This window comes from Malaclemys terrapin, chromosome 22 (assembly GCF_027887155.1).
Source record: "Malaclemys terrapin pileata isolate rMalTer1 chromosome 22, rMalTer1.hap1, whole genome shotgun sequence".
In the NCBI taxonomy this organism is placed as follows: domain Eukaryota; kingdom Metazoa; phylum Chordata; order Testudines; family Emydidae; genus Malaclemys; species Malaclemys terrapin.
This window is the reverse complement of record NC_071526.1, coordinates 13,798,626-13,870,714: the sequence shown is the minus strand read 5'-3', so window position 1 is coordinate 13,870,714 and position 72,089 is coordinate 13,798,626. Positions and strand designations below refer to the sequence as shown.

The following is a 72,089-nucleotide window of genomic DNA, read 5'->3' as shown; positions in this document are numbered from 1 at the left end:
CTGTACGCCATGTCGTCACTCGGCCCCCCTCCCTCCTTCCCCTAGGCCGTCAGATACTACGTTTGCGCCACAGCTCGAGCCGCGAAGCGGTTCACGCCTTTTCTTTGAATTCTGGGTTGAGATCCCAATGCCCGGATGATGCAAAACAGTGTCGCGGGCGGTTCTGGGTACATGTCGTCAGGCCCCTCCCTCCCCCGTCACAGCAACGGCAGACAATAGATTCGCGCCTTTTTACCTGGGTTACCTGGGTTACCTGTGCAGACAACATGGAGCCCGCTCAGCACAGCTGAGCTCACCGTCACCATATGTCCTCTGGGTGCCGGCAGACGTGGGACTGCATTGCTACACAGCAGCAGCTGCTAACTGCCTTTTGGCAGTAGACGGTGTAGCATGAGTGATAGCCGTGGGGCTGGCAGCCGTAGGGCTGCATTGCACCAGCCCCTTCCAGGCGATGGTATATTATGACTGGTACCCGTCGTCGTCGTACTGGAGTGGCTGTCAATCATGGCCACCTGGGCAGACATGCTACTGTCTCGATGATGACGGTTACCAGTCATAATGTACTATTTTCTGCCAATTGCCCAATATTGTCTGCTAAGCACCCAGAAGAGGCCGAGGGCGATGCTGGGTGCTGGCGGACGTGGGGCTGGCAGACATGGGGCTGCATTGCTACACAGCAGCAGCCCCTTGCCTTTTGGCAGATGATGGTATATTATGATTGGTACCCATCATCATCATACTGGTATGGCTGTCACTCATGCTGCAGCGTCGGCTGCCACCTTAAGATGTAAAAAATAGATTTATTCTGTGTTCATTTGCTTCCCCTTCCTCCGTGAAATCAACGGCCTGCTAAGCCCAGGGTTTCCAGTTTAATCTTTGGGGGGACCATTCTGTGTGACAGTTGTTTGTGTTTCTCCCTGTTCCTGTACCTGTACGCCATGTCGTCACTTGGCCCTCCCTCCCTCCCTCCCTCCCTCCCGCCCTCCTTCTCCTGGTCCATCAGATACTACTTTCGCGCCTTTTTTCTGACCAGGCGCCATAGCTAGCACTGGGATCATGGAGCCCGCTCAGATCACCGCGGCAATTATGAGCACTATGAACACCACGCGCATTGTCCTGGAGTATATGCAGAGCCAGAACATGCCAAGGCGAAACCCGGACCAGGCGAGGAGGCGATTGCAGCACGGCGACGAGAGTGATGAGGAAATTGACATGGCCATAGACCTCTCACAAGGCACAGGCCCCAGCAATGTGGAAATCATGGTGTCACTGGGGCAGGTTGATACCGTGGAACGCCGATTCTGGGCCCGGGAAACAAGCACAGACTGGTGGGATCGCATCGTGCTGCAGGTATGGGACGATTCCCAGTGGCTGCGAAACTTTCGCATGCGTAAGGCCACTTTCATGGAACTTTGTGACTTGCTTTCCCCTGCCCTGAAGCGCCAGAATACCAAGATGAGAGCAGCCCTCACAGTTGAGAAGCGAGTGGCGATAGCCCTGTGGAAGCTTGCAACGCCAGACAGCTACCGGTCAGTCGGGAATCAATTTGGAGTGGGCAAATCTACGGTGGGGGCTGCTGTGATCCAATTTGCCAGGGCAATGAAAGACCTGGTGATAGCAAGGGTAGTGACTCTGGGCAACGTGCAGTCAATAGTGGATGGTTTTGCTGAAATGGGATTCCCAAACTGTGGCGGGGCCATAGACGGAACCCATATCCCTATCTTGTCACCGGAGCACCAAGCCACCGACTACGTAAACCGCAAGGGGTACTTTTCAATGCTGCTGCAAGCCCTGGTGGATCACAAGGGACGTTTCACCAACATCAACGTGGGATGGCCGGGAAAGGTACATGATGCTCGCGTCTTCAGGAACTCTGCTCTGTTTCGAAAGCTGGAGGAAGGGACTTTCTTCCCGGACCAGAAAGTGACCATTGGGGATGTTGAAATGCCTATCGTGATCCTTGGGGACCCAGCCTACCCCTTAATGCCATGGCTCATGAAGCCGTACACAGGCAGCCTGGACAGGAGTCAGGACCTGTTCAACTACAGGCTGAGCAAGTGCCGAATGGTGGTGGAATGTGCATTTGGACGTTTAAAAGCGCGCTGGCGCAGCTTACTGACTCGCTCAGACCTCAGCGAAAAGAATATCCCTATTGTTATTGCTGCTTGCTGTGCGCTCCACAATATCTGTGAGAGTAAGGGGGAGACCTTTATGGCGGGGTGGGAGGTTGAGGCAACTCGCCTGGCCGCTGATTACGCGCAGCCAGACACCAGGGCGGTTAGAGGAGCACAGCAGGGCGCGGTGCGCATCAGAGAAGCTTTGAAAACGAGTTTTGTGACTGGCCAGGCTACTGTGTGAAACTTCTGTTTGTTTCTCCTTGATGAACCCTCCAACCCCCCCCCCCCGACCCGGTTCACTCTACTTCCCTGTAAACCAACCACCCCACCCCACCCTCCCCTCCCCCTTGCAGAGGCAATAAAGTCATTGTTTTTTCACATTCATGCATTCTTTATTAGTTCCTTACAGAGGTAGGGGGATAATTGCCAAGGTAGCCTGGGATGGGTGGGGGAGGAGGGATGGAAAAGGACACACTGCATTTTAAAACTTTAACTCTTATTGAAGGCCAGCCTTCTGATGCTTTGGCGATCATCTGGGGTGGAGTGACTGGGTGGACGGAGGCCCCCCCACCGTGTTCTTGGGCGTCTGGGTGAGGAGGCTATGGAACTTGGGGAGGAGGGCTGTTGGTTACACAGGGGCTGTAGCGGCGGTCTCTGCTCCTGCTGCCTTTCCTGCAACTCAACCATACGCTCGAGCATATCACTTTGATGCTCCAGCAGACGGAGCATTGCCTCTTGCCGTCTGTCTGCAAGCTGACGCCACCTATCGTCTTCAGCCCGCCACTTGCTCTGTTCTTCCCGCGATTCAGCCCGCCACCTCTCCTCTCGTTCATATTGGGCTTTTCTCATCTCCGTCATTGACTGCCTCCACGCATTCTGCTGTGCTCTATCAGCCTGGGCGGACATCTGCAGCTCCGTGAACATCTCGTCCCTCGTCTTACGTTTTCTCTTTCTAATGTTCACGAGCCTCTGCGAAGGAGAAACATTTGCAGCTGGTGGAGGAGAAGGGAGAGGTGGTTAAAAAGGACACATTTTAGGGAACAATGGGTACACTCTTTCATTACAAGGTCGCATATTTCGACTTGCAGGCAGCCATCGTAGGCCACAGTGTTTTGGCTTTTTTAACCTTCTTAACATGCGGGAAAGGTTGCAAACAGCAGCGCATTTCCCATATCAAGGATGAATTGGGTTGTCCATTTAAAATGGGGTTTCAATGTAAAAGGAGGGGGCTGCGGTTTCCCGGTTAACATGCGGCACAAACACAAGTAAACCACCCCCACACACACACACACACACGATTCTCTGGGATGATCACTTCACCCCTCCCCCCCACCGCGTGGTTAACAGCGGGGAACATTTCTGGTCAGAAGAGCAGGAACGGGCGCCTCTGAATGTCCCCCTTAATAAAATCACCCCATTTCAACCAGGAGAGCTTTCTGGAGATGTCCCTGGAGGATTTCCGCCCCATCCCCATACACGTTAACAGACTTGCTTGCTTTTTTTTTGTAATGTTTACAAATATTTACAAAGTTACACTCACCAGAGGTCTCCTGTGTGCCCTGAGGGTCTTGGGTGAGTTCGGGGGTTACTGGTTCCAGGTCCAGGGTCACAAACATATCCTGGCTGTTGGGGAAACCGGTTTCTCCGCTTCCTTGCTGCTGTGAGCTACCTACAGTACCTCCATCGTCATCTTCCTCGTTCCCCGAACCGTCTTCCCTGTGTGTTTCTCCAGTGAGAGAGTCATAGCACACGGTTGGGGTAGTGGTGGCTGCACCCCCTAGGATCGCATGCAGCTCCGCGTAGTAGCGGCAAGTTTGCGGCTCTGCCCCGGACCTTCCGTTTGCTTCTCTGGCTTTGTGGTAGGCTTGCCTTAGCTCCTTAATTTTCACGCGGCACTGCTGTGTGTCCCTGTTATGGCCTCGGTCCTTCATGGCCTTGGAGATCTTTTCTAATACTTTTCCATTTCTTTTACTGCTACGGAGTTCAGCTATCACTGCTTCATCTCCCCATATGGCGAGCAGATCTCGTACCTCCCGTTCGGTCCATGCTGGAGCTCTTTTGCGATCCTGGGAGGACTCCATGACGGTTACCTGTGCTGATGAGCTCTGCGTGGTCACCTGTGCTCTCCACGCTGGGCAAACAGGAAATGAAATTCAAACCTTCGCGGGTCTTTTCCTGTCTACCTGGTCAGTGCATCTGAGTTGAGAGCGCTGTCCAGAGCGGTCACAATGAAGCACTGTGGGATAGCTCCCGGAGGCCAATAACATCGAATTCCGTCCACACTACCCCAATTCCGACCCGCAAAGGCCGGTTTTATCGCTAATCCCCTCGTCGGAGGTGGTGTAAAGAAACCGGTTTAAAGGGCCCTTTAATTCGAAAGAAAGGGCCTCGTTGTGTGGACGTGTCCAGGCTTAATTCGGTTTAACGCTGCTAAAGTCGACCTAAACCCGTAGTGTAGACCAGGCCTTGTAAAAAAGAGCCTCTGATCTAATATGGCTCACAGATCTATTGAAGCCCTCTATTCATCCCAAAGCCAAATTTTGGGATGAATACTTACCCTTATACTTAATTCTTATACTAATGAAGGACTCGTATCAGGGACCCTTCTTTTTGTTCTATGTTTGTACAGCGCCTAGCACAATGGGGGCCTGGTTCATGACTAGGGCTCCTAGGTACTACAATAATACAAATAATAATAATAATACTAGACCAGAACCCATCATAGTGCAGAAAAGCAGGATTCAAATTTCCTTATCTCAGCAATGACCTGAAGGCCCCCTGTATTCTACTCCAGAGCTTCTCTTGACCCCTCCCCAGAGAGTGCAGTACATTTTCAGCAGGCAAATGTCCACTATGGCCTAGAACAAAATCATCAAACTTGTTTTCATTGTGACTTTATCAAGATTTGAACTGAACACTGCAGAGATGGAAGCCTTTGCATTAATCCACTACACCAGCTGGCCCACCACTCCCATCAACCCACTGTTCAGAAACGCAGCTCCCCTAAGATTCAGACACCAGCTGGTTTTAAGCACCTACATATTTCCCTTGAATCTTTCCTCATTCCTTCACATAAAAGACCCTTGTTGAGTCTGCTTGGTCAAACATGGACACCTACTCACATATAGGTCTTCCAAAGTAAAGTCCTCATCCACCTCCCTGTGTATCTCTATTTCTCCTTTGTGGGTCAGTTTTGTGGGACAAGACCTTGGTGGTTCTCGCTGCTGTTTCTCTATCACCTCCAGCACCTGGAAGAATCACACTGTAGTACACAGAGACCCAAGCAGACATCTCTTGGACAAGGACTCACTCAAGAAAACAAACGTCGTAAGGAATCAACATAGGCAAAAGCCAAATGGGGGAGGGATAGCTCAGTGGTTTGAGCATTGGCCTGCTAAACCCAGGGTTGTGAGTTCAATCTTGAGGGAGGTCACTTAGGGATCTGGGGCAAAATCAGTACTTGGTCCTGCTAGTGAAGGCAGGGGGCTGGACTTGATGACCTTTCAGGGTCCCTTCCAGCTCTATGAGATAGGTATATCTCCATGTATATATATATGAATGCAAACTGTGGATTTAAAGAGAAGGGGTTTTAAAGGTAAAGAAAGTCCTTCTCTTAGTGAAACAACAGCAAGGAATTCTAGCTATCCACAAGATAAATACAGCAGCATGCCTCCCCCAATAACGTGCATCAAACCTGACTTGGAGACCATCCCAAGGCTGAGCAGGAAATTCAACATCCATGGACAGTTCAGTTCTTGGCTTCCATGCAGAGACTGGTCAACAAGGCTGCTATTTAGTATCAGTAATGATGCTAGCTAGTTTTTGTGATGTGGTCCCCTACCCATTAGGAACAGGACAGAGACCATCAGATTCATCTCCTGCAGGCCACCAAGCAGCTGTCTGATTTAACAACTTTCAGTCAATACCAGCCTGAGCTGCATTTGAATAGTGACATAGAGGCAAAAAGCTCTGGTTCCCATTGCCTATCCCCTGGGCCACCCCATTCTCAATACATTCATCCATCTAATCTGCATCAGGAAATGCAAAAATGTGACACTGTTACGTATGCCTCCTCTATTAAGAGGGGGGAATCATTGCTTTGTAAACATAAGCCCCACAGTCTCATAGAAAGAGGGAGGCAAGGAAGCCAGTTACCTCTCTTTCCTGTTGTATTGGTAAGGAAAGAGTGTTGCACCCTTTTCAAAGTTTTGTTTTATAAAAGTTTTGGAAGACTCCAAAATATAAACCAATCAGGAAGAGGAAAAGCAAAGGTGCAATTAAAGCACCAAGCTTGTTAGCCAATCCTTCCCCCTATTTTTTAAAAATCTAAATCATATTCAGACCCCTTAAACAATAAAGGGGGCCATTTTCATACTGTAATTACTTCGGTTTAGATCACCTCTGTATCTTCAACACAGGAACAACGTCCAGCAAAAGCATCCAAAAGAGGCATTTGGGAAAGGGGGATGACACTGTATTTATCCCTCTCTGAGCTGCACTGGGATGACTTACATGTTTGCTCTCCTTAGCTCTCCACTCTGCCAACTCCTTTGGTGCCAGCTCCAGTGAATTCATTTGAACAAGACACTGGGGGGAAACCTCTCCAAGAACCACCTGGTGGAAGAGGAGCTGAAAGAACAAAAGAAGGATAAGCAGCCCTTGGTAGAACGATGACAAGGGACATGCACAGCCAGTCTGCTTCCAAAGATCTCTCTCTTTCCTTCTCCCACTAAATGTATATTTCAAAGACTTTATCACAGTACTCAGGCAATTAATGTTAACTCTCAGCAAGTCTGGACTGGATTGCTTGGGCCATGTCTGGAGAGCCTAGGTTTTGCAACAACATTTATATAGGAATTTGGACTTCTCCATCCATCCATCAGGTTCACAGGCCAGATATGTGTACCAATGCAGGCCTGATGTTATGTGCTACAAAGAAGATAAAGATACTCAGGTGTTTGGCGCTGACCAAACATCTCTACACTCTTACAAAGGATGACAGCTGATGGATGGTAGGCATGGCAAGTGCCACCAGGAATGAAAGATTAAGTAATGTCTTAGAACCCTGGATAAGACCCCAAATGATCACGTCTGGCCAAAGAAGGGGATGCCTGGATGTGCAATTGCATAGTCTTCCTCCATCAGTGAACAGAATGAGACTGTAATGTTGGACAGTCTCTTTCTAGGCTGGTGCTCTATATAGCGACAAGTTTAAAGACATGCCCTCTTACCAAGGAAATGGAGAAAGTTAGGTAAATTTTTTGTCTCTTACCTTATTTTTTGGAGCTTTCAGATTAAAGAGGAGACTGCGGTACTTGTTTTTGTATCGTTGGTCAACACAAAGAAAGAGGTTGAATATTTCCTTTTCCACATTGTTTGCTAATCTCAATATCGTATCTTCATGGACATCCAGATCAGGAGACTCCTCCAACCTGGAACATAGCAAGCAAGAACCACAGATGGATGTGTCAGAGCTGCCTGCTACACGGGAGCCAATTTATAAATGTACAAGCTCTTTTCAATTAAAATCCCAAATAATGAGCCTGAGAATCCTCCACCAAACAGGAAGCAGTCAGAAACCAGGGTCTTTTAGAAACTTAACCTTCCCAGGATCTCAAAGCGAAACCCTTGTATTGTGAAATAGCTTGTTCCAACTGTGCTGCTATGTCAGAAAGCCTGCAGCATGTCTTGTTTATGCTCACGTCACCTTCAGAAGGTTTGCCAGAAGGGTGGGGGGCCCCGGGGCACAGAGATGTGCTCCAGCCCACACCCTAAGGGAATGCTTCCCTGTCCCCATACAGTAAATTGCATTTAAACTTGGGGCCCCTCCTAACTTCTGTACACTTATCTGAGCTTCTCACTTCTTCAAATACATTGTTATAACTTGAATTCCAGCATGACGGCATTTAACCAATTCTAACCAAAGAACAGGCCGGTAAAAAGTCAAGCTTCCCCTACACAGCTACGCAACTCTCCCGTGCAGCATCCCTGCTATTCTCCTCTGGCTGGCATATACCTGTCAAAACAACGAGGAGTCCTTGGGGCACCTTAGAGAGTAACAAATGTATTTGGGCACAAGCTTTCGTGGGCTAGATGTTAATCCCCTTAATTTAACATCTATCTTGTTAGACTGACCTCACACTTGATAAAGCAACCCCCATCCTTTCATGTATTTATACCTGCTCCTGTATTTTTCACTTCATGCATCTAATGAAGTGAGTTCTAGCCCATGAAAGCTTATGCCCAAATACATTTGTTAGTCTCTAAGGTGCCACAAGGACTCCTCGTTGTTTTTCCTGATACAGACTAACACGGTTACCCCTCTGAAACCTGTCACCATATACCTGTCACTCTGCCAGTGTGCCCCTGCCTTAATACCAGCAGTACTGCCTGCTATTCCAGACCTAGAATTCTTGGGCCTCAGACAAAGCCTGCTAAACTCAATGGGAGACTTTCCATTGACTTCAATGAGCTTTGGACCAGACCGCTTAACAAAGGCTGAGAATCATGTGATAGTTTTGTAAAGTGGAGAAACAAGGCCTGAGTCTCCACTGCCTTCACCTTATATAGGTCTTTACATCTAGGCAAAGTGAGTGCAAGTGACTATGCAAGACAGAGGAGAATCAGGCCCTAGGATGAAACCCACCAATTTCATTTCCACTTCTGACCTAATAAGGATTTGAAGCTGGCTCTCCAGTTGTTGAAATGTACTGAATTAACCTCACCACCCTGATCCAATTTTCTGTGTACTAGCAAAACTGTCTTACATGATTACCTGATAAAAGGGCTAAGCCTGCCAAATGAATTAAACATGAACAGTAGCAAAGAGTGAGATAACAAATGGAGCAATCTATTGCAATAAAATAATTCTGGTATGCAAATGACTGTCAATATCATACATGACATGGAATGTTCTAGGTAAACAATAAAAGTTGAAACCTCTTAAAGGGCCACATTTTTAAAAAGCAGCTCCCTTGCTCCTAAAATCAGCAAGGGCTGATTGTGCTATAGAAGTAACACATTCACCATAGGTGACAGGAGGATTTTCACATCACTCAACAGCCGCCCTTCTGATTGATTAAGGAATTGCAAAGATGGACTCTGAAGGGCGTTCCACACAATCTTCCACAGAGAAGAATGGTGTCTGTGATGCAGGGCTCCATAGGAGTTTAAGTTGAGAAAACTGCGGCCCTCCTCTTAAAATGGATCCATTCCCTACGGGAAACAAGACTATTACATCTCAGAGCTGCATGTTTTAAGAGATGTTCTGCTACTGCATAACAATAATCAAATCTACAAGGAAGTTTCCATTGCCCTGGCATTTATGAGAAACAGCATCAAACACAAGACTTTACTCAATAATTCCATGTGACTTTCATATAAGATGTCCCCAGCCTTTTCCCTGCCACCTATCATGTATAAGCCACTTTACCGTTTCTGTAGCATCCCACGCAATGAGTCAATGACCTTAATTCGACTTTGTTCTTCAGACAGCTGCAAACCATGAACAGAAGCTGAAGCTTCTTTAGAGGTTGGTCTCCTACCCCTCCTCTTCTTTTCATGACTGTAATCTTAAAACAAAAGAGAAGCCCTAAAATCTCAGACACTCTCCCTGCAGTACTAGCAGGGGGAATCCATCAAGATCAATGCTGAACCCCCTTTGGGTGGGGAGCAGGAGGTAACGCTTTTGTTTTGACAGATTTGTGAAGCAATTTTTTGAATTTCAGCAGCCAATAAAAAGTTAAATTCTTTTTTTTTTAATTGTATCAATTGAACACAATGGGAGAATTCCAAGTTTTTGTCTGAAACCACTTCCATGAATGCAGTGGCTCTGAATTTCAAATAGTTAAATAATGCCAATGCAAACAATACTGCCTTCTAGCTAGCTGCACATAATCTAATGAAGGAAGATATTTTGGCATTGAGTATGAAGGCTATTTAGTATACGCATCTGCCATAAACATAAAAAGATTTAGCATCATCACTTGTATAACTAAACCATATTACTTATTTATTATTTATTATTATTCTAATTGCTATTTATACTAGGTTATTGTTTTAACTGCTTCATTTCATGGCTTCCATAGCCCAAATCCGCTCCTGCATCTTGGCTTCCAAAGCCTATTGATGAGATATTAAAATAAAAACAGAATGGGGTTACCCTGGAGCAATGGTTCTCAACCTGCAGCCCATTGGCCACTTGCAGCCCAATCAGCACACAGCTACGGCCCATGTGACATCCACAGGGCCATACAGGTATTATTGGATGTGGCCAACAATGATAAATAGGTTGAAAACCACTGCCCTGAAGGTATTTTTCTCTGGGCATATCTGGCAAGTAAAGGCTCAGGTACCAGAGGTGAAGTGATTAATTTGGTTTACTGTTTAAACTAAGACTTTCACTCAAAGGAGACAAGGGCTTGGCGAGAGGCAGAAAATATTTATATTCCTAAATTATAATGATGCTAAACTAAAATTCCACACAAAAAGAAATTCCCACACTACATCCATTTAGTTCAAAGAGGGTTGTGCCAAAACACAGAATGGATTTACAGCTGAATACAGACCCTTTTATATTCCTCCAGCCCTTTAAGAAAAGCGCATCCACCTATCATACAAATCACTACAACCAGGAGCAGATTCTTGTAACTTATTAACCCGAGCATCAAATATATCTTGTAATAAGGTATATACTGCACTGTTAGAAATATTCTGCACCGCCACAATACTTTGTGTGACATAATTACACTAACAAATCAAAATGCAAGGGGTGAAGGCCATGTGTCTAGAGTGAAGACTTTACCCTATTTGCGTGACAACTGAATTGACAGATTACTGCAAAGCTTTGGCCACTGGAATTAAGTTACGGCTTCCCAGCTTCATTCCGTCCTTTGTATACACTGGAAATTCTCCACAACATTATTTAATCTGTCCAAGTAGCAGCACTGCTTTATCTTTTTAGGATTAAGGTCTAATCTATTTATAGCGAGCCAAGGCTGTGTGTGCTAGGACAACGCTGCTGCTCATCTGCTACCTGGGCCATAGTTATAAATAAAACCAAGTTCCCCTACACATCAGTCAGTGTAAAAGTAAGGTCTTTCCTGCTAATGGCAGAAATGCTACCAACAAAGGTGGGACATTACAGGGACACCACATTGCCCTGTGTAACTGCTTTCCTACGGAAGATCCAATAAAGGAAACAACTTCGTTTTTGTACTGCATGCTGATAAGACAGCCAGTGTCTGCCTTTATTCACAAAGTGCCTGGTTCTGCAAATCCCACTCACTTTGCATAGTCCTTATAAACCAGTAGTCACACCGAGCTCAGTGGGACTCCTGGCCTGAGTACTACTCTTTGGGCTGCACAACTGGACCCCAAACCCAGTTTTATTCACATTTCCTCTGAACAGCCCGTACAGCCAGAGAGCAAGCTGGGTTCTCGGCCACCTCGTGTATCATCAACAGGATCAATTTTGATTGCAGAATCTTCAATATTGGAGAGAAACTGAGAGGCAGAAGGAACCCAGCTTGATTTTCAGAATCTAAGCTGAGATTCCATCCATTAGAAAAATCACCTCTTAACTTGTAAACTGAGCAAATTTGCTTTGGAACTGTGAGACTGAGAAGAAAAGCCCTCAGTGACCTGACAGTCACTTTTCGTGCATAATGCCACTTGAACAGTTTCATAACATTTGATGACCTTCCTCAGCATTAGCATACTGCTGGAAGTAGAGTGATCAGTTCACACTATAAAGGTCCTGCCCTTCAGGAGGGGGATGTTAATTCCTCTTGAAGTTCCTTCCCCAGGAACACTGCTAGCAGATTCCCCTTAATTTAAAGGGGTAGCAGGACTGAAGGGGCAGAAGGCTGCTTGAACAACACACCAGTGTGTTAGCTGCAGGAGTTACATAACAGCTCTAGACACAAGTCTCAGTCTGGTAGTCACTGTACCAGCAAAGCCAGTCACTGGGTGCGCGTGGGCTATGCAAGTTTCTCTATGTAACTTTGGTTAATGCACCTCAGCCGTGACCTGTAATAAGATCTGCTGTTCGAGTACTAGGCATCTTTTTAGCATAGACTGTATCATGCCGAACTGTTTAGAAGCTAAGGGCTGTGGACAAATGCCCACCAAATTCATTTTCACTTGGCCTGCACCAGGATTTAAATCCCCAGGAGGGAAAAGACAAGGGCTGAACTGGAACCAAATAAAGTGTGGCACTCTTCCAAACTCCATCCATAACCTGAGTTCTGTCCCAGTCTAATGTCCATATGTAGATTGCGCAGATCTTAATAATTTGATCCGCTCTCTTATTTCTTGGATATGCTGATCAATGTGAACTAGTTAAGAATCTTGACATTTAGAATATCATTATTATGCTTCAGGTTCAATACCTCCTTGAGAAGACATGGGGCAGTTCTCATCTCTCACACCTATTGTTTCATGATGTCTGCACACTCAGAACAATACCACTGAATTGATTGACATTCAGTTCACATTCTAAAGGTTCATTTTTCAACCATAAGGGCTAGAGACTTAATTACTTTCTTAATTACTTGAATTTTGTGAAGGTCAGCTTCCAAGAAAAAGTAATGGCTAGTCAAGCTGCCATAAACTGGCCCAATTCAACCCCTGGGAAAAGCTAATGCTTCACCATCTGTATTATCTTGTCTCCATAAGAGAGGCAAGACCCACAGCTAGACCCTTTCTGTATCAGCTGTCCTTGTGAAGAGGGAACTGTCATATGAAAGAAACTCCTCTAGGCACATTTCCACTTCAGAAAGCTTAGGGTGATCCGGCACCGCACACAATACAAAGAGGAACATGAACATACACAGCTAACAATAGTGAGAATAATAGGACTCAGTTTCTAGGCCACCTGTCCTTGGTTTCAGTGTTTAACAACTTACGTGAGTTCAAAGGCTTTTGCCAAAGCACATGTGCTGCATATGGTTTCAGGAGCTGCTTCATTTCTTTTTTATATAGTGTTGGGTGGTAATCGCTGTCTTCAATTTCCTGGTGTTGCATCAATCATAATAAAGATTAAAGGAAGAGAGAGGAAAAATGGGATGAAAAGAGAATGGAATATGGAAGAACTCATGCAGACAACCAACCTTGCTAGCACAAAATTTAATGACACCATATACCAAATACCCAGCTGCAGATAGCTTTGGGAATGGAATTAGTCACTGCTTTCAAGTCTTACACTGCTCAGACATTTACTTACAATATCTTGAGAGTTTGTGTTTAGATTCAGGCTATTACTGCTTGTTTTACTGCTTCTCTGCTACTGAAAATAATTTCTACTTCCCATTAATACCTCTCAAATATCTGAACAGTGGAATAATATCCTCATTTTATAGACACCTGTCCACTATCAAGACCAGTTCAAGCAGACCTGCGATTGCATGTGTAGCAATTCAATTGGGTTCCCTGGCAGCAAGACCCAAGATTCAATGTAAAATCATCTCCTCTCTCCTCCACCTGCTCCTGAGGCTGCAATTAGGGGAAATTCCACAGTCCACCAGAAACTGGACAAAAATCACCACCTCATTTCACACAGGCCACTGAACATCCAAGAGATGGTATCAGTTTTGGTTTACTAGGGACCTTGGGCAGATTCAGGCTGGGTCTACACTACCCGCCTGAATCGGCGGGTAGAAATCGACCTCTCGGGGATCGATTTATCACGTCCCGTCGGGACGCGACAATCGATCCCCGAATCGACGCTCTTACTCCACCAGCGGAGGTGGGAGTAAGCGCCGTCGACGGGAAGCCGCAGAGGTCGATTTTGCCGCCGTCCCTACAGCGGGGTAAGTCGGCTGCGATACGTCGAATTCAGCTACGCTATTCACGTAGCTGAATTTGCATATCTTAAATCGACACCCCCCTGTAGTGTAGATGTAGCCTCAGACTAATGATCTTGCGATAAAAGGCCTATAGCCCATAACCAGTCCTCTATCCCTTTAAATTTCCCTCTTGAAAATCACAGTAATCCCACCCTTCTTGCCGCTCCGCATTTTCTTTTCCACTGGGTTATGTCAGGATGGCACATGGAGAGATGAAATACCTGAGTAACCTGAAAATCATCATATACGTCTTCTGATAAATCTTCCAATTCCTCCACTCTCCGCATCTTACATGGCTTACAAGCCTTGCTGCTGGAGACTCCCAGGACCGGCCTAGACATTTTCTGAACGAGGAAAACATTGCCAGTGACAAAGACATTTCCAAAACAGAGTGTGAGCTTTAAATTGAAGTAACAGAAACATTCTCCATCTCCTAGTCCTCCATGCCCCTGTTGCAACCACAAGGATCTATCCAATTTTCCTACTCCATCATTACTTCACTGAATTGTGATCACTATTCTTTAGGTTAGAGGAGCAACTGCTAAACAATACAAGGCTTCTCTCCCTTCAGAACCTAGGCACATTGCTGTCACAGCACTGAGCGCAGCAGGGGCTGGGAACTGCCCAGGTGTCCCACATAATAACTCAGGGCACAAATTGCCACAGGTTAATTTTGAGATCAAGAATTTAGTAAGAAATTAGTAAGATTGAAGAGGAGACTAGATGTTTATATGGATAATAAAAATATCCAGGGTTATAACAGTTAATGCAACAAAAGAATTTGGCTAGGGGAATAAACCTCATGTGTCATAGTTTAAATTAGGGCTGTCAATTAATGCAGTTAACTCACAGGATTAACCCAAAAAAATTAATCACGATTAAATAAATATATTGCAATAAACCACAGTTTTAATCGCACTGTTAAACAACAGAATACCAATTAAAATTTATTAAATATTTTGGATGTTTTTCTACATTTTCATATATATAGTATTCTGTGTTGTAATTGAAATCAAAGTGCATATTATTTTGTATTACAAGTATTTGCACTGTAAAAATTATGAACAAAAGAAATAGTATTTTTCAATTCACCTCATACAAGTACTACAAGTCCACTCAGTCCTGCTTCTTGTTCAGCCAATCTTAACTGATAATCAGTCTCTTTCCTTCATCCTCACTTCAACAATGGCTTCCCAACATCAGTCTCTCACTTGGGGGTGGGGGGGGGGGTAGTGACCATCTCCTCTCCCTAGTGATCCTTGGCTAACTGGCAAGAGGCTGCTTATGCAAGAGAAAATTAACTACTACTATTCCTCTCTGGAAAGGCTTTTCCCTAGCACATACTGGAGATTACAAATTGACTCCCAACTCTTTCTCTCCTGAGATTATCTGCAGGGGTACCAATGTGGTGTCAATTTTTGTCATGTGGACTTCTGTCTGCTAGGAAATGGAGAATTACCATCAACTTTTGCCACACAAGTCAATAACAACACTCAGGAAATTAATGACTTCTGGTCACTAACAACCTGGTCTGAATTCAAGCCATTGCTAGAGGCGAAATATCTCATTACTGATCCCTGCTTGGTCCTGCTTTGAGCAGGGGGTTGGACTAGATGACCTCCTGAGGTCTCTTCCAACCCTAATCTTCTATGATTCTAGGATTCCTTTGGCTATCTATACTTCACTTTCAAGTTTCCTTCTAAAAAAAATCACAATCTTGCCTAATTGCTGCTCTCCATTTCATTGGGCTACTTTATCATGATGTGGGGTGAGGTAAAATACCTTAGGGGTCCGGCAACAAACACACGTCTCATCATCTGAAGAATCCTCCAATTCTACCAGTCTCTGCAGCCTCCTTGGCTTACAGGCCTTGCTGGGGACTCCAAGGAGTCCGACTACTGGCCCAGACATTTTCTGGAGGAGAAAGCAAAACATTTTAAAACAGAAAAAATAGCTGTAAAATAAGTCCTTGAGAGAACCTTCCTTCTGCCCCCAATAGGACCTCTACATTCCTTCTGGAACCTCAGGGCATCCATCCAGTTTTCCAACTTTGACATACTCCTGGATTGTCACTACCCTTTTAGCCAACAAGTGCGGGACAGGATTCCCTGACAAAGCAGCTCTTGAACTGGCCAGAGTGGTGGTTGTTGAACTGCAAGAATATCTTGATCTCTTCAGGACCTGAGTATGATGCATCCACAACACTCCCAGCTCCTGACAGTGCAAAGGTGTAAGCAACAAGTCTCCCAAACATCAGTATAGTTCACAGACAACTAGATACTAAGCCAGTTGCAGGGCACCTTTTTAACCCAACTGGACAAAGGAAATGATCAGTGATAACTAGTCTACATGGTCTTCCCTTCCCCACAGTCATATCCTCTCCTGATGCTTTCTACACAATTAGATCACTGGATAGAGAATTCCAATGCAGGAAAGAAAACTGCCCTATCCTTTGCCCAAATGAAGTTGTATTGTTCTATTTCCCCAAAGATAGGTCAGGTCTTCCTTAATCCTGCCAGAAATGACCATTGACAAACCTAGTAGCAGCATAAACAAGAGAAGTGGGCACAACGGGTTAGTTGCTGCTGTATCTATTTATTCCTTGACTGATTAGCAAAGGTTTCTGCAGACTGAGAAGAACTATTCCCCTCATTCCACTCTTCCCCTCATCTTCAAAAGGGAAAGGTAGAAGGATTCACCTCCCACAGATTGCCTGCTGGTGATTTCAATTCAATTCCCGTCTGCATCTACCAAGCTAATGTGATGGCTATGGAACTGCAACCTGAGGACAATGGGGGACAAAGAAGAATTTGGGAGGTCCAAATTCCCATTTGAAATTAGGCCTAAAGACTCACTCTTCACCATCGTCTTCTATGCCTAACTGAGGAACATAACACAAAGGAGAAAAAAAAAACAGAAGAAAGGAAAGCATAAAACATACGTAATACACAATTTGTACACCATGTGACTGATGAACCAAAGGGCCCTCTTCCTCCTTGGACAGAAAAAGAACAGAGATTATAATCCAGTATTTTAATCTACTCTAATGTGTTGTTAGTTGTCTCATCCTATAAACCAATCTCTTGCTGAATACTTAAATAATATTTCAGCCATAAAACTTTAGACACAAAATCACACAGCCCAGCTCAGATGAGAGGTGCTTTGGGTAATAAAGGATATTCTAGATCATAGCAAAAGCAATCGAGAAAGAGGTTCACTAAGATGTATCTTTCAGCAAAGAGATTGAGGGGGTTGTTTTCTATATGTGCCGTTACAGTATAAAACGTTTCATCAAAGCTGTGTGCAGTTTTTTGACAATATGGAACCCACTGTATTTCAAGCGCATTGACACCTATTGGGGTAGGAAGAACCAATCTATTGTAGAGTCTTCTGCTACATTGTTGGCCCAATCACCTTTGTCTTGCTCCAGGAGAGCATTTCTGCCTTTAATCTAAATTGGTATTCCCTGGACCTCTTTTCTCTGCTAACCCCCGAACAAGTCCCAGCATGACAGAGCCACGAATATGTCCCTTGCTTATAACTTCTTAACCTTGCCAGACCTCTTTTTAATCCTACCACGCATACTGAAATAGTCCCTTTCATGTTGGTGTTTGCACACTTATCCCTGTACACTGTCATGTCACACTGGCTGCTATAGGAATGGGTTGTTTTGGGGAGGCAAGAGTTATCAGATTTCTTATTAATCCAAAGCCTGAATGAAGTTCATTTCCCCCCAAACTGATGCAAAGTGCCATGAAGCTGTCTCTGATCCTGCTGAAGCTAACATAACATTTGCAGACTGGCCACGCAAGCGGTCTCAAAGCAGCATTTCTGCTTGTCCTGCACTAAGGCCACGTCTACACTACGGGAGCTACAACAGGTTTAATTCTAGGATTCCTTTTGCCATCTATGCTAGGGGGGTTACAGCAGCATAGACACAGACTACAGCGACAGAAGGGATTTTTCCATTGCTGTAGAAACTCCACCGCCCCAGGCATCAGTCAACCCAGCTGCATCGACATTGAGTAGGTTGGCATAGCTACAGATTTTTCACACCCCTGAGCAGCGTAGCTATGTTGACTTAAGTTTTAAGTATAGACCCGGCCTAAGTTAGGGATGTGTTTGAATTTCTATTAATTACCTACACTCTAGGGAAGTGTTTCTCAACCTATTTCATACCAGGGACTGGCTTGCTGCCTTCCTAAACTGTGTCTAGGAGATCGCAGGGATCAGCAGTTGAGAAACACTGCCCTAGGGCACAGCCTAGGGCAGTGGTTCTCAAAGCCGATCCGCCGCTTGTTCGGGGAAAGCCCCTGGTGGGCCAGGCCAGTTTGTTTACCTGCCGCGTCTGCAGGTTCGGCTGATCGCGGCTCCCACTGGCCACAGTTTGCCGCTTCAGTCCAATGGGGGCTGCGGGAAGCAGCGTGGGCCAAGGGATGTGCTGGCTGCCGCTTCCCACTGCCCCCATTGGCCTGCAATTCCTTAAAGATCCTCAGTCTGCAAAGTGTTCCCAGATGCCCGAATAATCCTGCTGGACTGACTAATATTACTGGTAAAAAGTCTTCCTGAAAGTCTAGAATTAAATCCTTTTCTATTTGGATTCATCACTAAATAGCTATAAGATATTTCTTCCCTTCCTAATTGCTTAACTGGATTGTTCCAGTTTCCTAAACTTTGCAACAGGTGTTATTACCTCTCTACTTTTTTCCTTCTGTACCTTGGGAGCCATGTTGGATAGAGGGCAAGAACCTGACTGTAACCTCTTTGCCCTTGAGCCTTCCTCTTCCACATTAGAGAGATTTATGGTAGAACTCTTATACTCTTTTTCCACAAGAGACAGCCTAGAGAAAATGCCCTCCTCAATCATATCTGAAAGATCTGGAGTGTCCATTTGAGTAAATGACCCTTCTCCTTGAGTTTCTTCAGAGTTATGGTGAATCTTTGTATCCATACTATTTGATCCTCTTGAAGTGACTGCTTCTTCAGGACTTTTGATCTCTTTCTTTTCTGTGTTGTTCAATTTCTCATTTTCCAACAGTGCCTTACTGTTTTGGATTTTTATGATTCTATTTTGTTTTTTAACATTGTTTTTATCTAAAACATCATGTAAAGATACTTGGAATAGGTCAGAAAAACTGGCCTTCATCTCATTTTGCATTTTTATTGACTGTGTTTCAATATCTAAGCTTATTAAAGAATCTTCACATTTTTCTTTTAACTCATCCCTGAGGCCTTTCAAGATTACGTAACAGGGTTTAATTAGAATTGTTCTGCTTCCCCTCTCGTCATTGTCACAATTTTGTTTAGGACTTTCAGAAGGCCCACCAGACACAATCATCTTTTCTCTAAAACCGGTTTCCTTTGCTTTTATTTCTCTGACATAAGGGCTTCTGCTGTAAGATGAACCCTCTCCAGATACTCTGACTTCACTTTCTGATGACACCTTGTTCTGGTTAACCACATTCAGAGTAACTGCTGACTGTTCACTCTGCTCTTCATTTGAAACACGGTCACTGGCATGTGTTTCTCCCACTCTCTTGCCTGTAACCTGCTCATTGCAAGCTGGGAGGTGAAAGCTGTGACATGAAACAAGAAAAAGCTTTAATTTTGTGAGGGCAACTCAGGAATACTAGTGCTACAATCAAAGTTAACAGTTAAAGAGACACAGTCCAACCCTCATCACCACTGTATCTTAAAGGGGTGGTGGAAGTTCCCAAGTCACCATAGGGTCTACAAGACTTATCTAACTTTAGTGCAGTGGTTCCCAAACTTTTCAGCATCATGCCCCCTTTTTAATTTTCGAGAAACCCTTACATCCCCCACCTCTCCTTTACCATCATCCATCCCCCTCTGGTCCTTGTCACCTGACCGCCCCCTCCCGGGACCCCCCCCGCCCAGGACTCCACTTCCCATCCAACCTGCCCGCTCCTCGTCCCCTGACCTCCCCCTCCCAGGACCTCACCTCCTATCCAACCCCCTGCTCCGTTTCCTGACTGCCCCAACCCCTATCCACACACCCACCCCCTAACAGGCCCCCAAGAACTCCCATGCCTATCCAACCCCCCCTTCTCCCTGTCTCCTGACTGCCCCCCCAGAACCTCCGCCCCATCCAACCGCTCCCTGTCCCCTGACTGCCCCCCCCGGAACTCCTGCCCCATATCCAACTCCCCACCCCCCCGCTCCCTGCCCCCTTACCAGGCCGCTGTGATATCTCTTTCAATACTGTAAATTACTGATACCAGAACTGTTGCATGATAAAATGGAGATTAGGTATCCTAAAGAAATTAATACCACATGGTTTCATGGTTCTTATGCTATTTGTATTATCCCCCCTTTTGGGTCTGTATCTCATACTGTGTCCCACATTTAATCTTAGCAGGTTAAAAAGTATACTGGTTGTATTGCTGCCGTGAAACGATGTAGTGGAAGTCCTGTGACAAGTGCGACAGCGTTGACATGAGTTTTACAGGGTCAGCAGAAGCATGTGAAAAGATGTAACATACATTTCTAAGGCTAGGTCTTCACTCAAAATGCTGTAGTACTTCAGTGTAGACATTCACTATAGGGATAGGAGGGATTCACCCATCACTGTAGTTAACCCACCAGGTGGTAGCTAGGTCAATGGAAGAATTCTTCTGTTGACCTTGCACTGTCTACACAAGGCGCTAGGCGAGCTTAAAAACTTCACTCGGGGCTGTGGATTTTCATACGCATGAGCAACGTAGCTGGGTTAGACTAACTTTTTAGTACAGAATTAGCCTAAGGTACTGAGACACTCAAAACACACAAAGTATGTTCCTATTGGCTGATATTCACATAAACAAGCAGTGCATTACTGGACTTGTTGCCATATAAAGAGCCATGTGCTACCTGATTCCAGGCGCATACAGCTCCGTCATATCACTGGAAATTAAATGGGGATGTGCTGTATGGCCCTAAATGAGCACTTAGCGCTTCATGAGGATAAATAATTAATTGAATTTATAAATGCTAGTATTAATTATTCATTATAAGTTTTATTTCCCATCCTGATTGATTAATCATTTAAAAATAAAGTATTAAACAGTCAGTTGCCCCCAGCATGGAATTCAGTAGCCATGGGCTTGGGCCTTCTCTCAGAGCCCCATTTTCCATGGCAGTTCCCTCAGAGTTCATCAGTTCACCTATGCTCTGGTGCCCTGCCCCATTCCACAGTCACAGGACCCCAGGGCAACACACTACTCCACTCCAAAGAGTTATTGCGAAGGCCAAGACTATAACAGGGTTCAAAAAATAACTAGATAAGTTCATGGAGGATAGGTCCATCAATGGCTATTAGCCAGGATGGGCAGGGATGGTGTCCCTAGTCTCTGTTTGCCAGAAGCTGGGAATGGGTGACAGGGGATGGATCACTTGATGATTCCCTGTTCTGTTCATTCCCTCTGGGGCACTTGGCATTGGCCACTATCGGAAGACAGGATACTGGGCTAGATGGGCCTTTGGTCTGACGAGGGTGACCATATTTCTCCAAGGGAAAACGGGACACCATGTGGGGCTAGCCTGAGCTCTCCCCCCACCCCGCGCCTGCAGGGCTGGCCCAAGCAGCTCGCCTGAGCCCTGCCCCACTTCCCGTGCGAGGCTGGGGCTGGCCTCGCCACTCACCCGGGGCTGGCCTCGCCACTCACCCGAGCTCTGCCTCCCCCCCGCTTGGGGCTGGCATTGCCGCTCGCCCCTCTTCATGTTCCTCCGCACCTCACTTTTTTTGACAAAAGTGGGCGGGCATTTGTCCTGTTTGCTCTTGCCAACTCACCAAGATGTCAAGAGCAAATGGAACAAATGCCCACTTTTGCCAAAAAAGTGGGGACGGCCGGGACAGGGCTTAAAAAAGGGACTGTCCCAGCAAAAACAGAACGGTCACCCGGGGTCTGACCCAGTATGGCCGTTTTTATGTTCTTAAAGACAGGCTCATCACAGGGTTTCATACTACTATGTAGTCACGTATCAGAGGGGTAGCTGTGTTAGTCTGGATCTGTAAAAAGCGACAAAGAGTCCTGTGGCACCTTACAGACTAACAGACGTATTGGAGCATAAACTTTCATGCATCTGACGAAGTGGGTATTCACCCATGAAAGCTTATGCTCCAATACGTCTGTTAGGGCTGGTCCACACTAAGCCCCCAGTTCGAACTAAGATACGCAACTTCAGCTACGTGAATAACGTAGCTGAAGTCGAAGTATCTTAGTTTGAACTTAAAGGTACTTACCGCGGGTCCACACGTGGCAGGCAGGCTCCCCCGTCGACTCCGCCTACTCCTCTCGAGGAGCAGGATTACCGGCGTCGACAGCGAGCACTTCCAGGATCGATTTATCGTGTCTAGACAAGACGTGATAAATCGATCCCAGAAGATCGATTGCTTTCCGCCGAACCAGCGGGTAAGTATAGATGTACCCTTAGTCTATAAGGTGCCACAGGACTCTTTGTCGCTTTATACTACTATGTAAAAGCTCTTTCCCTCATTCCCACACCACTTACAAATGGCAGCTATAAATAACAGGAAGTGCAGATAAGACTCCATAGACCCTGTTCAACCTGCCCCTTTCAGGTGCTCGCAGGATAAAAAGAACAGCAGCTCTGGCTCCATACCAGCCCCAAACATGTGACAACTGAGCTTCAGAACAGGCAGGAACTTCAGACAGGAACAAGGCAAACTTCACACCCTGCATGAGACCGTAAAGGGAATCCTCTTCCCCAAGGGCTCACTATGATTCCATGTGCCATAAACTGCCCTGTGCCTATCATCTACAAAGGGGTCTAGTTTGAGAGTTGTAGATCTGGCACAGTGGGACACAGAAATGGGATCTGACAAGTACTGGTAGAAACTGGTTTGGGGTTTGTCACTGTGTGCGATGGTTTTGGCAACTGGGAAGTCTGGGTGGTCAGCCTCTCAGGTGGATTCAGTAGGGTTTTGCAAATGGAAGGGGAGTTTAGTTAGGGAGAGTATCAAAGGAATACAAGGTTTTCACAACGGGGGGGGGCCTGGTTGGGAGCAGTTGTAAGAGTTTAGCAGTTATGGGGAGATCTGTTTGTGGTGGGTAAGGAAGCTTTTGCAGTAGGGGGATCCTAAACTTTTCTGTTAATGAACTTCCTACTTTTTTCTTCATGTTCTCAAGAGCCACAGAGGGTAAAGGGAAAAAATCAGACTGTAACCTGAACAGCTCTTTCTCCTCTTTCAGATCAGGAATGATGGGCAACTTGGAGTGAGTGCCCTGGTCCCAGGAGTTCGAAAGATTTCCTGAAAAGTCCATTTGACTTAACAATTCTTTCAATTTGGTTCCTTCATTATTAAGATGAAACTCTGTTTTGACAGCATCCAAACCAGTCAGTCTTGCTCCCTGTAATGTTACTGATTCTTCTGGACTTTGCACTTTCAAACAGCTTTTCATGCTATGTGACTTCTCATTTTCCCCCCATGCCTCAAAGTCTGGGATTTTTAGAGTGCTACTGAGTTCTTTAATACAATTTTCATCCAAATCATCACCAATACCAAAGCATGTTTCTCTTTGGACAGTTCTGCTTCCTTTATCGTTATCATCGTCAACACAATTTATTTTAGGAATTTCAAAAGCCTCACCAGCCACAACAGCCCTTTTCTTAAACATTTCTTCTTCTGGATTTATGTCTCTGTCAGGCCCCCCAGTGCAAAGTGAACCCGCTTCTGTGTTTGATGTTTCCATGTTTTCACTGTCCATATTCAGACAAAATTTTGACTGTTCACCATGAAACCTCAGGTTCTCCATTAGGATTAGTGGACTGTTTAAGGTTCTCCTCCTTTTCTTTTCTTTTTTTTTGTTTTGCTGTCAAGTGATGAATCCATTGATAGACACACAGCTCTTTTCAGTCTGACTCTCTTCAGGATGGAAGTACTTCTGGTTTCACCTCATTCCTCACATAGCCGGCACAGACATGTTTTACAAAACTCCTGCAGAACAGACTTGTTCCCCGCAGCACTTACAGAGACAACTGTTGAAAAACAAAACAGAATCATGGTAACTTGTAAAAAAAAAAATATATATATATATATATATATATATATATTATTCTCTGTGGACAGCATAAGCACAATGGCCACATTCAAAGTTAATAGCTGCCCCTACATAACTTTTTCTGTGGAGTTCTCCAGCTTATCCCCTAGCCTCTCCCAGCTCAACATCTCCTCTCTCTTCTGCTAATTGTGCCCACATTGTTGCAGGTACTTGAAATCTCAGGCTAGGTCTATACTACCCGCCTGAATCGGCGGGTAGAAATCGACCTCTCGGGGATCGATTTATCGCGTCCCGTCGGGATGCGACAATCGATCCCCGAATCGGCGCTCTAACTCCACCAGCGGAGGTGGTAGTAAGCGCCGCCAACAAAAAGCCGCAGAAGTCGATTTTGCCGCCGTCCTCACAACGGGGTAAGTCGGCTGCAATACGTCGAATTCAGCTACGCTATTCACGTCGCTGAATTTGCGTATCTTAAATCGACTCCCCCCGGTAGTGTAGATGTAGCCTCAGACTTGTCTATATGGCGAGTGAGTGTGCCGCAGCTTGCCATGCACTAACTCACCATGTGGCCCCTGCCACCAAGCACTATGTGCGCCCCACACCCCCCCATGTAAGAGTGCACATGTTCATGCACACACATAACGCCATGCATGCGCCACACACAATCAGGCATGTCCCACGCACCCCCAACATGCCCCAAGCACACCAGTGATGCCATACAAGCACCCCTCGCTTGGGCACTAACCGGGGCTCAGCCCCACACCCTGGGGGAGTCCGGCAACGGGGACCCCACAGGCCGGGGGAAGGGGCAGACGGACCCCCGCACCGCGGGGGGAGGGCACTAGGACCCCGCCCCCCACGCAGGGTCCCGTAACCCCGGGGGCTCCCGGCGCCCCGCCCACTTTTCCCTTCCCCCACTCACTGGCGGGGCCTCGCGCTCACGCCCCAACGGTTCCTTCCAGCCCTTTCCCCGCACGCACCACGTGACACAGGGCACGCGCGCCCAGGCGGCCGTTTGGCGGTAGAAGATCACGTGGCTGAGGCGAGGCCCGCGCCGAGGCTGAGTTCACACCCTGCAACACGTGACTCGACGCGGGCGCGCCCCCTGCACGTGAGCCGGGGAAGGCGGGGCTTTCTTGGAACGGGGGGGGTCGGTTGAAGGGTTACAGCTGAGGGTATCAGGGGGTTATAGCTGGGGGGGCTGGTTGGAGGAGTTTGGGGGGTTATAGCTGGGGGGCTGGTTGGAGGAGTTTGGGGGGGTTATAGCTGGGGGGGCTGGTTGGGGGGTTTTGGGGGGTTATAGCTGGGGGGCTGGTTGGGAAGTTTACGGAGGTTATAGCTTGTTGGGCGGTTTCTGGGGGTTATAACTGGGGGGCTGGTTGGGTGGTTTGGGGGGGTTATAGCTGGGGGGCTGGTTGGGAAGTTTATGGAGGTTATAGCTTGTTGGGCAGTTTATGGGGGTTATAACTAGGGGGGCTGCTTGGGTGGTTTGGGGGGGTTATAGCTGGGGGGCTGGTTGGGGGGTTTTGGGGGCTTATAACTGGGGGCTGGTTGGGGAGTTTCAGGGGGTTATAACTGGGGGGGCTGGGTGGGTGGGTGGGTGGGTCCTGCGGTTAGCTTGGAGGGGGCTGGTGGGGGTTGCCTTGGCATTGGTAGCTGGGATGGGTGTGATTAGAAGTTGAGGCCTGGTAGGGAGGCACTTAAGGGTTGTAGCTGGGAGACAAGGTTAATTGGGGGTGGGGGCTGTGGGTTGTCCAAGGGGGAATAGAATTTTATTAGCAGGGAGGTGACATTGCCAAGATTACCCACTCAGCCCTTCCCTCCCATTACCTGCGGCAAATCCTAACAACCCTAATGATGATGCACTTACCTCTTTGGTGGGCCTGGCACACCACCTGCCTATTGAGTGGCCTATTGACTGGCACCCAGTGGTATCTGTGGTACCCCAATTGCTAAATCTCACAGCAGTGTGTGCATGTGTGGGGTGTGCAGCAATTCAGCCTCCATTTACACTCAAGCTCTGTGTGCAGGTGACATACCAGGCCCAGCACAGATGCAGCAGGGACTGAGCATCGCCCAGGGCAGGGGGAGCTGGTTATCCAGATGGTCATTCAAATGTACTAAGCACAGGAGAGAACTCCAGCTTGGACACAAGGGTACACTGGGGCCTAGTCTACACTGGCCCTGTTAAAGTGCTGCGGCGGCAGTGCTTTAACGTGGCTTGTGTAGTCGCAGCAGAGCTCTGGGAAAGAGCTCTCCCGGCGCTCTAAAAACCCCACCTCCACGAGGGGCATAGCTGGGAGCGTGGCCTACACTGGTACTTTACAGCGCTGAAACTTGCTGCGCTCAGCGGGGGTTTTTTCACACCCCGAGCGAGTAAGTTGCAGCGCTGTAAAGGGCCGGTGTAGACAAGCCCTGGGTTGTCAGGTCAGATCACCACCCAGGCTAGGTGGGTCACCAGGCATAGAGTTTGTCCTTGTCCTTGGAAGCCTTTCAAGTCCATGTCAACTTAATTGCTCTGCAAAGTCAGCCAGCACTGAACTACTGATGTACTTGGAAAACGCCATTAAACACTTCAATTAAACTGCTGGGTGGGGATGGATATGAGTAGAGCCATAAACCCTGCAGTGACACACTGTGCTAGCAATTCTTGTAGCTCTGGCAAGAAATGTTCCCTCTAGGTCATGGGCGAGGCATGTTGGCACGATAAAGGGAAGCTCGCACTGCTGCTGCCCAGGTAGAGGACTCCACTTTCGGAGACTGGCGATCACCGTTCCACAGCACAGAATTAAAAAGTTAAAAGAGAAATCTGTATATTCTGACCAGTGTTCTTCGAGTAGCTGCTGTCCCACTGATTCAGATAACTTTTATTAGTTATGTGGGGTATGTTACGATTATTATAGTAGCATCTGCATACCCCAGCTGAGGGCAGGGCCCAGTGTACTAGAGGTTATACAGATTCATAGTAAAAGATGGTCCCTGCTCCACAAAGCTTACAGTCATTCTACACCAGACAGACGAAGGGCTGAGGGGAAACAGAGGCACAAAGAGGGAAAGTGACTTGTCCAAGGTCACACGGTAGCTCAGAGCTGGGAATAGACCCCACCTCTTCAGTTGTCACAAATTGCTAGCACGTAGCCCCAAACTTCAACCAGGGTAGGGCTGTCAAACTGACAGTGGGACGAATTAAATTGTTAGTTATGTTTTGTGGCCCAGGGCTATGAAGGAAGCCAAGTTAAATGGCCTACTGAGATGAAAGAGGCAGCTCACATTTCTCCTCACCAGGGAGGGCAGGGTTGTTTCAGGCTTTGTAAGATGGGCAACACTGGGATGATTTCTTCACCACCGTAAGGGCTATCATTTTTTTCCGCGTGAAAGTTTGCATTCTGTAGGTTTTTTCAGAGGCCAGGCCTAACCTGTGGAACTCATTACTGCAAGATCTAAAAAACCACCACTAACTGCCCCATTTTCTAGTCCAAATGTAAAGCACCCCTCTTCCACTTTGCCTTCCTCAACAATAACCCATAAACATCAGCTATTAAGGGCTTGTCTATATATGGAGTTATTCAGGAACAGCTCTTATATTTTCCCTACCTTTTTCTGAAATAACTTTCATGTTTAGACAAGACCTAATAAAAATAAAACAAACAAACAAAACCTGTGTAATTTCACCCCGGAGGACAAAGAGAGAAACCACACTGGACAGATGTTAATCACTGTGTTCCTTTTAAATCCTGGAAGGCTCTTGGATACCATGGGATGAAAGCAGGATAAGAACCTAGAAATGGACAAGAACTTAGAAACAGAACAGAAAATCTACATTGGTCATGGGTGTCAGCTAAGCACAGCAAGTAGGCTAGATGTTTGACACACCTGACATGGAATAGGAGCCATTGGCTGATATTCTGAGAACCAGCACTATTATCCCATTATTATCTTACATTTTGTTAGCAGTTCGTTTCTTTACCTGTCTCCATATATTTGTAAAATAAAGATCTGCCCAATGCTATTTTACACTGCTTACTGTTACAGGAGAAAGTCTGCTGATGAAGGCATAGAACTTGGAGAGCTAGGCTGATTCTCAGCCCTTATTGTTTGTATCATGGCACTACCTGGGGGCCCCAGTCAGGGATCGGGACCCCATTGTTAGGCATGGGACACGTCTAACAAACAGACAGTCCTTGCCCCAAAGAGTTGACAGTCTAAGTCTGGGACCTGCCACAGACATCCTGATTTGGGCAAGTCATTTCATTTCACTGCACCTCAATTCACATCTATAAAATGGGAGCATTAATCCTTGCTTGCCTCCTGGGATGATCTGAGGATTAAATCACTAATCCTCACAAAGTTCTGTGAATGGAACATGCGATATAATTGCAAAGTACTGTCACTGTATGTAAGAAAATAACATACTGTATAACCAAGGGCACAAAATTCTTGCTACGCTGTACTTGCAGCATACCTGGAGTCCAAGGGCTGCATGTAATTTATCATTTTAGCTAAAAAAAAATCAGTGTTCTCGTCTAATAAGTGTGTACTCTGAATCCTCCTTGACTGAGGAATAGAAATTGCTTCTTGTCTGAATTCCGTTAGGGTAGGTCATCCCAAATCCATCTAAAATTCCCTCTTTGTATCACACCAAATGCAAACTAAGCATTAAATAAATCCCACCAGTGTTTTAGAATAATTTTCATTTTCTTGCTGTAGAGGTACCGTGAATTCCACATACGCCAGGAGAAAATCCTTCTCCTGTTAGCACTTCTGTGCTATCCTCCTTTGTTTTCCACTTTCAACTACCCAGCAAACATGAGGGAGACCTGAGTTTATAATGCAAGTTTTATGAAGTGTGACAATACTATGGTGATAACAATGCGATCGATAGATAGATCTAAGTTCCAGAGAATTCTAAGTAAATGAGTGCACCTGTTCATCCACACTTAGGAAATCAATTAATTTTATAAGTCTGCAAATATATTTCTTCCAATCCTTGTGGGAGGGCTTAACGGGGTACAGATCAAAGCTACTCCAGTTCTTCCTGCCTATCGATTTGATATTGGTTTTCTGGTAGCTGAGAAATTGCTGATATCCATTATGAAGCCATTGCTTGCTGCATTAGGCTCTGCAGATTTTGCAGTCAGGAAGCCTTGGCTGACTAGAAAAGCAATTACTCTGTATTCTTGCAGTTTCAGTACAGGACTTTTACATTGAGAGGTTACATTTGGACTTGTCCTCCAAAATTGTTACCTGGAAGGATGTCAGGACGGCACTGGATGTCAGGAAGCGGGCCCGCAAGAGACCTTGAGCAAAGCACTCAAACCAAATGGAATGAAGCTGAGTCACAAGGGACACATGTAGTTTTCTCTCTTTTTTATATTAAACGTGTGTCATTTGAGAACATGTTCTGACATGCCCTATTATTTACACAGCACCGTAAGATACACTGCACTTTACAGAATGCTTAGAAAGACAAGGTCCCTGCCCCATGGAGCTTCCAGTCTAACTCAGACAATTAAAATATATGGGGCAAAATCCTGTGAGGCATCATTGGCAAGGAGGAGATCAATGTAAGAATGCTTTGTAATGTCCCCAGGGTCATCTTCTCTAGGTTCCTGACCAAGACTTTGGAACAGCTGTTGAAGAGACCATTCCAGAGAGGTCTCATTACAGTTTTACACAGCGCGCAATTCATGCTTGGAACAGGACTTTGGGAGGTTGGTCTCATGTGGAGACTCATGCAGTGCAAAAGTGATCAGCAAAGCTCAAGGTCCTTGTACCCTGAAGGTCCAGTACCTTCATTGAAGGAGCTCCCCAAAAGTCTTGGATTTAACAGGCTCCACAGAAGAAGTGGAACTAAAGGAGGAAAGTGGAAAGGTGGCATGAGTAAAGGTGCAAAGCCAAGCGTAGAAGAAGGAGACAATAGGAGTGATTAGGTGAGAGGATAGGAAGAATGCGTGCAGAGATGTAGGCTGGCACTAAGATGTGTGGGATCTTAAAGGTTAGGAGCTCATGTACTTTCCTTTCAAATATATCCAGCCTGCTGGGCAGCAGAGGTTACAACAGAGGAAGCAGGGATGGGGACAGCAGAAACCCAGGGCATATCAAACAGTCTAATCATGCTGGAATTCAGCCAGGTCCCCGTGGTTGGTACCTAAATGCAATTACTTTTAAAGGAAGAACAAACCCACTGTGCACTCAGGCAGCTCTGAGAGCTGTTTGTGAATCAATGTGTGTCTGCTGCTAAAAGAGCCAAAGCAGGGTGAGGGCAGGAGGGGGATGGGGTGATGGATGGAGTCAGGGCTGAAATCGGTTTGCGCGGTTCCTGGTGGATTGATCCAGTCAGGCAAATGGCAGACACACAGGCCAAAAAAGGAAGAAAAGAAAACAAGCCTGCTGTTTGTTGAATGGCTAAGAGGCATTTCCTCAACACAGCACTAACCACTTTCCATCATTGATTCACTGCTGGGTCCACTGGGCAAATGCTCCTAGTATATTTTTTTATGCCCAGAACAAGGAGTTGATTTTAATTGATCTGGAAGCTCAGATGTACAGTTAGTCCCCCTACAGACCTAATGATGCCATTCCAGAGTGATTGGGACCCTGGGGACTGCCACTCACCCTCCTGGGGTATTTATGCTCAGAGACGGTTTTATTCAGGCTCTGAGCGTGTGGGGAGAGGAGGAATCAGGCAGCAAGTTCTGCTGCGAGAGCAGATTGGGCTATCTCAGTGTCTTGCTGAATCAGCACAGGACTGCTAGACGGCAGGAAGGATCAAGCAGCATCTTGGGCTGCTTGTGAGGAAGCCCAGACCCGTTTGCATCGATGAGATTGTCTCTTTTCTCCCTATTGGCAAAATAGATGCTAATTCTGTCCTCGGATTGGAGGCTGGGATGAAGGCTCAGCTCATTCCTTTCTCGGCAAGAAGAGCTGAGGCTGGAGCTTCTGCAAGGCAGCTGTCGTGAGGTTCTGGGGGCTGTTCTGGTGTAATCTGTTCACAGCCAGAGACCAAGATCAGCGGTTCATGGAGTTTTTGTGGCAACACTCATTCACCTAACCACACCTCCTAGAGAAGCTGGCTTGGTGGGGTGCTTGAAGGTGACTTTTACGGGGTACAGAGGCCCTTTTGGGTCAGGACCACAGCCCCAGACTGATGCAAACACCTTGCTGTCAAGGTGGGATCAGACTAGGGGAGGTGAACAAGCCCAGATGCTAGATCCAAATGCAGCAGCTTGGTGTTCTAGGATCAAAAATTCATTGTTTGTTACTCATTTCTAAAAGCATTCCTCCCTTCCCCCAGCGGCCTCTCGACTCCTTCCCAGTGGGTCAGCTCTCACCATAGGTGGTCTTTTTCTTAAAGCCACAGCAGGCAGAATTAAGAGTTTTACATGAAAATCTCAGCTGTTATTTAGAGAAAAGTACAATTCTAGCCCTCATGGCTGCAGAGTAAAGCCTGAAAATGGGACCCGTGTGCGACCCTATGAGCCCAGAACGCAAATAAAAAGAACCCAAAATGGTCTTTTTTAATCACATTAGTTTTTATGCAAGTCTCATGATTTTGGAATGCATGGGTTTGACAACGGTGCCTTCCTCCATCTTCATTTGAGTTGATCAGAATTCCCTTCTAAAGGGTGCTTTCGATATTTCCCTGATTCACATCATCAGCAAGATTCATAAAATAAAATGCTATAGGGCGACCAGACAGCAAGTGTGAAAAATCGGGACAGGGGGTGGAGGGTAATAGGAGCCTATATAAGAAAAAGACCCAAAATCAGGACTGTCCGTATAAAATCAGGATATCTGGTCACCCTAAAATGCTATGAGATTAAAGATTAAATCACCCTTGTTGGGATTTTTCCTTCCACAGACAGGGCCGCCCAGAAGATTCAGGGGGCCGGGGCAAAGCAATTTCGGGGGCCCCTTTCATAAAAAAAGTTGCAATACTATAGCATACTATATTCTCATGGGGGCCCCTGTGGGGCCCGGGACCTGGGGCAAATTGCCCCACTTGCCCCCCCCGGGCAGCCCTGTCCACAGATGAGAGGGTCTGCCCAGCTTCCAAATGGTACTTTTGGGGAGCCGTGCAGAGAGTTTGAATCCACTGTCCAGCAAGCAAACGACAGATGCAAAGATCTTTTAAAAAGCAAAGGCCTGTTCCCCTTCTAGGCTTTCAGAGGCCGCTGATAATTATGTGATTTTGAACAATAAAAAAACAAATACAAAAAATCCTCTTTCCAGAGGCCTTTTTTCCTTTTGAACCTTGCAGCAGCATGGCTTTGACGTTGTGCTGGCAGTGCTAGGCAGGGATATCACACACAGTCACATTCTGCTCATCTGCTCTTTTAAGACTTGGTAACAGCAGCTTTGTCCTCTAGTAAATGAAAGAGCGGCTGGTTTGTTGCAGAACTAGCTTGATCTTGAAAATAATCACAGTGAAAAAATGTCACCTGCTGATTTGATCCAGCCTGTGTTGCATTGTTTAGCTGCTGCTCTCTTGCAATCACCCATTGTTATCAAACAGGTGGAATAAAGGGAGTAGATACAAATAATAAATACAAAAGGGTTGGTGGGGGAAATAGGTTAAAGCCCTCATCTTTCAGCTGCGCAGGACTGGCTTACAGTGCTGCTGGATTTACGAGTGAAAATGGTTTTAATTGATTCACGCTGGTCCGTAATTGATATTTGCACACATCAGAAGAAACCTCGTGCCATCTGGCAAAATAGGACACAGTTGAAAGTCTCTATTCAGAAGAGAACCAGGATTAGGATAAACAAAGGATGCTGCAGGTCAGGTGTGCGGTGTATCGGCAGAGCTGTGTAGGTGTCTAGGACAGGAATACAAGAGGAGTTCATTGTAGGTCTGGATTTAGTTTGGTTACTGACAGGGTGTGAGGGCTCAGGATTGGATGTTGCCTGACAGTTTTGGAACAGCTGGGCCTGGGGACTGGAATATATTGAGGTGCGCTCCTCACAGAGCTGTATGCTCGACTCTACGGCTCCTGATTTGAGACAGTTCAATCATCCTCTAGCTTTTGTGAGCACTAAAATTCATTTAAAACAATTTCCAAGCAAAGGCATGAGGTTTGATCATTTTGCTGGGCCTTAGGGAACCCGATTTAATTCCAGTCTGAGGGCCTGAAATGAACGAGCAGGTTTGTCTTAGTTCAACAACAAGCAGACAGGAAATCCATAAGAAAAATTGTGTTTGCAGAAATCAGGGCTTCACCTTGAATATTGGTATTGCCTAGTAACCAGGAAGCAACCTCAGGTTATCAGTGACATGAGTCTGGATTCTGAAAGCATGCATGTGCAAGAGAGATCAATGCTCTTATTGCTCCTGGTCCCAGTTAGTACAATCGTGAAGGGTGTAGCCTCCCCCACAGGGGTGAGCCTAAAGGAATCCTATCTAAATACAGTGGCATTTACAGATCTGGCAGCAATCCACAGCTTCCCTGTCAGGTTTAAATTGACTGTCATCAAGGGCAGTCACAAATGTCAAATGCAAGGCATCCTGTAATGGATTTAACACAAGCTGGAAAGGAGTTAACTGAAATGCAGGGTATTCATCTTACTTAAATAATTATGCTTGCAGGAAGAATACCACTACCAAGAGCCAGTCTGTTCTAACATATGTCACCTTCCTCCTCACCCTTCTCCCATTTAAAATTTCTGGCCAGCGTCATACAAGGAAAGCAAGTCTGGCTTGTTACTCAAGATTCAAAAAATAGCTACAGAAGGTTGGGATGGAGTCCACATGGTAATCAAAACAAGTCTTTGTAGTCAGCGCTGAGTTCCTGCTATCCCAATTACATTTGTGGAGTCTACCTCACGCTGTACTGAGCTGTGCAGCAGAGAGAATTTTCTTTGTGCATTATTGGCTACATAGAGTGAGAACAGTTTCCTTGACAACATTTTTCTTAATGGGATCTTTTTCTCTCCCCCCCCTTGCCCCATGGCTTTAGGGTTGGGCTTGACTTTGAATCCCAGGCTATGTTCGTAAAGGAGGCCGGTATTATTATTATTACACCAAAAGTGGGGCTTTACAGGCATATGAGAAGAGGGCCCTGCTCTGGGGTAATGGCAGATGAGGGAGGTGGTGCAGCTAAAAGCAAATGACTGCACACTGATAACCAGCACATATCATTAGTTGCATGATTTGCTGCTGTGTTTTTCTGGATTTCTTTATAGTAGGGGTGGGTGAGTTTTGCCATCATTTGTTTTCATATTAGCACTTTAAGGGGTGGCCTAGAGATTTCACAGGTCCTGGAAGAAGCACTTTTCTGAGGATGGCAGTGCAGTGGTGGCATTACAGCAAGTTCTCAGCTGACTTGTATTTTCATTTTCTCCAGCAGCATCAATATCTAAGAACAGCCACACTGGGTCAGACCAAAGGTCTGTCTAGTCCAGTGTCCTGGCTGCTGACAGTGGCCAATGCCAGGCAGCCCAGAGGAAATTAACAGAACAGGGAATCCAAGTGATCCATCCCAACTTCTGGCAAACAGACGCTAGGGCCACCATCCCTAGTCCTCTATAGGACTGGATCTGTCTGTGAATTTAATCTCATCTATCGCTCTGATTTGCCAGGCAATAGATCTCTCTCCATCAGTCTGTCCTTTATGAGAGTGGATAGATTAGAGTTGGCTGGAAGTTTTCCCAGCAGAACAGTTTTCTGTCAGAAAATGCTAATTCGTGGGGATCAAAGAGTTCTGTGGGAACTTGTCGACTCCATTGAAACTTTTGACATTTAGACTGCCTGCCTGATTTCCTGCCAGCCTGCCCAACTCCTGGGGCTCCCCAGCTCGCCAGCGTCCCACCTGGCAGGCTGCCCAGCTTCCTGGATAGGAGACTCCCCATCTCCCTGGGCTATATGGCTTCCCCGGCAGCAGGCTCCCCAGCTGGTTGGCTCCATTGGCGGCCTGCTTGGTGGGGTCCCCAGCTGTCCAGGTAGTGGGCTGCTGGGCTCTTCCACAGCCCATGTGGAAGGCTGTCAGGACTCCCCAATGCCCTGGGCTGTCTGACTTCCAGGCAGTGGGCTTCCCAGCTGACTGGTTCCCTGGACTGCCCACCTGGTAGGCAGGTAGGCTCTCCGGCTCCCCAAGATACATGGGGAGCCAGGCGGACAGCTCGCTAGGCAGCTCCCTGACCAGAAGTTATTCCTTGCTACGCAATCTTTTAATTTGTGTTTGTACAGTGCCTAACACACTTGGGGCCCTAATTTGGGTTGGGACCTCTAGGTGCTATTGTAATGCAAATAATAAATATGAATAACCACCCTATCAAATACAAATTTTACTCAGGATCTGTAGATGAAAAAGTTGTTGTTTTGTTTTAAGTAATTTAGTTATCCAGAACTCTGATTCTGGAAACTGGATTGTTTTTGTTTGTTCAATAGCTTTGAGCAGGGCTATAAAGAATCAATCAGCACCAAGATTCTCAACTGATAGGCTTTGATGGGACTAATCAGACATCTTTCCTACATAGAATCATAGGACTGGAGGGGGACCTCAAGAGGTCATCCAGTCCAGTCCCCTGCACTCATGCCAGGACTAAGTATTATCTAGATCATCCCTAACAAGTGTTTGTCTAACCTGCTCTTAAAAATGGTGGAGATTCCACAACCTCCCTAGGCAATTTATTCCAGTGCTTAACCACCCTGACAGTTAGGAAGTTTTTCCTAATGTCAAACCTAAACCTCCCTTCTACATGTAATGATAGAATTTTTGCTAGTCATATGGGAGAGAGCCAACATAGAAGATTATGCTTAAGACTCCTGCTTGCATCTGATAGGGCTTTGCTGGTGATAAAACTGGGCTGAGCCACCTGGATTAGATTAAGCATGAGAAGTTTTAATCTCTTTTGGCTAATATTTTAGTTAAGACTGAGCAGAGAAATATCTGCAAGAAGAGGGTCATGGACATCTTACTGAAACACCTCTTATCAGAGCCAGTTGCCCAAAATCAGAGGTTTTCTATTTAAGCAGGTAACTGCATCCTGCCAAGATCTCCAGGAAGGGCTGTTAAAAATGCCATTGATTAACTGTCCAGAGCAGTATTTTTTTGTTTTGTTTTAAACAATCTTACCCCTCTGGTTGTTTTATCAAGGGATGTTGGCAGCAGGTGAGTGTGTCTTTACCCACTCATAGAAGAAAGTTTCAGGACATTTACTGTTTTTAAAAGCAACCATAATATCTCCTAGAATCTCTCACCCATGGTATAGAATTTTTGGTAAATATCAGAGGAGGAAGCGGTGATTTTCCAGCCAAAATCCCCACTTTTGGTTTGATTTTAGCAACAAGTCTTATTTGCTAGCTGCATCATGAGATGGAAACACAAGCTCTGTTGCATTTTCCTTGGTGGTTGTTTTCTCCCACCCCATTTGTCTGCAACAGTCATCACTGTTCCAAACAAAGGGCCGTACTCCACCCTCAGTGTCCTTGTCCACAGCCAGATTTTTCTTCCCCAGAGCCATAATTCCCAACAGGCGCAGCTCCACTAATGGAAGCTGTAGTATAGACAGGGCTCCGGCATTTCAACTCTTGTGTCACCTAAGCCCATTCTGAAGCACCTAAGTTTTATCTTTGCTATGACCTACGCATTTACTTTTGGCAGATTAGACAATTGATTGGACAATGCCAGAAAGTCATAACCAAAACTTTGCTTATGTCATTTAATTCTCTCTTGGCAGGATTTTAAATGTGGTTGGAAACACATGTCCAGTAGACAGAGCAGGAAATGGGGAGGCAGGACTCTTGGGTTCCAATTCCCCACACACACACCCGTGAGTTGCGGGGGGATGTTGGCCAAGGTATATAATCACTGTGCCTCCATTTCCCCTTTTGTAAAATGGGGGTAAGACTATTTACCTAGTCCACAGTAGCTATTGTGAAAACTGGAGGAGGGCTGGGAACAAAAGTGGCTATAGACACAGGTGCAAAACATTGCTAATTACTTCTCTTTCAGGGCTGAAGCATAAAGGAGGAGGAAGTAAATCCAGTTCTAGAGAAGACTGCTCAGCTTTCACAAGCATGTCAAGGGATTCCTGAATGCCATCAGTCCCCCCCACACACACACAGTCAAGCCAACTTAAAGAAATCAGCCAAGGAGGCCTTTAATTGAACTCCTGCTGGTATGACATGGAGTAGTTTTGCAGAATCCTGCAAGGGGCTGAGTGTCCTCTTCCTTTATCAATTCAAGAGGGGAGGAGGGCATTCAGCACCATGCACCAATGGGCCCCAGTGAATTAGAACCGGAGAGAAAAGAGCCTCAGACTCACAATTTATGTCCTTAATACCCGACAAGGTGATAAGCAGCTGTCAGGGGAGCCCTTCACACTAACCCCATTAGCTTTCTGTGGCTAATTATCACTCCCCAGTGGCAGTGGGGGTAGGTAGCTAGAAATGACACATTTAGAAGATTCAAAATGGGATTTAGGGGGGAAGCAAGCAATTTATTGATGTCAGCAGAGTGCATAGGAGGCAGGATGGAAGGAAATAAAGGGCTTGAAAATGGAGATTATGAAGCAATTGATTACAGCTGGTCAAAAACATTCCAACAGAACAGTTTTCTGTTGGAAAATACAGTTTTGTCAAAATTGAGCCACTTCTCAAAGAGTCAGGGTGGGGGAAGACTGGGGCAAGGAACCTGGGGAGGGCGATCAAGACTAGGACCCAGTGGTAGGGGGGATTGGGACTCAAACAGCAACAAAAAGCGGGAGACTAGGGCTAGATTGGTGAAAAGACTGCCATAAGAAGCCTGAGTATAGACAAGAAGGTGGAGCCAGGGAGACACCACTGGGACAGGGAAAAAGAGGTCAAGCTGAGTGAAACAGACAGAAGCGTCTACGCCCACAAGAGAACACCCCCCCTTCAGAGCCTGGAACAGACCTCAAGATTCTTGAGTCTGACCATTCCTCTACTATCCGCAAATAGTAGCATGTCATGCCCCTGCCAGTCAGTCACTCCATTGTGACTGACAGCAAGGGGGAGGGATAGCTCCGTGGTTTGAGCATTGGCCTGCTAAACCCAGGGTTCTTCAGATGCATAGAGTGAAAGTTACAGATGCAGGCATTATATACTGACACAGGGAGACCCGGGAGTTACTTCACAAGTGGAGAACCAGTGTTGACAGGGCCAATTCAATCAGGGTGGATGTAGTCCACTCCCAATAATAGATGAGGAGGTGTCAATTCCAGGAGAGGAAAAGCTGCTTCTGTAATGAGCCAGCCACTCCCAGTCCCTATTCAAGCCCAGATTAATGGTGTTAAATTTGCAAATGAATTTTAGTTCTGCTGTTTCTCTTTGAAGTCTGTTTCTGAAGTTTTTTTGTTCAATGACAGTGACTTTTAAATCTGTGATAGAATGACCAGGGAGATTGAAGTGTTCACTTACTGGCTTGTGTATGTTACCATTCCTGATGTCCGATTTGTGTCCATTTATTCTTTTGCGGAGGGACTGTCCGGTTTGGCCAATGTACATGGCAGAGGGGCATTGCTGGCACATGATGGCATATATAACATTAGTGGATGTGCAGGTGAATGAGCCCTTGATGGTATGGCTGATATGGTTGGGTCCTCTGATGGGGTCACCAGAGTAGATATGGGGACAGAGTAGGCAACGAGGTTTGCTACAGGGAGTGGTTCCTGGGTTGGTGTTTCTATGGTGTGGTGTGTAGTTGCTGGTGAGTATTTGCTTCAGGTTGGGGGGTTGTCTGTAAGCGAGGACTGGCCTGCCTCCCAAGGTCTGTGAGAGTGAGGGATCATTTTCCAGGCTAGGTTGTAGATTGTGGATAATGCACTTTAATCTCCCTGGTCATTCTATTTAACACCATTAATCTGGGCTTGAATAGGGACTGGGAGTGGCTGGCTCATTACAGAAGCAGCTTTTCCTCTTATGGAATCGACACCTCCTCATCTATTATTGGGAGTGGACTACATCGACCCTGATTGAATTGGCCCAGTCAACGCTGGTTCTCCACTTGCAAAGTAACTCCCTGCTCTCCATGTGTCAGTATATAATGCCTGCATCTGAAACTTTCACTCTATGCATCTGAAGAAGTGAGGTTTTTACCCACAAAAGCTTATGCCCAAATAAATCTGTTAGTCTTTAAGGTGCCACCGGACTCCTTGTTGTTTTTGTAGATACAGACTAACATGGCTACCCCCTAATACTTTAAACCCAGGATTGTGAGTTCAGTCCTTGAGGGGGACACTTAGGGATCTGGGGCAAAAATCTGTCTATGGATTGGTCCTGCTTTGAGCAGGGGGTTAGACTAGATGACCTCCTGAGGTTCCTTCCAACCCAACTATTCTATGATTAGCTCAAGGGGCAGAGGTCAGTGAGTGCTGATGAAGCTTGGGGTGTCAATCTGATAGCCTTTTTAAAAAAAGCAAACAAAAAAAAGTCAAAGAAATCACAAACAAAAAACATTAATGTTGCAAAGTCAAGCACTCAAAAAGTTAGGAAACGCAATAATTATTTGTCTGTGTAATCTTAATTCAGGCCCCTTGTGTCTACAGCAATAGTATATAAAAGTGTTTTTCCAAGCAGACTTGGTGCTAATGATCTCAAGTAGCCAGGGCCGGCTCCAGGCACCAGCTTGCCAAGCAGGTGCTTGGGGTGGCCCCTCCGGAGAGGGGCGACACGTCCAGCTATTCGGCGGACAGTCCCTCACTCCCGCTCGGAGCGAAGGACCTCCCGCCGAATTGCCGCCGCAGATCACCATCACGGCTTTTTCTTTTGCGCCGCTTGGGGCGGCAAAAACCCTGGAGCCAGCCCTGGAAGTAGCGTAGAGAATAGCTGCATTCCAGTCCCATTCTCTTCAGAGCCAGGGCTTCAGAGCCCCTAGGTTAGTACTCCTAGACCAGTGTTTCTCAAACTTTTTTTCTTTTTGTAGACCACTTGAAAATTGCTGAGGGTCTCAGCAGACCACTTGATGATCTTTCCAAACGTTGTTTGTACCATTAGCTAACTATTGTAAAGCGCTTTGGATAAAAGCACTATATATATAAAAAAAAATAACTTTTTTTGTTCTACAAATAAAAGCACACAACTCATATTTTAATATCAGTAGTCTTACCTGTCTAATGTGATGGATGTGCCCTCTCTGCCCTGCCGTGGCAGCCCCCGAGCTGGGGCTGGGGAAGAGGGGGGGGTGTCTCTCCCGCTCTCCCTCACCACGGCAGCCCCCGTGCTGGGGCTGGGAATGAGAGCCAACTCTCCCCCGGCAGCCGCAGCCCTGGAGCCGGGGAAAGTTGCCTCTTTCTCTGGTCGCCGCAGCAGTGCACGTCCCAAATTTCCCCCACCCCTTCTCACTCCACTACCCCCTCCCACTTACCCTCTATTCCCCCAAGGCCACCACCTCACCTTATGTGTGTCTTCTCCAGAGTCCAGGCCCCTAATTAGTGGAGCCACACCTGCACGCTTCCACTAATTAGGTGGGTGGCCCTTCATTCTCTTGCATGCAGCCGCCCAGGCGCACACCTTAGAGGGAACTATCCGTGGGCCACCTGAATGGAGCTCACAGACCACTGGTGGTCCACGGACCAGTTTGAGAACTTCTGTCCTAGACTACAAAATGCAGTGACCTCTGTGGTCACTCAAGTATCACTACTTGTTTGGAAGGGAATTATGCTTAGTGTAAGGAGTGTGACTATAACAGAAATATTATGGGTTAGGAATTCTCACAACACTCCAAGCAGAAGCTCGGCAGGTCCAGGTAGTTGCTTTACAGACAGACAGGGTGTGAGAGGACTGGTCTCTCCGTTTCTTCGTTTTGAGGCCAGCATTCATTCTGAGGCCATACCAGCAACAGGAAAAATTCATCCCAGGGAATGTAAACAGCAAGTAACGTAGGCAGGGTGCAAACTTTTTACTAGCATGTCATAGACCCCAGGATGAGACAGCTAAGCCTAAATTCTGTCAGTGCAGATGTCTCTCTACAGTGGCAGCGATACGGATACTCGTGTACATGGGTGTGAAAAGAGCAATATCCGATATGAAGAGCATGATTCAGGCAATATTTAGTGTGTACTATTCAGCATAAATATTTTATGTGCAGCTGGCACCTCATTGCTGTTGACTAGAATGTGCAAACCAGCCCTATTTCTAGGGTCATATACATTTTGACAGGTTTGACAAACATACAATCTTACATTCTACATTTTACTTCAAATGTTGTAAGTAACAAATTAGCCGAACTCTATATCTATGTATAAAGTTCTTACTGAGATCAGTCTTGGGGTTGCAGGTATTAATGGTAAGTCTAATATAAAATCCTTTGACTAAAAGCATTAGAAAGTGAGACTTTCATAAAATTGTGAAGTATTTGAAATGTACCGCTTAATTAAGAATATTTACATATGCAAACTGACCTTAAACTGCCTACCATCCCCATTCCAAGTGCATTACCTTGAATGGTATAAATACTCAAGCAATTAAATGTTAATCTCCAGCTAAAGAAAATATCCGTGTTTGTATTTTCAGAAATAGTTGGGTAAATATCCGGAAACAGGTTAACTTATACTGCCACAAAGAGGAAATATATAAAGCTCATAACTAATTTGCAATTAAATCTATCTTTTTCTGCTGATTAAGCTTTGGTTAATGATGTGTTCCACTTTCATGCATGGTAACCAAAGGTAGAGTCCTTCAGAAACAAGTGACAGGAATTTGCATTAAAACCCACTACATAAAAGACATTTATCTACACAGGAAGAGGAGATGAACCTTCACAGACACGGCTTCCAGTATTATCATGGCTAGAGTCATTTATTATCTGAGCTCCACTGGGGATTAAAACCTTGCATTAATGCACCCGTGAGAAAAATCTGATAAAAATTAGAAATCTAATACTGATTTGTGAGTAATGTATCTGCTTTGATGGCAACAAAGCAAAGCTGACTAGAATTTCTATCTGTGGGGCTTTGAAAATAGCACTCGTTACATAAGTAAATTATATGTCTCTTCTATGGAGCTCCACTGCAAATAAAATGAAACTGATTAGGACCCAAGACTCTAGAAATTCCCCCATGTAGGCCCAGACAATGTTTTAATTCACAAACTGCCAAATGGCACATTGTCTAGTCTTGTCCAGGAAACAAGATGAGATTTGCAACGAATCTTACAGCACTTGGAAAGGCTGCACAGAGATTTCAAGTTTTTTAAAAACCAGTTAATTTAGGGGAAAAGAAACAGCTGATGTCTACAGCAATTCTTCCTCTTTTCAGGATGGAACTGTGCCTCCCAAATACTCACTAAGTCACAAGCAAGCTCACACTGTTCACTGCTGAACTATGGTCATCAGACCATCTACGAAGGAGTGTCTGTAGACAGATTGGTCTGAATCCGTTTAGGAACCAGGGTAAAACACAGAATTTAACATCTATGCAATGAGTAAATTCATTGAGAACCAGAGGTAAGAGCCATTTACAGTAAGAACTTTATTGCACTATGTCCAAGTGCTGAACCAGCTATTATGCCTGTTGGGCCCCGGACACAATCGAGCCCCTCACGCTCCATGTCTACACTGTATACGCGTCTGTGCACTGTCTGTGGACCCATGTGACTTTATCCTGTTTTCTCAATTCAGTTAAGGTTGCAGGGTCATAGTACAAGCTAATATAGTATATTGTAAGTAAAACTAGGAGGAATGCAGTTATACACAGAGCATGTAAATAGGGTTTTTTATTGTTCTTTTAAAGGGTCTGGGCTTTGGTTTTCAATCTGGCTACAACCCTTTTTCCCCTCCAGTCCAACATCTCTCTCATTTGTCAAACCGACGTCAGCTATCAATACTTTATTCAGTTCAAAATCAAAGATTTTAATTTCGCAGAAACAAAAATCCAATTCTGAGAATAATTAAAATGTTGGTTTGTTGTTCGGGGGGGGGGGGGGGGGGGGGGAAGGGCCAATATTGGATGCTTCCAGCCTTATGTACCCCTGCGCAGAATCAAACATTACCAATTATTTTCCTAACATGTAGGAATTAGCATCATGCACACTTGTGCGCCCCCTTTATCTACAACACACACACAAAAATTGAGCACATTACACATTTTAAGGCAGGAAGGAGTTTGTTACTACATTAATACAGCTCGAGTCAAGGTACAGTATCTGAGCTTTGGGGGGGTGCAGTGTTTTATAGCCTTGAACCTAAAAAGGGATCTTTTGGCATGTCCTTAAGTGGGAAGGTTTGAGTAGTACCATCATTTTTTGTTTGAACTTAAACACACTTCTAGAAATAGAATTTTAAAATCCATTATATGTTTTCTGAAAGTGTTGATGCAGTTTTGTTAGGTTACAAATTAAAACAAAACTTTGGAATAGGAAAATATCCTATAGAGGCAGTTCACATAACCAGCATCTGAGGTATTACTAAGGAGGGGGTACCAGTCTGCACTTGCTGGCACTGCTGCTGGGACAGACAATGAAAGCCTTTGATGCTGCACAGCAAGAGACCACAGGACAAGACGATCCTAAACCTGCGTTCCAAGTCCTCAGCGGCTGACCAATATTACAAACACAATGTTGAGTTGAAAGCACACACGATCACTAATGTGGCAGAACACTAAGCTGGCATTACAATTAATTTGGTAAAACCAGTTTTACTGAAACTACCTCTCAGAGGCAGTGCAAATGACTAGTCTGGATTAGTGCACTGAACCCAGCAATGACTCTGCAAAGAAAATACTGCACTGGTCCACAAACAATACATTCCAGCCCCTACCCCCAAAATCAGCATTTTCCCCACCCCGTAAGTTACGGCCTGCTGACAGCGTGTGCACATTAGGCATTGTTGGTGTGTAACCAGTGATTCTCTCTCACAAAGAGCCTGGTAAAGAAAAAAAGAACAAGGCAATCAGTGGTTAAACTGAACTGTACATGAGGACCAGTCTGGGAAAATACCCATAATCAGGCATTTATTCAGAGACCAAACTGCATATGTACTACCTGAGCCTCACATGCAGTACCAATGAGACCCTTCAAGTCCTGGTTTATGTTCAAAGAGGCAGAGATAACCTGGACAATGACCACAACAGCCTTTTTGTTTCTTAGGACAGAGGAGTTTAAGAACTCCCTGCCTGGAATCTCCTTTAGTTGACTAGGACACTTCTGGATTATGGATGTCTGAATCTTCCTCCACCAAGATATAATTTTTCTACCCAACTAGCAGAAAGTTAACTTCTCAGCCAAGTTTTTTGGAGAAGTACGATTTAGTCAAGCGCGCACACACACATACACACACACACACACACACACACACACACACACGTGCCCACATGCACACAGAGCATATTTGTAAAAATACTACCTCCACCAATTAGAAAAGGCCTTTAGCAGGTTCCCCAAGTGTATTAGAGAGAGTCTTCAGTTAAAGAAAACTACCAAAAACATCCTGTCATTTGCAAAGTCTAAATACCACATAGACACACAACACAACCACCACTATATTTCTAGAAGAGTGCCCAGTTGGACTTAAGGCTGTCAGACTGCTCACCTACAGCAACAAAGGCTCCTCCTTATTTCTGTCTGCCAGCTCCCAGCAAGGAAGGGGGGGGGGGGGGGAACTAATTAAAAATAATAATAATAATAATAATAATTAAAAAAAAAAAGAAGTCTCAAAGGAAATTCCACATGCCAGGACCTAACTATGAAGCACTGTCCCCGAACCAAGAAAATGGTTTCTGCAAAACCCAATGCTCTGCTGGTTTTCCTTAGACATAAACTTCACTTTATTTTATTTTTTTAAAAAAAGTTAAAAATACAGAAGGTTCAGAAACTGATTTTCTCCCGGCAGATATTCAAACTGCACCTTGAGGAGAAAACAATCCTTCACTGAAATGTTTCTTTTTTTAATTTTATTTTTTTTTTTAAATCATCACCACCATTAGGACAGAGGCTGAGGAGCACTGACTCCACCACTAATTTGATGACTTAGTTTGATTCCAGATTCACATTTCCAGGTGACAAGAGTCCAGAAAACAGCCATGATAACTTCAGCCTTCGTTTAAGGTTTCTTTTACTGAACACAGCAGTGACCATTGGTATCTTTGAAGCGTAATCGCATCTTAGGTCGGTATTTCTCAAGGTAAAGCAGCTGTTTGGAATTGAAAGCTCCCCTCCTTTTCCTAAAATAAACAGAATGAAGGCATTATATCAATTGCAAAAGTACGGCTTCAGTCATTGTGTATATTTCAAAGTAGACAGCCGCTCGCCGCACTGCAAGGTTTTTCCAGCCCCACAGAACTGCCATCTGGCTCGCTTCATTATCCTCTGCCTCCTCCAGGAAAGGAGATCTCAACTGGGACATGAAACTGGGGATCTGTAGAGTTGAATTTGTCAAATCTATGGATTATAAAACGCTTCCATCCCTCATCTTACTGAGCAAACTACAGCATGCCTTTGGGTTGGGAGATTTAGTTTCCCTGGAGTCCACTGCCTCTCCTACAAGCAGAAGTGGTTGCTGAATGACATAAGGGGCACTCCACCCTCCCCTTGAAGATTAACAAGTCGTCTACATGTGTAGTATTAGCTAAGTGAAGACATGACAACCAAATACAAATATTTGAAGGGAGTTAACAAAGAGGATAATTTAACTTAATAAGAAAGAGGTAAAGCTAGAGTAGTGAGGGGAAAATCAAGAAAAAAAATTTAGGAGGACCAAGGAAGTCCTCTCGACAGTGAGATAGGTTAGGGAGGCAGCTGAAGACCTTGGAGCTCCAATAGCAACACGAAACAGGTTTTTGGCACATGGCTGTATAGTATCTTCCTACCTGGTGGGCTTCATTTAAAGATCTGGTGCTATTACAAAACCCCCAGAACTTTATGCTCTCTCTCATTCAAGCACCACTTTTACTGTTTTCCATGTTGGATGGCTGCCACCAGTTCCTGAGTAGACTATGCCCCTTCCACACATGACACCATCAGGATTCCTGATCTTTGGGCTCCTGCTGTAGATTGATCATGCTGCTTGGCCCAAGAGCTATAGAACATCATGCTGCTATGGTACCTGGCCAAGCTACATTTGTTTTTGGTTCGTTAGTAATTTGTCAATGTCCACTTCAAGCAGGAATTTTATTAACTGATTCTGTAAGTTCTTTTGTTAGCATTTTACTTTCACTCCAAATGCACTGCGTCACAAACCAGTGCCTTAATTCTACATTGCTCTTAAAACACAAAGATAAATTGCATAGGCAGACATAGGAGAGGGGGAAGTGTGCTGGAGAGCCAGCTAGTTTTACTTACTGCCTTATGAACTGAACTGCATCCTCATACTTCATTCCACATTCAATGAGAGCCAGTGCAACTAGGACAGGGGCCCTACGAAGAGAAATCAGTATTTATTTTAACAGTCTAGAGAACCAATGTCCTGAACCCCTCAAAATAGATCATATTAGTCTATAAACAAACTGCTTAAGTATCCTGTCTTTAAATATTTTTCCTACAGCAAGCCATTTGCCTGCAGCATCTAATGTAAAATTCTCTTCATCAGACAGCTCTGCTTCCAGCACCAAAATCAATAGCTTCTTCAGTGTCTGCCATGAAATAGTAATAATGGATTTTTATTCTTTACTTTTTTACTATAAAACAATTTTGTATTCTGCTGGCCATAAATACATTTGAGGTTCATCTTTGGTACATTTAACTTCTTGTTACAACACAACTTTAATCCCATACAGACTAAAGAGATGCCCTGCTTTTGAAATGACAACATTGATCCTTATTCCTTTTGCTAGGTTATATGTGGGACTTGAGGGACAATGGAATAAGATTTTCGCCTGCAGGTCGCTATTCTGAAACCAGCTCAGCTGAGTAGGGAGCATATGTGGATGGCTGGTTCAGGGGTGCTATGTGAAGGGAGATGATGCTCTGAGTCCACTTCCTAGTGCTCAGTTGTTCACATTACCACTAGCACACAATTTGAACTGGCACCTTGGTGGCAGAGGAGAGGTCAAGGATTGAACAGAGGTTGTAAACTGAACTACTTGACCTTACAGTTAATCAGGAACAAAACTGAGCAACTCTGGCAGGGCAGCTTGCAATGTCACTGCTGTGCAGTACCTGGATAAACACAACTTCAGTTTTCACTGCCGTCAATCTGAAACCCCACAAGCACTAAATGCACTTTAAAAATATAAGTAGTAGAATAGACAACATTTGAAGTTTGATTCCCCAGCAGCATAAATGTAGTGCTTCCCAAGGCCTAAGCAAAACTTGAGACGTTCTTCCTTTTCTTTCTATAAAAAAGGAAACCCAAGAGGAAAACCAGAAAGGTCATTCTGAATGAATAAATCTAAAAACTCGTGTCTGTAATAACAGTAGATGTCAAACTGTCAGCACACTTTGACTTAATGCTGGGCAAGAAACAGGAGGGTTTTAAATCATTTAATTGAGCTACAATATGTGGTCATCTTCCACCCTGCTCCCCCACCCCAAAAAATCCTCATAGAAACAAGACAAAGAACGGAGTAGCAAATCATGTTAATTGCCAGGTTTTTGCATTACTCTGGTTTTTCCCTGCTTTAGCATTTCACCTCTGCCCTGGGGGAAGAAATGGATTTAAGAACCAAGTTAAGACCAGCCAACCCGACTTACATGAATCTTCTTGATTTTTCTTTATCCCACCTTTCTGTGTTTTCTTTATACCCAGTTAAGGATTTATATGGCTTCCACCCCCATCACAAAAGCATCTCAAGTATTTATCTCTTCGTTCCCAGCATGTAGGACAAGTAACGATTTGTTTACAGAACTTATTTGTTTACATTAATTTTCTTTTTAGTTGCAATCATGGTGACTCCTTCCGGGAGAAGGAGGAAATTGCATTTCGGACCCACAAAGAAATCATATGTGAGAGAGATCTCTCTTTACCCACCACTAAAATCCAGCCACCTTGGGTGAAACAGATCAACTTTTAAATAGCACATAGCACTAATGTACACCAGTTTAGAAGAGGTGGTGAATAGCATATTAGGTTGAAAACAAAGGAGGAAATTTAGGAGACAATATATGATTGCTAAAATTGGATTATAGCCAGGAAGACACCTGGATTGAATACTCCACCAGGAAGTACCAGGGGGGCCTCAGGCACAATGGAACTTGGTTTTGGGTCTTTATCAAAAAATGGAAACTCCTACAGAACAGTGTCCCTAGAATTATGCTGGGATGGTAGCCAGTACTAACACAGGAGTTACACCCATTGAATTTGTTATATTCTGCTGCATCTCCGAGTTCCCTCATGCAAGTACTGAACTAGCCTGACCCTGATTACCTTATGAAATCTGATTAAATGATTCAAAAGACTAATTTTAAATGACAGTCCAATCTGTCCAAAACTACCTTCCACAAGTTTATTTTACATATTAAACTAGAGCTTTTACATTTTGGAAGAGGTCATTAATAATCTTGTCAGCTGTCCTAGTAATTCGATGCTATAGAAATCCACAAATCAGGAATAATCTTGGGGCACTCCCTTCCCAGGCTGGAAGGGAAGGTGATGTTATCTGTGCGGGGAGTGGAGTAATGGGAGGTAGGAAAATAGAGAGGGAAATGGCACACACATGACAATTTGCTTAGCTTTCAGTAACAAAACACCACTACAATCTCAAACAATACCTGTCCTAATCTTAAAATGAATATGAAATCTGTAGCCCCTGTGGAAATAGATGTATGAATTGTATATTGGGGGTAGACGATACAGCCAAGAATTAAGGGATTTAAAAAGAGACAGAACCAATATCCTGATTTACCACTTTGAGGAAAGCCAGTTTAAGGCTGATGGATTAAATTACAATTCACTGGGTCCCCTAACCACCAAAAAGGCTATTTAACCTGCTATGTATCAATGTATTATTCCAGCATTCACACTGCTGCAGGAATGTGAACCTCTCTTTTCAGGTGCTTATAAGTGAAAAAAATTGCTCTGGTCTGCTTTCGAATGTCTCAACCTCAAAACTGTCAGAGTTTAAAAACTAGTTTGGGACTTTCATGCATTAATAGATAAAAGATAGCTTTTTTCTTTTTAAGTGACATTTTGCATGCCAATATTTGGTAACATTATTCAATGGCTTTGAATATTTGGAAGGCAACAAAAAAGAATCCAACCATATAAGGTGCTTATAGAATCTCAAACTCCCACTGAAGTCAATGGAATAGAAGGCATTCAGAACCTTGTTTGCTCTGGGCCTAAGCTACAGTGTATTTGGTTTATACTGCATATATACATTAGGTTTGTCAAAAAGCACAAGAGATTTTTAGCAGAAAGATGCAATGCATTTTTCACTGAATAGATTCTCTAATTCTTCTGGCACCATTATGATCTGTCAGATCAACTACTGTGAACAAACAATCCAAGATGAAACAAGAGCTTTGAGATATAGTTGCCATGTCACCTACCATTTTAAAATTGTAGTAAGCCTCTTTGATTGTGATGGTGTGAAGTTGTTGATGTTACTTAAACATGGGGGTTTTTTGGGGTTTTTTTTTGTAACTGAATAAATGCAGCTATCTTCCAGAACAAAATCTTCAACTAGTTTATGTACGTGCTAAAGTGAATCCCTTACAAAACCAAAACATCACAACACTTACCTTCCCAATCCTGCAACACAATGCACAGCAACACAGCAGCCAGGCTCTTCACGAAATTTGGTTTTCAACAGGTTTAGCCAGTCATCAACTATTTGATTTGGGGGAGGCGCTCCATCATCAAATGGCCAGTCCTTCGGGGGAAGACAAGATTAGCTATAATTTTTGTGCAGGGATTACACATTGATAGAGAATGCAATCCACAATCAGTAGTAGGGCTAGTGGGAGAGGAGCAGGGGGCGGCACAGGCTTTTATTCAGTCAACATCCAAATTCTACACTGTAGCTATTAAACATGTAATTCCCTAGGATTCCAGATATGGATTCGATTATACCATAATGTAATACTCAACAACATTAAAATGTCCTTAAACATTTTAAATTAAAAGCTAATTCACTAATGGTCTAATGGAAATTGCTGACTAACGACTCCGTTGTAGAATGGACTTTGTGGAAAAACTAAACTGTCTTTGAAATATCACTGACATTTTGTAATTAAACAAATCTGAATAAATTGTAATTCAATTTAATACTTAAAGGAGGAGGAAGAGAACTATGTGGACTTTTGCCTAAAAGTACACCGCTGCAAAATACTGTTTGTACCGTATATTCTGCATGGAAGAGTCTGAAAAGATCGCTGCACAACTATTCCAATGGATCAGCTTGTCCAACTTCAACGCACGGCATCTGATTAGCAAGAGGCATTTATACCTATCCTAGGTATTAGCCACAATTACAAACACATTCCTCTTACTCAGATGCAAAATATAGTGCTTAAAAATAAATGGAAAAGTGAACAACTGAGCAGCATCTGTGATTTTTTCCCCTCCTTATGAAAGATTGTCAAGAAAGTAAAGAACTGTCTGAATCGTACTGCATAATATGAACATGGCTATAAGTAAGAATTCTATGAGAGAGATGATTTCCAAACCTTTTTCACTAGATCATTATTCACTTTTGGAATCTATGCTTTCTGTTTAGAGTAGCTTTTGGAAAACAGACTAGGTACACTTCAGAGCATGGTTTTGCATCCCTACCAAACCTGGCTAATAGCCACTGATGGACCTATCCTCCATGAACTTACCTAGTTCTTTATTTAACCCTGTTCTAGTCTTGGCCTTCACACCACCGTCTGGCAAAGAGTTCCACAGGTTGACTGTGCAGTGTGTGAAGAAATACTTCCTTTTGTTTGTTTTAAACCTGCTAGCTATTAATTTCATTTGGTGACCCCTAGTTCTTGTGTTACGAAGAGTAAATAACACTCCTTTATTCGCTTTCTTTACACCAGTCATGATTTTACAGACCTCTATCATATCCCCCTTAATCTCTTTTCTAAGCTGAAAAGTCCAAGTCATATGAAAGCCGTTCCAGATGCCTCATTTTTGTTGCCCTTTTCTGTATCTTTACCAATGCCAATATATCTTTTTTGAGATGGGGCAAACTGATCTGCACGCAGTATTCAAGATGTGAGCATACCATGGATTTATAGAGAGGTAATATGATAATTTCTATCTTATCTATCCCTTTCCTAAGGCTTCCCAACATTTGGTTAGCTTTTTTGACCACCGCTGCACATTGAGTGGATGTTTTCAGAAAATATCCACCATTACTCCAAGATCTCTTTCTTGAGTGGTAACAGCTAATTTAGGCCCCATCATTTTATACGTATAGTTGGGATTATGTTTTCTAATGTGCAGTACTTTGCATTTATCAACATTGAATTTCATCTGCCATTTTCTTGCCCAGTCACCCAGGTTTGCGAGATCCCTTTGTAACTCTTTGCAGTCTGCTTTGGACTTAACTATCTTGAATAGTTTTGTATCATCTGCAAGTTTTGCCACCTCACTGTTTACCCTCTTTTTCCAGATCATTTATGAATATGTTGAACAGTACTGGTCCCAGTACAGACCCTTGGGGGATACCACTATTTACCTCTCTCCATTCTGAAAACTGATCATTCATTCCTACCCTTTGTTTCCTATCTTTTAACCAGCTACTGATCCATGACAACTTACTTTGACTTTGACAACTTACTTACTTATCCCATGACAACTTACTTTGCTTAGGAGCCTTTGGTGAGGGACCTTGTCAAATGCTTTCTGAAAATCTATGTACACTATGTCCACTGGATCATCCTTGTGCACATGCTTGTTGACCCCTTCAAAGAATTCTAGTAGATTGGTCAGGTGTGATTTCCCTTTACAAAAACCATGCAGACTTCTTCCCCAACAATTGTGTTCATCTAAGTGTCTGATAATTCTGTTCTTTACTATAGTTTCAATAAATTTGCCTGGTATTGAAGTTAGGCTTACTGGTCTGCAATTGCCTCTGGAGCCTTTTTTAAAGATTGGCATCACATTAGCTATCCTCTGGTCATCTGGTACATTAATCCCAAAGATACTATTATCCATTCCAGCCTCCTATTTCCCTAGTTTAATCTCTTTATTGCATACACTTGTTTACCAACACGTATAGTTCAAACAGGCTACATCTAATTCTCCGGTTCCCTGCTTTCTCACTATACCACCTGTCAAATCAGGCTCACTCGCTGCCACATTCCACCATCTTTGTCTCTCTTACTAGTATATTACCTTATATCATGGCGAGAACTCAAGATTTGCTAAAATGCTCTGTTTCAGGAGTTTCCTAAGGCTTTTGACCTCAACAGTTTTAAAATAACAGATGCTAATCTCTGTCAGGCTGTGGTTTTAATCTTCATTATTTTTGTAAACAAATGTTAGCTTTAAACAGTGGCATGTGATTTTCTCAGCCAGCTGGTAATATAACACCATTTCTGAATGGTGACAGCAGCCTGTTTTGACAGAACTGATTTCAAGAGGGACAAGTGGTTGTGGGTCATGCTGTTGAATATTCAGAGCCACTCTTAAATGCCAAAACACCACTGTGATGTATTAAGTAATGAAGATACTATCATGGCTGGAATCATCTGGCTCAAGTATGACATTAGCAGCACAACTTCTCTGTCAACTCCTGTTTTCTGTTATCCTTGTCTGATGTCTAGAGGACTTCTTTCCTCTGCTGTTTTGCTCTCCTGCAACAAGAGTATACTAGGAGCAGTTACATACTGAATGCAGAGAGAAGGCTAGTTATCAAGGACAAGTGTGGCAAACATACAGGATCTTGTGTCTATAACTTAGAATTTGTGAGGCACTCAAATATCATGGTGCTGAGTACAATACAAGTTCCTAAATGGATATTTGGTCATCATTGCAGAAGTAAATTGGCTCTTCTGCACCACAATTGACATCGGCCCATTTTCCAGTCAGCATGGTGTATGCACCTCACCTGTAAACAAGTAATTTTGACCAAAACACTGTCACACGCCTATGGAATTTTATGACAGCTATACATATGCATTTCAACAGAAATGTGGCGGTAGAAGGAAAGAAACTGCACCTGGTAGAAACAGGATTGCTCATGAACCTGTGCTGTCCTGGGCAGTTTGCTTTCCCAGCAGAGCAAACTGACTGCTAGAATTCATTCATTTTGCTCTGGAAACACTATGGCTAATGGTTGTGCTGGAGCAGGGAGGTTCATCCAGCAGAGAAACAATGCTGCAGAGAGGTAGGAGGCTCCCCACAACCTAGTGCTGAAATCAGAGTGTGACAGTGCCCATTTCTAAATAACTCTGAGCCTTTTCTTTTGAAGTCATATATAAGTTTAAGAGTAGGATCAAGCAGAACAGAACATAGCCCACAAATACAAGTTCTGCAGAGTTGTGTGGATTTTCCTCCAAATTGCCCATGGTCTCTAGCCACAAAAATGAGAGGCAATAGAAGACTGACTGCCTACAACTAACTGTTAAGCAAGGTGCAGCTTCTGGGATCCCAGTGGAGAGACTGAGGAGTCACTTCAGCCTTTTCATTATATTGAAAAGTCACATCTGATATACTATGCACTGCCTCAAAAGTTAACATCTGCCTTCATCCCTAATGCCTTCACGCAGCTAACGAAAAATCAATCTTGAGACACCAAGCAAGACCAGATTTCATTGCGCAAATCTAACCATAAACAGCACAGTTACGATATCTCACATGTATTTCACAACGTTACAAGCAGTTTACTGAACAAGCATATCAAAGTGAACTCTCAATTGTTATAGTAGTCACACAGTCCTGGGTCATTATCAGGCAGAAGCATGAATGCGAAACAGTGCTGGAACATCTGATTCACATTTAATGATTTTGCAGTTCAAAAAGATTTTTAAGAGAGAATTTTAAAAATAATTTTAAAAGAAACTCACTAGAACTTGGATTCCTTCTTTTTCAACAGGAGCTTTATCATACGTGGCATCACAAACTCGCACCAAGGTTGTCACTCCATACTTCTTAAGCTCCTTTAAGAACAAGAAGGAAAGCAAACACATGAAGCATACACCCAGAAGGGGGAATTAGAGCATTTTCTCAACTTTAACAAAGCCAAATAAACATGTTATGCTGAATCAATGACAGTGTACATTGCTCTACAGTTCCATGGAGGAGACTAGATAACTGAGGAGCAAGGATAGCTCCAAGAGTCTCATCCAGTGCTAAGATGGAAGGATGTGGTCTTGATGGACATTACGATGAGGGTTAAAAGGCCGGGGGGAGAAGAGGAATAGGAAATACCTCTGTCAGTCTCACCGAGGGTGGGAGGTCAGTTTGGGAAAACTGCCTTATAGGCATGCATTTGTAACAGCAAAATTAAAATAACTACTTATACCCTGCATGCAGATTCTTTTTCTCTTGAAATAGAAGCTCGGATCTGTCTGCCTCAGGCAATGCGGAGACATTTTGAAACAGAGAGGAACAGAACACACGCAGAACCATATTCTAGCTTCCTTGTAACGCACTAGAAGTAGCACTTCGTGCTAGATAAATAATCAGCTCAAACTAAAGCTGCCCCAGTTCATTTTGAAAGATCAAACAGCAAGCAGCATTTCCTCCTGTGCCTGTATCTGGAATGGCTCTTCAACATTTTATTTTTACACTTTAATACCCCATATGCACTGTCCAGCCCAGGTTCTAGGCCCCTGGACAAGGTATTAGAAATATAATCCATAACAATAAAATGAAAACATCCCATCAATGGGAAAAAAAATCAGGGTTTCAGTCCAAATTAATCATTAGTATCTGAGCTGACTGTCGACAAAAAGAACATCTTCCTGAAAGGTGGAATCATGTTGATATGAAAGCTCAGTGTCGGATCACAAGATCTTACCAGAATGGAAGAGATCTATTAGATCAAATCTTCCCCCTGCAAGGGCATGATCTAGTCTCCCTAAAGGACTTATAAGAAGATATGCCATTGTTTGTAACAAGATGAGATCTAGTGGAATGCTGTACCAGTACTTCTCTGGTGATGCCATCTATTACTGCAAAATTTAAGCTTCAGTTTTAAAAAGTGTTTAAGCCCTTATGGTTTCAATTACAGTAATTTGGATGTGACCCAATGTACTGAGGAAGTGACTCCATTCATCTCAGTTTAGTCTAAAGACGTAGTTTAAAAATGTCCTTACTAATTCCATTACCAGAAATAGTTAACTATTCTGGGATTAGAAGGGGAGTTTGAGAATCACTTTTTTTTTTTTTTTTTAATTAAAAAGTCTGACCTCTATATATATTACACTTGACCTTAGTCAAAAGGCCAAAGAGATTAATCAACCACGAGAGATCCTTATTCAAAAGCCAGAAGATGAGCCATGGCTCTCTGGGGCTAGTACATTTTGTTACATCAGACAACAAAAGTAAAGACAACATGCTAAGTCACCTGGCAAGTTATGGGGATGGCAGAGTAATACGGCTTGTCTACACCTGAAATGCCACAGCGGCACAGCTGCTGCACCATTATAGTATTTCTGCATAGACACTATCTATGCGAATGGAAGGAGTTTTCCCATTGGCACAGGTAATCGACCTCCCCGAGAGGCAGTGGTTCGGTCAACGGAAGAATTCTTCTGCCAACCTAGTGCCGTCTACACGAGAAGTTAGGGTGGCTTAACTGTGTTGGGCAGGCCATGGATTTTTTCACACCATCTGATCCATGTAGCTGGGTCAACCTAACTTTTGATTGTAGACTGAGCCTAAGAGGAGTGAGCTTTATGGGCTCCAAAAGGAGTCCCATCCAGCCTCTCTCAGTCAAAAGATGTAGGACTTTGAAGAAAGAAAATCACCAAAGGCTTCCTTCTTACAGTCAGGAGAACTTTAAAAACAGTTTAATGAAACCAAGTACCTGATTTAAAAAAAAAAAATGCTTTAACTAAGTATAAAGGGTATTTCTGATGGCATCACCCATGGTGAATCTGGGAGATGTGTCTCTCGTGCCGCTTTAGAAATTTCAAAACACAAGGAACGGGGGGAAAAAAACATACTACTGTATGTGGCTACCTTACCTCTGTGAACTTGTTGAGGGTTGCATTGGTTGGGTTGTGAGTGATCAGGAAACGCATACTCTCATAAGTAATCTCCACTGGGGCTGGACGGTTCATAATGGCAAACAAAAAAATATATGTGGGGGCAAAAAAAAATTAAAAAAAAAAAATCAATAACCCTTGAAACGTTTCACAGCAGAAAACATTAAAAAGACCACTAAAATGCCTGGGCTCGATCAGAACTCTCTTTATTGACTTGTTTGTTCTTTAAGATTTTTCACTTCAAGAAAACCAGGTTTGCTTTAGAATCCACTTGAATTCAATTTAGGCCTCAATAACTGCAGGTGGTATCCTTCAGACTCCAAAAATTCTGACTACATGCAAGACTAGGCAGCCTGTACTACATTTAGGCACTGGTGAGGCAAAAAAAATAAGGACAGATCTTCTTCTCTCCACTTTGTTTTCTTGATGCTTAGTTTTGCTTGAGTCAGTAAAAGGAATATGCTTCCAATATGCAGAAGATATCCCATATATTTGAGGGTGACCGCTGTATCTGGAGTCTTCAAGGCAAAGTAATTATGGTACGTAGGACACGCTCACTTGTCAGCCAGGGTGCTGTGCTGGGCCTGGCAGAAATCTGCCCTGATGCTCAGAATCGCCATAAATGTGTGACGTATATTCCAACAGAAAACCTAAGAAGAAGAAAAATGTCATATTTAAAAGGGATTGTTGTTTCTGATTGTACAGTGCTATTGAATACAGTGCACCCAGAAACCTCAACATAATTAAAGCATTAAGCGTTAAACAAACAAGCCCGCTTTTGAAAATACTTTGATGTACACTGAACATCTTTTATTGTAGCAGCAAGAAGCAGTCCTGTATTATGTTCTCTCTTTTAGCATGATGGATGACAAATATTCTACAAAATCTCAGTTAATCAAAAATACCAGAACTAAAGATGAAATAGCATCATCATACACTCATAATTAAACATCTACAATAGAAAGCAGCAGGCGTTCTCCACAGCCAAACAATCTGTATGGAACTAGATAAGTTCATGGAGGATAGATCCATCAATGGCTACTAGCTAAGAGGGTCCAGGATGCAACCCCATTCTTTAGGTGTCCCTAAACCTCTGACTGCATGAAGCTGGGACTGGATGACAGAGGATGGACCATTAAATAATTGCCTTGTTCTGTTCGTTCCCACTGAAGCATCTGGCACTGGCCTCTGTTGGAAGACAGAATACTAGGCTACATGGACCAGAGATCTGACCTAGTATGGTCATTCTTATGTTCTTAATCTGTAAATCAGCCTACCTTTCATAAGCTATTTATGTAAATTCAGTTTCAAAATGGCTAGATAACAGAGTTTCACTAATCAGATCATCACTTCCCTCAAGCAAATATGAATAGCACGAAAAAGAAGCAGAACAACTCACTGCTAACATTTTGTAAAGCAGTGTTCAGAACACACAACATCATGGAATACAGCAAAACTCTAGTTCTACTTTGGATCAATGCTGATTTGACCAAAGTTAGGACATTCATCAGCTAAGGCTACGTCTACACTTAAACTGCTACAGCAGCACAGCTGCAGCACTGCAACTGCGCCATTGTAGCGCTTCCAGGGTGGATAAAAATCAATGATTTAAAAAAAATGGATTTTTTTTTATTTAATTTGGATTTTTTTGATAAAATGCTTTTTGAGGAAAAAAGCAAAAGATAGTTTTATTTAAGATACATTATAGGTCAAAGATATCTCATTGTGGAATAGGGGTTATAAATTCTAATTATCATATGAGACAATATATTCATGTAATGTTTAAGAAAAGTTTTGTAAATGAGTTGAATAGTTCATGGATTAGGGACCCATTTTTATGGGGTACCACAGGCTTCTGTATATATTATTTAGGTTAATCTTTCTATCTACCCAATGGGACTCAGGGCTCAGTCTAGAAGATACCATCAGAGATGCTTAGTTTTGCAGTTCTCAAACTGTGGATTTGTGTTTCCAGAGGTAACATGCTTGTTAACAGCAAAAATGTTTTAAATAAATAAATAATATATAGAGGTGAGAAATAACAGACCTCAATCCTATTGTCCCTTTGCAAATTTGTGTACACAGAATCAATCCCTCACCTCTCTAAAAGTGCAAGTTTCAAAAAGTTCAATGAATAGAAGATTGTTGGGGGCAGAACAGATCTGGACAAGGAGAAGAAGTCTGGAGAAAAAATGTGAGAAGCGAGGGACATATGCTTGTTTTGTTAAAATATTATATGTTTGCTGTTGAAGAAAAAAATCCAGAATACTTAAAGTTGGTGTTTTAGTTAAATAAAACAATTTAAATGTCGGTCTGTCTCCTAATACAGCATAGCAAGAAACTCCTCCAAATACCAATGATTAACCTGTTGAATTGGAGATATTTATAAAGTCATTGGGAGGTGAACTATCTGCTTCAATTACCTTTTGTACATGAAATAACCAAACAATCATTCATTTTCTGATATAGCTGTAAAACTAATCTGCAAAGTTTTCAAAATAAATCACTGTTTAAAAATGTATAGCGTGTACCTTCTAAAAATGAAACCTACATCTATCTGAGTTGTGAAAAATATGTATTAAGGTTATAACAACCAACAAGAATGCACTTTTATGTAGAAAACCATGATTAAATTGAGTCTTCCTGACTAGTGATTTAAATCAAATCCACCCTGAGTGCTTCAGTATAGACAATCACTACAGCGACAGGAGGGGTTCTCCCATCACTGAAGTTTATCTACCTCAGTGAGAGGCGGTATCTAGGTAGACAGAAGATTTCTTCCTTTGACCCTGCACTGTCTACACCGGGTGTTAGCCGGCTTAACTACATCTCTTAGGGGTGTGGATTTTTCACACCCCTGAGAGACATAGCTATGGCAACGTAAGTTTTCAGTGTGGACCAGTCCTAAAACAATGGAGTAAGAGTATGGAATGATTATAGGCTGAACTGGTAATGCCACCATTAAGATTGCTCAATACTTCTAAGACCCTGCTTTCAGTTGCTTATAACTTTTTTTTTTGGGGGGAGGGGGGAGGCGCGTGAGGGAAGTTTCAGATAAAATAATTCAGTCATTACTGAGAAAGATTAGGGGAAAATGTTTTGTTCATGTTAGAAAAACTGTATAGCCATTTTGCTGAGAAGCTTTTGCACCTCATACTTTGGAGCAGGGTCTTGACATTTGGCAAGGAGGTTGCCTTCATGTAACGAAGATGCTTTTTGCCATCCCCATGAAAATTTGCCAAAATTAGGCCAAGTTATAAGACTATGAAAATTCTCAGTTCATACACACTCAGCAGAGACTTTAGGGTTGGGCACCTACATTCACTGAAGATTGTCTGCACTGAGCATGCTCCAGTCCATGGCTGCAAGGGCTGAGCAGACTTCCCTGCAATTGCTGCTCCTCCCAGCCAGAACTACTATGGTGCCAGGCATCAGAAAGAGTGGTTTTGTTGGCAGAGCTGTTCGTTTCCATGGCAAAATAAGATACCGGCAAAAGCACTTTTGTGCCAGTATAGTCTCCATCCTCATTAGGGCTTTTGTCAATACAGAAATGTTGTTAAAAACTCACACCTGTAACCAACATGACTAAACCAGCAAAAGTTTCTAGCATAGATCTGACTGAAATGCAGAGGGGTGAGGAGCCAGGCCAGGCTGGGGAGGGGACATAATCCAGTAGGAACTAGTCTGAAACCACAAGCTCATTTCAAAGGCAACCAAACATTTAACAGTAAGAACTTTTAGTCACTGCCAATCTTATCCAAGTTTGCAGTAACAAGGGATGTACCATCCACTCCTGCCACATATAAGTCACATGAAAGATGTTTTATACTACCAAGGCCGGCTCCAGGCACCAGCTTAACAAGCAGGTGCTTGGGGCGGCCAAGGGAGAGGGGCGGCATGTGCGGCAATTTGGGGGCAGAAGGTCCCTCACTCCCTCTAGGAGCGAAGGACCTGCCACCAAACTGCCGCCGCCGATCCTGCCCCCCCCCCCCCCCCAATTGCCCCCGCCGGTCGCGATTGCGGCTTTTTTTTTTTTTGCGCTTGGGGCAGCAGAAATGCTGGAGCCGGCCCTGTATACTACATCAATAAGATGTAACAAGTTTAATTCTGCCATGAAGTATATAGACACAGACCCACCCCACTGCTGGAAGCAAACTAGATGGGCATACTTAAGGGTGAAATGCTAAGCAAAACAGGAAGTGTGCCTTTTACTGCTCTGTTTAGCACTACAGTGTCTTTTTTCCTGCTTGTTTTTAAGCAGAGAAAAGTCAGGTTGTTAAAATCCTCCAGGAAAGGAAGCATCAAGATCTTTGGAGGAGTGTGATGACTGTAGGCAGAAATCTGAGCTGGGACAGTTACTACTCAGGTTTTGAGCTTCCTCTGATATCACCATGACAGTCCAAGATTTTGCCAAGTTGTCTAGCACACAAAAAATCAGTCAGTAACATATTCCTCATGTAAAAATGACAGAAAAGAAGTTCTGAATAATAAACTTCCATAACCAATCTTTGTACAAAGGAGTAACGAGCACCAAGTTTTCACCCTTAGACAAGGAATTCAGCTTTACCCAGTGGGAGCAAGGCAAACCTCACCAGCATGGTCTTATCCACTATGAATAATTTCAGATAAAATAGACCCTTAAGCTAAAGGGGAAAAAAGATGCATAAAAATAAGAGCACTTAAAGCTACAGAAATATGTAACAGCAACTTCTTTTTTAAAGACGTAGCCTTAACCAATGGCAGAAAATATAAGAAATGCAAAACTGACATTTTATAGTCACTAGCCTTGAACTAAAACATCAAAATGGCTCACACAATCAATTACCTTTTCTCTGACACCAAGTCAAAAATCAACCGCAGAACAGCAATTATTTCCTTAAAGAGTTGCTTTCAAAGCCAAAAAAAAAAAAAAACATTTTTAATTAGGATGCCAGAGGCAAGAACAGGGATACTTTTAGTCACCTTACCCAACCCTAACAGTTTTTATTCTAAGTGACTGAAATTCAGATTTCTAGAATGAACCTTGGAATATTTATCAGTTTAATAGTTACAGGATTACATTATAAGCTCTCTCCCCAGAAGGAAGAGTTCCAGCTAATACATCACAGTTGAGTCCTTGCACCTGTCAATTCATGAGAACTAGTCACAACTTTATCTTGTACACATTTCAAGAATTCAAAGCAAACAGATTAGCTGTGATGTCTTACAGTCTGCTACAGCTCTGATGTACTTAGTAAAAAAAAAAATTACTAAAGTAATGGCATATGCATGTGTTCAGCACCTGTAAACTCTTGAGTAAGAGCAATGTGGTCCTCTTTCAGGCAGAAACAGTGTTTTCCATTTAAAGCATATACTGAGTCAACTGACACTTTTTAGACAGTGGCCTGAAGAAAGAATAGTTATATCAAAAAGGAAAATTATGAAGTTAACTTTCTTACTCTTGAGGACCTGATAAAGCTGTTTAAATAGATGGGACAGTTCAGCAGTTTAGTGATCATGCAATAACACATGAGAGGAGAGTCCCTAACATCCTGACAGCACTATGGAAGTACAACAATCTCTGGTGGAGAGAACATTTTCTTTTATTGTTCTAAAATTACCTGTTCTGACATTCTTCAAGCAAATGATTGCTATGAAAGGAAGGAGCCTCCTCCAACTCTATTCAACTATACTGGGAGTTGGTCACTGAGGTTATACTTCTCCCATTCAACAGCAAATCAAAGAGTTACACTCTACCCAAGTTTCTTTTCCCAGGATAAGAAAAACATCCACAAAGTTGGATGTCTTTATTACAGTACACAAAGGAGACAATATGTTCTAGTGAATTAGGGGTGGGACGGAGAGTCAGAAACTCAGAGTCCTAGTAATGGCTCTACAACAGCTCACTGGGTGGCCTCCAGCAAGTCATTTATACCATGTCTATACTACAGGCGCTTCAGCAGCAGAGGCACAGTGCTTATATATATGGTATATAGCACCATAGCATAGACCAGGGGTCTCAACCTCAAATGACCACGAGGGCCACCTGAGGACTAGTACATTGGCCCAAGGGCCGCATCACTGACACCTTCCCCCACCCCCGCCCCCACTCCACCCCTTCCATGAGGCCCTGCCCCTGCCCTGCCCCCATTCCAACTCCTTCCCCAAAATCTCCACCCCAACTCTGCCCCCTCCCTGCCCCCAGAGGGTGCAGGAGGGGTGTGGGGTGTGATGGGGGCTCAGGGCAGGGAGTTGGGGTGTGGGGTGCAGGAGGGGTGAGGGATACAGCAAGGGGTCAGGGTGCAGCAGGGGGCTCAGGGAAGGGGATTGGGGTGCAAGAGGAGTGTGGGGTGTGGTGGGGGTTCAGGGCAGGGGGTCGGGGTGCAGGGTGCGGCAGGGGGCTCAGGGCAGGGGGTCAGGGTACAGGAGGCGTGCGGGGTATGGCAGGGGGTTGGGGTGCAGCCGGGGGCTCAGGGCAGGGGCGCAGGAGGGGTGCAGGGTACAGCAGGGGGTCGGGGCACAGGAGGGGTGCAGGGTACGGCAGGGGGTCAGGGGGCAGGAGGGGTGCGGCATGGGGCTCAGGGCAGTGGGTTGGGATGCAGGAAGGGTAAGGGGTGCGGCAGGGGGTTCAGGGCAGGGGGTTCGGCTGCAGGAAGGGTTTGGGGGGCAGGATCTGGCCCGGTGCATGCCTGTCTGCCCAGCCCCCGCAAGAGGATGAAACATGGGGATGGGGGGGCAGAGGGGCTATGTGTTTCTGTTGCTTGAGGCACTGCCTCCAGCAGCTCCCATTGGCCGCGGATCCCCATTCCCAGCCAATGGGAGCTGCTGGGGGCTCTGCCTAAAGTAACAGCCACACACAACCCCTCCGCCCCCCCTTCCCCACGTTCCAGCCTCTTCCCGGAGCTGGGCAGGGCAGGGCAGCAGGCAGCCTGCCCTGCTCCCGGTGCTCATCCGGCCGCCGCTCTGGTAAACACTGGGAGGGCGGGGGGCTGCGAGGGGCTCGTGGGCCGCAGAAAATCACCCCGCAGGTCGCACAAGGCCCATGGGCCGCGTGTTTGAGACCCCTGGCATAGATGCTTCCCACAGCGACGGAAGGAGTTTGCCCGTTGCAGTACGTAATCCACCTCTCCAAGCAGCAGTAGCTAGGCTGACAGAAGAATTCTTCCGTCAACCTAGATGTGTCTACAGAGATGGATTTTTCACACCTGAGCACTGTAACTATGTCAACCTAACTTTTAAGCATAGACCAGGCCTTATTTTTATCATCTCAATTCATCATCTGTAAAATGGGGCTAATAATCCTATAATACTCCCATGGGGGCAGTAACTGTTTATTTAGTTAATATCTGAAGAATGATTTGAAGATGGAAAGCAGGGGTAAGTCAATTTTGTGTGCGTCAAGGTTCAAATTTCTTGTTCAAGGTATAGTCAAGGTCCAGACTCCAGAGAAAATCATAAAAACTCAAACAACGATAATTGTTGTCAAACAACACCCTGAGTCCCAGCGTGCCTGCAGTGGGGCTGAAGCCCTACGTCCCGGTGCGCCAGGACTCCAGCCTCATGGGAAGTGCACCAGAACTTGGGACTTCAGCCCCAACAGGAATTAGGGCTTCAGCCCTGTGGGAGGCATGCCAGTCTGAAGCACCCCCACACACACTCCCATGGTGCTGAAGCCCCAAGTTCTGGCACACCCCACGATCCGCTGAAAAGCCTCTGGCGGTCCAGATTTGGACCATGGGCCATCTATTGATTACCCCAATGTAAAGCTTTGTATTTAATGTCTGAAGAATGATTTAAAGATGTGAAATGCTATGTCAGGGGTTCTCAAACTGGGGGTCAGGACCCCGCAGGGGGTCGCAAAGTCATTATATGGGAGGTGGCGAGCTGTCAACCTCCACCCCAAACCATGCTTGCCTCCAGCATTTATAATGGTGTTAAATATATTAAAAAGGGTGTTTAATTTATTGGGGGGGGGTCGCACTCAGAGGCTTGTTATGTGAAAGGGGTCTCCAGTAAAAAAAAGTTTGAGACCCATTGTGCTACGTGTTAAATATATGAATATTTTGAGAAACTATACTGAATGCCAAGTTAAATAAGCATCTAAAGACTATTTGGTTGTCTATATGCACATTTGCCCCCAAACTCTTAAATACCATAATGTAAGGGAACAATTTATATCCGTGAAATAACCTTTTTTTAAGGAGTTAAGGAAAACCCTATTATCCAGATCAAAAAGCCCCTAAATCCAGTAAATCCAGTAAATTTAAATATCTTTCACTTTGCCAGTCAAGATATCAACAGGCACTTAATCCTGGGAGCACTGACTGGTCATTATGATTGATCAGAATTAAAATATAACTAAGCTTCAACCTCAATGAATGCCACAAAATGAACAATTCTGAGGTAGTTTTGATTCCCAGTTTCTGTTCTTCAGAAAGAGGGAAGATGAACGTGAATGGCTACCAAAACATTGCAACTAGGTTGTCTTCTTATGGATAATTTCATTAAGTATTATGTCAAGTATCAGGGGGTAGCCGTGTTAGTCTGTATCTACAAAAACAACAAAGAGTCTGGTGGCACCTTAAAGACTAACAGATTTATTTGGGCATAAGCTTTCGTGAGTAAAAACCTCACTTCTTCGGATGCATAGAGTCTCTATGCATCCGAAGAAGTGAGGTTTTTACTCACGAAAGCTTATGCCCAAATAAATCTGTTAGTCTTTAAGGTGCCACCAGACTCTTTGTTGATTAAGTATTATGTGACAGAGGCAAGAAGGCATCCAACACATCAGTACTACAGTGAGCTGTGACTGATCTGTTACAAACCAGAGTAGGCCTTGCACTGACATGATTCATTTTGCTATTTAGACATCTTTATAATAGCCTCATGGCACTTGATATGATCTAAAAAGACATCTTTATTAGCTAAATTACATGCAACAATACTGTATAACTTGCAAGAGTTATGCTTAAAAACAGATGGAAGAAGACCCCTATATTAGCCTCTAAAGTTTTATTTTAAAAAATGCTACATCATAGTCACTTATTTTTTCAGATGAACCAAAAACAGTCAAATACGATTTCTGACTTGACAGACAGAAGGCAATGTTAAATGTGTGAACTTTAGCAATGGCATTTAAGTTTGATTTTATACTTAGAGATTACCTACTTTACTATGGATTGATACCTAAATCAAGTCCTTCGACTGTGCAAAATCCTTGTACTTCTGTATTTATCCTGCACAAGATTAGCAAAAACAGTCCTCCTGACAAGCAAGTTTCAACAATCATAAGCCAGGGAGCACCTTACCACCCCTTCCAAAACTTACCTTTACAAGTGTTTCCCTTACTACATCAAGGCAGTTAAACAGATTGCAACAGCTGCAGCTTCCCAGGATTGCAAGACACAGATACTTTGGGAAAGGTTAGTTGGATCACCTTTCAAAATAACCTAGTGCCCAGGATGCAAAGCAAAACCTGCTAATTTGCAGTCTATATTAAAAGAATACCTTCAGTATTTGTGAGAACAGCATCTTGCAATCCAGTTTATGTTAACTCATTTTGTTCTCAGTTGAATTCTACATTTGATATTCTTTTAATGAGATTACTTAATAGTCATGAACTGCTGAACTTGCTTTCTTTCCTTCCTTCTCATAAAAATCTTAATTCCTGTGTTTTACACCTACATACTTGCAATAAGTGACATGGAGTTTTGTTTTGTTTTTTGGGTGGGGGAGGAGATAGAGTGCTACAAGACTTGTGTCCTAGAAAAATTCCAATTCTCATTTATATTGTGGCCTAACTAGACTTCCTTTGTAATTTAACTTGACTACATTACACTTCACTTCCTGTTCCCATGTAGGGCTGCTACATTCTACCTCATGTGCGGTGGAAGTGAGAAATGTTAATACTACACAGTTTGCATGCAATGTAGTTGTAGCCATGTTGGACCCAGGAAGAAGAACTCTGTCTGGCTTGAAAGCTTGTCTCTCACTAACAGAAGTTGATCTAATAAAAAAAAAATATTACCTCACCTACCTTGTCTCCCTAATACCATACAGGTACATTCTGAAATGCCTTGGGGGTTCTGCTGGATTCAAAAGGTGCTTTGTAAGCAAAAGATTTTATCAGGATTCTAAGATTTCTCCAATCTAGTCACGTTTAGCACAATGGACAAACGTGCAACACTGAAGCTTCAAGAACTCAATTCAACGACAATTCTTTTCTAGAATACGCTGTCTAACTGTATGGAGAACAGAATGCTAGTTCTATAGTTTCTTGGAAACAATTCTTAAACATAATCTCTAAAGGAAGCTTGTTCGTAATGACACGCGCCTGGAGAGGGGAGAAGTCAAGAAATTCTACAGTTCCTTACCACCCACCCCTGTGAGTTCCCTACCAATTTGCTGACAAGCTCTGCTGATGACTCACTCATTTCCTTTTGCTTGAGCCAAGTCATTCTGTTCTCTGCCCTAAAACAAGGCAGGTTTACCTCAATTTTCTGCTTCATAAGACAGACAAATATCAAATATTCAGTCTAAGGAGTCAATTTAGCAAGAGAAAATAAAAGCAGTCAGGTGTTTTTCACAAGACAACTCTCTTTCCAATCTGGCACTAATCTTGCATCAAAACTTCAGTGAAGATGGGAGAAAACACTTGCCTTTTCCAAATTTGAGAGAGCTCAAACAACTAATATAACCAACAGCACAGGCACTGTTTAACACAAGAAAGAGAAAACATCTCTATGCTTAGTTCAGCAGTGGGAAATGAGCAGATACTCCATTTGGATTTCCAAAGATAATCTACTGGGTATGTGCTTTATGCCAAAGAAGTTTCTGTTTGCTGAGAGGCAGAAGCAGCTGTGAAACTGGAAATAGTGTTTTAATTTTTTGTTTTTAACAATCCTCATGTTTAAAACCAGCTCAGAGAGGAGCCATATTTAAATATTATTTAAGTACAGTTCCCAAACAACTCCATCTGGGCTCCTAAAAGTGAAAACAACTTCAAAATAATCAAAAACAATGGGCCCACCTAATGAAGCATGATGAGCTTAAAAGCTCTTATGTTCAAAATATAGAACTGTGTTTAAATAGCAAAGAAAAAAATTAAAATGACCTTAAATGACATTTTACATAGTCGCCTTATATACAAGAGAGATTTATGTTATGTTTTAACAGCCCCATTCCAAAAGTAAGTTGTGTGAAATTTTTTTGCATTAAGTACCATATTTTGGAAAACCAGAAAATTAACTGCCCTGGCAACACACAAGCCAAATATATATATTTTTAAGATTCAAAATGACAAATATCAGAAATACTAACCCATCAAACTGGAAGCAAACATAGTGGTGTTTTCACAGCATTAAAGCAAAAGAGGGTAAAGATATTATTCAGTAAATAAAGTTAGAGTAGGAAAACTATTTCTCGTACCACATTCATCTCACTTTAGTTTGTCTACACTTGAAACACCGCTGTAGCACTTCAGCATAGACACTATCTACACTGATCTCCTGTTGGCATAGGTAATCCACCGTCTACACCTATAGGTTAGATTGGCTTAACCACATCGCTCAGGGGTGTGGATTTTCCACATCCCTGAGCGACGTAGCTGGGTTGACCTAACTTTTTAGCATAGACCAGGCCTATGAGTTTACCACGTCTCTACTGGAAAATTGATAACGTATAGTGGAAAGTTAAAGGCCAAGGGCGCACATACTAAGAGCCATGTTCAATCTCCACTGAAATTTATAAGTAAATATAAAATGAGCTTTTAATAGGCAATTGTTAAAATTCAAAGAGATGAGCAACACAGTGCTTTCAGGCATAGCCAGACTTTCTGTGTATGAGACCTAAAAGAATGAGTGTTTAGAGTAGAAATGATGGAAACAAGAGAACATGACAGAGGTATACAAAACAATGATCAGAGCGAAAAAGCCAGTACTCCTACTGATATACGCTCTCATAAATCACAGAGAGACACCAATGAAACTGAGGGGGTAACAAATTTAATACTGATAAAAGGAAACTTTTTTTAAAAAACACCCAGCACAATTATCCTATGGAGCTCATTGCCAAAAGATATATTGACACCAGAGCTTAGTATGCTTAAAAACAGGCTTAGATGTTTAATATTAAAAAAGATTAAAATTAGGCTATATATTAAAAAAAATCACGCTTAAATCATCCACTAAGATGGGGATAAGAAAAAAAATTCCTCTATGGTTACAATATTTTAAATTGTCTATTATGAGGTTCCTGTCTGAAATATCTGCCTACACAGATCTCTGGGTCTTACCAAGCATGGCAACTCCTATGTTCCTATGTGTTAAAAAGGTATTTACCTTAACCCTGAATCTCCAAGCCCTAAGGTGCTGCACTTTCAGTGTTCAAACAGTAATATTTACATGGAGACATTCTGCACTTTCTTCAACTCTTTAACAAGTGACTAAAGTACCAGACTAATCTGATTATAATAGGGAATACATTTATACATAACAAAGAAAACTAATTCACTAGTTAGCATGGCTTACAACTGACAACGTACTTCCCCCTCAAAAGCAATCCAACAGTGCCACCCCTAAAGTTTGCAGAAACCATCAGATGCTAAAATAGTATTATAGTAGCTAATGAATCATTCTGCTCATCTACAGACTCATTTTAACCCAATTAAAAAAAGATTGCCTTTATATGAACGGTCTACAATACGGGTTCTCTCTAGAAGAGGGAATCTCCAGAATTGTACTTTAGTAAGTCCTCTCCCAGAGGCCTCACAATAGTTAACCAATGCAGCATTCCACAATAGGGCAAAGTACAGAGGCAAGAACTGAGAGACAGACTACGTTCACAGTTCTGATGCAGAAAACATAAGTTCCCACTTTCTGAATTGAAAACTGACACTTACAATTAGAGTATCAGAGGGGGAGCCGTGTTAGTCTGAATCTGTAAAAAGCAACAGAGGGTCCTGTGGCACCTTTAAGACTAACAGAAGTATTGGGAGCATAAGCTTTCGTGGGTAAGAACCTCACTTCTTGCATCTGAAGAAGTGAGGTTCTTACCCAGGAAAGCTTATGCTCCCAATACTTCTGTTAGTCTCAAAGGTGCCACAGGACTTACAATTAGAGGTAATTAAGAATTATGAAGTCGACCCTCTATTTCTGTTAGAGGCACACAGAAGATTTGCAGCTAGAGCCACGTCTCATTAAAAGACATGCACATTCATAGAAACGCATTCCAGCTTAGCATTCTCACCAATATTTATATTCCTACCTCTTGTCAAGCTCTCAGTCTATAAAATGGATCATTTCTTTCCATCAGTCGGGCTTACAGAAGTCAAACATTTCTATCCTTTGAGTCACAGAGGGGTTTTTTGGTTTTTTTGCACAGTACTACTGCAGTTGTGAGTCAGAACCTGTGCTGTTCATCCAGAGGGTTCACAAGCCACTTTCCATTTACACGGGAGCTTTTGAAAAAGGCAACCTTCTTCCCACCCCCCACTGAAAATGCCCTGAGAGAAAAAGCAGCTTGTGACTAATCATGCTAAGGAGGCACAGGAGGAGTCACCAGCCCAGCTCAGCAAGGCGCAACCCACCCCATAGCTCACACACAAACCACTTCTCGCAGCACCTCAATCCCCACATCTGCCCCCCCCCCGCCCCACCATGCCATGCCTCCACTGGGCCCGGGCCAGCCTCCCCTTCCCTCCAGGGCCCATGTGGGCTGTGCAACCCTCAACCTCCCCTAGCACATACTGCCCCAGCAACCCCCCCCGCACTGACACACCTGTGCAGTCTGCCCCCCACGTCATCCTACTCCCCCCGGCCCACCCCCCCAACTCACCCCCACCAGCAACTGCCCAGAGCCCTTCCTGTACCCCCCCCGCCCGGGCCCGGCTCCTTCCACCCCCCCAGGCGGGAGGGTAACCAGGACCCCAAGGGCCTAAGGTCCCAGGGGCCTCACCGACCCTCAGCCCCCCAACACCTCCCACCAGCCCCCCAATACCCCAGGCTCCGGGGCGCCCCCCCCCGGCTCCTCCTCACCTGGGCGCGCCCCCCTCCTCTCCCTCCCCGCGGCCCGACCCCGGCTCCTCACCCTGGGCATTGAGCGCGGCTGTGTCCGTCGGAGCGGGCCCGGCGCCTCCCACACACCGGGCAGGGAGGGGGCGCGGCGACGGCGGCAGCCGCTCTGCCGGCGGAGGGGGAATGACGAACGAGCCCGGCCGGTTGGAGCCGCAGAGACCGTGAGTGAGCCCGCCTCGTCCGCCGGCTCCCCCGCGGGAAACGGCTCCTCCTCACACACACAACCCCCCCGCGCCGCGCCGCGTGATGGCATGGCCCGCGCACACTCCCCCGTCAGCATTGGTATGGCCCACCCCCCCAAAGCCGCCATTGGTATGGCCCGCCCTCCCCCCAGTTCCGGCATTGGAATGACCTAGTCAGTCACTTCCCATCAGCGTTGGTACAGGCCTTTCCCCCCCCAAAAACGGCAGGATGTGGCCGCTCTTACCCCCTGATTACCATTGGTACGGCTCATGTCCCCCAAACTGGCAATGGTATGGTTGCCCTAGTATTGGTATAGTCCCTCCCAACTATAGCATTGGCATAACCCATCCCACATTGGAATAACCAGTTCCCGGCCAATTACCGTCTCTCACCCCCCCCCAAGTCAGCACTGGTTTGGTCCAGGCCCCCCACCAGAAATAAAATCAGTATTGGAATGGCCCATTTTCCCCAAAACATCATTGGCCTGGCCTAGGTGCCCTTCCCCCCTATCAGTAGTGTCAGGATGGCCCCTTCCACTTCACAATCACAATTGGAATGCCCCATTCCACCACAACAATAGTGGTGGTATGGCCCACATCCACATGCTTCTCTGGTATAGATACCCCCCCACGCACACATCTTGGTTTGTCTTACTCTGCTCCTCACATTGCCCCTCCCCCCACCACTTCCACTTTCTTTCCCTTTGCTTGTAAGGACCAGCTAGACCTCCACCTGCCCTCTGCTGGAAGGGGCTGGAACTGTTCAGCTGGGTATCAAAAGCCCTATACTGCTAATGGTGATTCCCCACTAGACTCCAGGGCTAGGCTCCTGTGCTTTGGAAACAGGAGGGACCAAGTTCTATACCTGCTTGCTGTGACATTTGTAGTGACAGCCAGGAAGTTCCTAGCTGGCCATGGATTTGTTGCAATAATGATAAACAGACATTGAGAGCGGGGGCAGTGAACAAAAAGCCCTGGGTGTTGCATAGATGTTATTTCCCATGGAAAGCAAGCGGTAAATGCTGGTTGCATCACAAATTTCCAGGGGGCATCTTTTAATCTTGATTCTGCAGCCCTCAGCCACACACAGTGAGATTTCTCTTGTGCAAGTAATAATATTACTCTGCACTTGCATAGCATTTTGTACCCATAGATCTCAAAGCTTTTCACAAAGGTGGGTAAATATGAACCCCATTGTATAGAAGATGGAAGTGCCCTTGGGGCAGATACTTTGTCTTTCTATTCCCCTGTAAAGCGCCATACATGGCACTATGTAAAATAATAAAAGATGCAGGATGGATGTAGCCAAGGTTGAAGGTTGCCACTGTCCACGGATACAGTTGTTAAGACATTCCCTGCAGGTGATGTTATCAGTATAAAAGGTGGGTCACTTGGGAAGAATTGCTCCACCTCAGATGCCACAAACCCTGAACTCTTTACCATCGAATGCAGGTAACTCGCCAGATGAGAACTGCTGCATTCCTACCCATGAGAACAAACTAACAGGCAGAAAATGGGGCTTCTCAGGTGAAGTGTAAACGCGGAGAATGACATGATTAAGCCTCGCCCATGCCAAGGAAGATACCGAGCAGGGTGAAGAGAATGTCATGACTCAGCAGCCACTGCTGAAACTCTGCCATTGGCACTGGCCACAGATGAGAGGGGAATGATTTCAGGTTCAGGTGCCAGAAGCGGGTCACCCTAACCCTCTGTCTATAATACCGTGTGCAGGGGTGACAGAGAGCTGGGAGTCAGCCCAAGGACTCTGTTCTGTTGGGAGAGGACAAGAAGCAAGACAAGAACGGGGCGTACAGGGAGCTAGTGTTTGACTAGAAGTGATTCTCAAACTTTTGTACTGGTGACCCCTTTCACATAGCAAGCCTCTGAGTG

The 72,089-nt window shown here is 44.4% G+C and overlaps 2 protein-coding genes across 3 annotated transcripts in view; both read right to left on the bottom strand.

Annotated features, from left to right (window-relative positions):
• SPOCD1 (SPOC domain containing 1) overlaps positions 1-9,563 on the bottom strand; it is a 17,906-nt gene extending 8,343 nt beyond the window's left edge. The window contains exons 1-4 of the mRNA XM_054012136.1: positions 9,550-9,563; positions 7,390-7,549; positions 6,630-6,746; positions 5,240-5,365 (exon numbers count right to left, since the gene is read on the bottom strand). Coding sequence (XP_053868111.1) covers positions 5,240-5,365; positions 6,630-6,746; positions 7,390-7,549; positions 9,550-9,563 — 417 coding nt within the window. The remainder of the gene's footprint in view (positions 1-5,239; positions 5,366-6,629; positions 6,747-7,389; positions 7,550-9,549) is intronic.
• A 32,827-nt stretch (positions 9,564-42,390) lies between these two features.
• On the bottom strand, positions 42,391-70,209 carry PTP4A2 (protein tyrosine phosphatase 4A2). Of its 2 annotated transcripts, none has more exons than XM_054011580.1 (6): positions 70,031-70,209; positions 55,946-56,616; positions 53,819-53,911; positions 49,559-49,689; positions 46,220-46,294; positions 42,391-45,102 (listed from the first exon to the last, which is right to left on the bottom strand). In XM_054011580.1, the coding sequence occupies exons 2-6, from the start codon at positions 56,039-56,041 to the stop codon at positions 44,994-44,996; spliced, it is 504 nt and encodes a 167-aa protein (XP_053867555.1). In that variant the 5' UTR covers positions 56,042-56,616; positions 70,031-70,209; the 3' UTR covers positions 42,391-44,993. The 2 variants fall into 2 exon arrangements, with proteins under 2 accessions (XP_053867555.1, XP_053867557.1); XM_054011582.1 differs by lacking the exon at positions 70,031-70,209 and adding an exon at positions 69,209-69,406.
• Between the last annotated feature and the right edge of the window lie 1,880 nt (positions 70,210-72,089).

What these genes read in the sequence shown, in the direction of transcription:
- PTP4A2 (XM_054011580.1), bottom strand. Translation starts at nt 56,041, where the DNA reads ATGAACCGTCCAGCCCCAGTGGAGATTACTTATGAGAGTATGCGTTTC. An exon ending in CCCTCAACAAGTTCACAGAG is followed by an intron (nt 53,912 to 55,945) that starts GTAAGGTAGCCA and finishes TTGTTCTTAAAG; the next exon opens with GAGCTTAAGAAGTATGGAGT. An exon ending in TGTGTTGCAGGATTGGGAAG is followed by an intron (nt 46,295 to 49,558) that starts GTAAGTGTTGTG and finishes TTCTCTTCGTAG; the next exon opens with GGCCCCTGTCCTAGTTGCAC.